Source organism: Chiloscyllium punctatum, chromosome 36 (assembly GCF_047496795.1).
Source record: "Chiloscyllium punctatum isolate Juve2018m chromosome 36, sChiPun1.3, whole genome shotgun sequence".
NCBI lineage: Eukaryota > Metazoa > Chordata > Chondrichthyes > Orectolobiformes > Hemiscylliidae > Chiloscyllium > Chiloscyllium punctatum.
In genome coordinates this window covers 60,436,490-60,507,779 of record NC_092774.1, presented here as the reverse complement: position 1 = coordinate 60,507,779, position 71,290 = coordinate 60,436,490, and the positions used below count along the sequence as shown (strand labels likewise).

Here is a 71,290-nt window from a genome sequence, read left to right as displayed (position 1 = left end):
ATGTCTCATTTGGATCACCCAAGGTTAGAAATGGAAGCATATCTCTTCAAGGTTACAGTTTGATTTGCCCTTTCAACGTTCTTGAAATTTAAGGTGTTCCATTGTAGTGTTCAATTCTGATCCATTAAAATCAGTATCCAGTCTCATCCGAGTGCAGAACCAACTCAACTGACGGAACAAACAAAAACTTTTCGGTTTGCTTTTTAGATGTGACATCTTCTCTCCCTCCCTCTCTGGTGACTCATCAGGACTACCAGAGCTGGAAGTACCACTCTCGAAATACGATTACTGACCTACAGTTTTCTTATGCTGCTGAACATAAGGATTTAAAAGCTGCTAGCCTGATCTCTCACAAAAGCACAAAAACAGACTGCTCACCCCTGTCTGCATCGAGGAGAAATTTCAGGTGGAACAGATCACAAAATAACTGTTACCAGTCCCACAACACGTGTTTCCCATGGACAAAGTTAAAAATCTCACAACACCAGGTTATAAACCAACAGATTTATTTGGAAACACTAACGTTTGGAGCACCGCTCTTTTATCAGGTTGGTTGTGGAGAATGAAATCATGTTCATGGAATTTATAGCCAAAGGAGTCCAGTGTAATGGAGATGTCATATGTTAAACAATTTTAGATTAAATCATTCATCTTTTAGAATGGGTTTCTGCTCTTTTTAGCATGTTAATTCCAGAACTGGTTTTTAATTACCTTCTCAAGAAAGTCATTTAAATGCAGAGTTTTTCTAACAATAGGTGTGAATTCTGTCTGGGTCCCAGTGTTGAGTCAGACAGACATTTTTCTTAGAAATGTTGTGCATTTAAATTACATCCTTGAGAAGGTAGTTTTTAGATTAGGGCGTAGGTTAGGCTGGATTGGCCATGCTAAATTACCCTTATTGTTCAGGATATGCAAGGTAGGGGGGATTAGCTATGAGAAATATGAAGTAAGGGAGTGGGTCTGGGTGGCAATGGTGCTAAATGCCTTCTTAACCATCCAGTCTACCAGTTCTTTGCAGGTTGCATCACTATGTATCTGAACCCTCTTACATCTCTGTTTTAAATATACAAGCCCTGTCCTTCCTCGTTTTAGCAAAATGCAACCCCTTGCTTTTATTCATACCTCTCTCATATACGCACACCCTAACACTCTCACACACACTCAGACTTATACTCCATCACACTCAACCAAGCATGCACTCTCACATACAAACTCTCATGCACACACACACAACTCTATGGAGTGAATTTTTATTGAAGAATTATATTTGCAGATACTTTCAATTTTGCTCACAAAGCACACAATCTACAGTCAGTCAATGCATGTAATATTTTATATATTCCGACTTTAGATTAGATTAGATTAGATTACTTACAGTGTACAGTTAAAAAGAGAACTAGTCTGATTCAAGATTGGGATACTGACAGACTCGAAACTCACAACTTTAATGTATTGTGTGAGCTGAGATGTCACTTTTTTTTAAAATATAAAACCATAAGTCATCTCAAGAACATGACTTAGATGTGTTCTTGGAGTAACATATTAATGAACCAAAACCTGCAACCCATTCTAAAAGATATCAGTTGCATGACACTGTGACCTTTGCTATAAGATCTATGTCTTATGATCCTGCTCCACAGCTACCTGTGGAAGGAGCAGCGCTCCGAAAGCCAGTGCTTCCGAATAAACCTGTTGGACTATAACCTGGTCTTGTGTGATTTTTAACTTTATCCACCCCAATGGTTTCTAGTGAACACAGCCCATACCTCCCAGTAAACTTTACAATGCCAATGAAACAACACCGTACCTGCACTCCTGAAAAATTTATAATTTCTAAGGATACTAGCTACCCATTCACTGCTCCATGTGATACACAACATTGCAAACTTAGTGCAGGAGGCTGAAAGAAACGAACAGCTTCAAAACAAAAAACCTCTTGGAGCTCAAAACTTTGAATGAGAGTCTGAGCCCGCGGTAAGTTCAGGTAATCTTTATTGTGACCCAACTTTGTTAAAGCTTCAGATCCACCAGCAAAAAGGTGTAGAAAAAGTAGCTGCTTTTTAAACAGCTCAAGGTCAAAGCACACATACTCCTCACCCCCCCCCTCACCCCTCAACCACCCCCCGCCCCCCACCATCCCACCTCACTTTCTTTACTATTGGTCATCACCAAGTTGTCCCTTTGTAATTGGATCCTTGGTACAGCCGTAACCTGGAGGAGGTATTGCCTCACTCAGCAATTTCAACCCATATCCTGTCTCCTAGTAAGTTTCTCCCTGCTCATCTGCCAGGGGCTGAGTCGGGGGGGGGGAAGAGGGGAGGTGCTGGGCAGTATAGTGTTAACCACACAGCTGTGGGTCTGGAGTCACGTGTAGGCTAGACCAGGTAAAGGATGCAGCTGGGTGACTGAATGAATCCTTTCCCACAATGGCAGTTTCCTTCCCGAAAAAGAGCATGCGTGATTCAGATGGGCCCCCCACCCTAAAAACGGTTTCATCATCAGATTCTGAACTCCAGATTTCTGACAGAATTCCAATTCCGTGATCTGCCACGGCTGGATTCAAACTCAGGAGTCACCGGAACTGGGTTGATAGTCCAGTCCCTAATGGCATTCAGTTGTTGCTCCTTCAATCACCCTGTGATGGCACGTGAACTCGTTGGTGCCTCCGCAGGTGGGAGGAGCGGGTGAGGGCCTTCCCACACTCTGTGCAGCCGAAGGGCTTCTCCCCAGTGTGGATCCGTTGGTGGGTCTGGAGATTGGAGGAATCGCTGAACCCCTTCCTGCACTCAGGGCAGCTGAAGGGCCACTCCCCTATGTGAACCCTCTGGTGTCTCAGCAGGATGGAGGAATTGCTGAAGGCCTTCCCGCACTCGGTGCAGGGGAATGGCCTCTCCCCCATATGGATCTGCCGGTGGGTCAGCAGAGTGGTGGAATTGCTGAAGGCCTTCCTGCACTCGGGGCAGCTGAAGGGCTTCTCCCCAGTGTGGAGACGCTGGTGCTTCCACAAGTTGCTCACCTGACTAAATCCCTTCCCGCACTTGGGGCAGGTGAACGGCCTCTCCCCTGTGTGGACCCGCTGGTGAGTCAGCAGGTGGGAGGAATTGCTGAAGGGCTTCCCACACTCGGGGCAGCTGTAGGGCCTCTCCCCCGCGTGGACCCGCCAATGGGTCAGCAGGTCAGAGGAATGTCTGAATGCCTTCTTGCACTCGGAGCAAGAAAACAGCCTCTCACCAGTGTGGAGTCGCTTGTGGGTCTGGAGGTTGAAGGAATTGCTGAAGACCTTCCAGCACTCGGGACACGGAAATAGCCTCTCCCCTGTGTGGACCCACTGGTGAGTCCGCAGGGCAGATGCCTGGGTAAAGCCCCTCCCACACTCAGGGCAGCTGAAGGGCCTCTCTCTGATGTGACTGCGCCGATGAGTCTCCAGGGCAGATGGGACACAGAAGCCTTTCCCACAGTCACCACACTTCCATGGTTTCTTCACAGGGCGGGATTCCTCAGATTTCTCCATGGCCGAAGCGTCAGCCACACACAAACGCGTGTGGAGCCCCTTCGCACCGTGATTTCCTCTTTCCAGGCCGTATAGCTGTTACACGCTCCACACTCAGTGCACTGCAACAGTAGGTCTCTCATCCAGTCCCACTGATACAGGAAATGTACTCAAACAGGAACCAAAAAGCTTTGCTCCTTCTCACAGAATCACAGTCAAAACTCATTGTGGTCCTGATGGATTGAGTGACCGTCAGACATTGACACCAAAGTGTGGACTGCTGACTCTGGAGAGTCACTGTCAAAAAGTATGGCACTGGAAAAGCACAGCAGATCAGGCAGCATCCGAGGAGCAGGAGAGTTGACATTACAGTTAATTTTGAAACTTCTGTCTTCAGATCTTCAAATGCTGTAAAAAGAGAATATAAAGCCATCACTGTCAGTTCTGCTTTCTGCAGAACATTCTTTTCTTTTATTATTCCACAAAACTGAAAGCGTCATCCCATTCTCTCTCTCCCCCTCTGTTCTCACTCCACTTTAACTCATTCGCCTGAAGGTGCTGATTCAGGATTTTACAGGTGCAGAAAAGCAAAAACGTCAAGGCTTATCTCTCTGAAACTCCACCTGAAAGTTAATATCTTTCACGTCATTGGCATAATGCTGAGAGAGAGCAGGTCGGATTTGGAAAGCAAAATAAAGTGTGCCAATTCAGGATGAGCCTGCAATGCAGCTTCTTGAGGAACAACCTCAAGAAATGGTTAATGTCCCGGGAAGGGGAGCATAATGAGACTTCAAGGTATTAACACCGACACCAGAAAGAGAGAAACTGAACATACAGACGTGGCAAACGTTAGTGGAAAGCCAGAATCATAGAGATTTTCACACAGAAACAGACACAGGCATTTCAGTCAAACTATTCTGTGCTGACCAGATATCCTAAATTAATCTAGTCACATTTGCCAGCACGTGTTCCCTGGCCCTCTGAACCGTTCGTTTTGATACACCCGTCCAGATGCCTTTTAAATGCTGTAATTGTACCAGCCTCCACTACTTTCTCTGGCAGGTCATTCCATACATTCACACCCGCCAAAACCTTGTGAAAAAGTTGCCTCCTTAGGTCTCTTTTAAATCTCCACGCCCCCTCCCCCTCCGCCCTCACCCTAAACCAATCACTCTCTAGTTCTGGACTCCCCCACCCCAAGGAAAAGACCATGTCTATTTACCCTATCCATGCTCCTTATGATTTTATAAAAGTCTATAAGGTTACCTCTAAGATACACCCCACCTTATCCTTCCGTCTTTTTTCACCCGGGCAATTAAGGCACATACCTGAGTTTGCAGAGTCTGCTCCCTCCCTGGATTCACTCCAGTTGCTACCAGTGAACAGATTTTCTCCCTCTTAGATTGAAGAGTTGCCCAGCGAAAGGGTTTTCCTCTGAAACGAGCAGAGCCACTTCCGTGTTGTGACGTCATCGATGGGTCGATGCGGGAGAGGGAGACAGGAAGGGGAGGAGCGAACAGCGGGGAGGCGGCGGAGCGATAGGGCGGAGAGACAATTGGGGTCAGGGGCGGGGCGACTGGGTGGAGCGAGAGGCGGAGTGCGGCCGGGACAGTGGGAGGAGCAAGTGTCGAGCGACGGCCAACGAGGCGGGGCGTGACAAGACGAAGGGGCGGGGCGAACGGCGGCTCTGCACTGCGCCTGCTCCGGATTGACAGGCCACACTGCTCTGCACAGTTTTCAAAAATCTGTTCCCTTCAGAGAATCCGCACAATGTAGAAGCAGGTCACCCGGCCCAATGAGACCACACCGACCCTCCGAAGGGTAACCCACCCACTTCCATTCCCTTTCCTCTCTTGCCCGATATTTACCCCCCGAATAGACCTCACCTGCACGTACCTGGGCACTATGGGTAATTTAACATGGCGAATCCACCCTAATCTGTACATCCCTGGACCATGTGGGGCAATTTAGCATGGCCAATCCACCGTCACCCTTCACAGATTAACTACTCTCCGGGAAAAACAGCTCCTCCTCATCTCTACCTTAAATCTACTCCCCCTAATTTTATGGCCGAGTTTCATCCACCAGCAGAAACTACAGACAATGCAGGGAGCTGGTGGGCGTGCGTCTGGATGCCATGCTCTTCAGAGGGGTTGAATGGCCGACTTCCACACTGTAGAGATTGAATGATTTATTGCAGTCGTGTTTGCCCCGGATCACAGCGCGCAGAACCTCCCACCTTCCACCAAATCAAAAGACAAGTCCCACTCTGCCCTCTCGTATGTGTGCTATCTGTCTGCTTAATAGTTTCCAGTGAATACGGCCCAAACCCCGTTGCTGTCAGTAAACTTTAAAATGCTCAGGAAACAATGTAATACCTGCGGTACTGAAAACCGTAAGGTTTCTAATGAAAGCAGTGACTGATTCACTCCTTCTAATGTACAGCAGTGGAAATACAATGTTGGAGGCTGAAAGAAATGAGCAGTTTAAAACAAGGACCCACCTAACCCTTCACTCAGCTCCCCACTCAGCACACTATACTTACTGCCGGTAAACCTTAAATCATTTCATCCCCACAGTGCAATGGATTCGACTTTCCACTAAAATTCTGGATGTCCTCATTCACTCAGTTGCTGTCCCACAAATTAAAGATTTCACTGTAACTTGTTCTGTGCAACGAACCAGAATTGATCAGGTACCTCGAAGTGAAGGAGCCATTGCAAAGTCGTGACCATAATACAATAAGCTTCAATCTGCAATTTGAGAGGGAGAGGGTACAATCGGAAGTGACAATATTTCTGTTGAATAAAGGGAACAATGGAGCTATGAGGGAGGAGCTGGCCAAAGTTCAATAGTGCAATACCTTGGCAGGGTGACAGTGGAGGAACAATGGCAGATATTTCTGCATATAATGCAGAAGATGCAGGATCAGTTCATTCCAATAAGGAAGAAAGATCCTAGGAGGAGGCATCGGTGGCCGTGGCTGATGAGGGAAGTTAAGAAACATATAAAGTTAAACGAGAAAAAGTATAACATAGCAAAGATAAGTGGGAAAATGGAGGACTGGGAAGCTTTTAAAGTACAACAGAGGATTACTAAGAAGGAAATACACAGAGAAAAAATGAGGTACGAAGGTAAACTGGCCAAAAATATAAAGGAGGATAGTAAATACCTTTTTAGGTATTTGAAAGGGAAAAAATGGTTAAGACTAATATTGGGCCCTTGAAGACAGAAACTGGGGAATATATTACGGGGAACAAAGAAATGGCGGAAGAATTGATTTGGTACTTCAGATCTATGTTCACTGGGGAAGACACAAGCAATCTCTCTGAAGTAACAGTGGCTGAAGGATCTGAACTTAAGGGAATTTATATTTGCCAGGAATTAGTGTTGGAGAGACTGTTAGGTCTGAAGGTTGATAAGTCCCCTGGGCCTGATGGTCTACATCCCAGGGTACTAAAGAAGGTGGCTCCAGAAATAGTGGATGCGTTGGTGATTATATTCCAGATTTCGATAGATTCGGGATCCGTTCCTGTGGATTGGAGGGTGGCTAATGTTGTACCACTTTTTAAGAAAGGTGGGAGAGAGAAAACAGGAAATTATAGAGCAGTTAGTCTGACCTCAGTGGTGGGAAAGATGCTGGAGTCTATTACTGGGGATGAAATTACAACACATCTGGATAGTAGTAACAGAATAGGTCAGAGTCAGCATGGATTTATGAAGGGGAAGTCATGCTTGACTAATCTTCTGGAATTTTTTGAGGATGTAACTCTGAAGATGGACAAGGGAGATCCAGTAGATGTAGTATTCCTGGACTTTCAGAAAGCTTTTGATAAAGTCCCACATAGGAGGTTAGTGAGCAAAATTAGGGCACATGCTATTGGGGGAAAAGTACTAACTTGGATTGAAAGTTAGTTGGTTGGCTGACAGGAAACAAAGAGTAGTGATAAATGGCTCCATTTCAGAATGGCAGGCAGTGAATAGTGGGGTACCGCAGGGATCAGTGCTGGGACCGCAGCTTTACAAGATATATTAAGGATATAGAAGATGGTATTAATAATAACATGAGGAAATTTGCTGATCATACAAAGCTGGGTGGCAGGGTGAATTGTGAGGAGGATGTTAGGAGATTACAGGGTGACCTGAACAGGTCAGGTGAGTGGTCAGATGCATGGCAGATGCAGTTTAATGTGGATAAATGTATGGTTATCCACTTTGGTGGCAAGAACAGGAAGGCAGATTACTACCTCAATGGAATCAATTTAGGTAAAGGAGCAGAACAAAGAGATCTGGGTGTTCTTGCACACCAGTCAATGAAGGCAAGCATGCAGGTACAGCAGGTAGTGAAGAAGGCTAATAGCATGCTGGCCTTCATAACAAGAGGGATTGAATATAGAAGCAAAGAGGTGCTTCTGCAGCTGTACAGGGCCCTGGTGAGACCATACCTGGAGTATTGTGTGCAGTTCTGGTCTCCAAATTTGAGGAAAAACATTCTGGCTATTGAGGGAGTGCAGCGTAGGTTCATGAGGTCAATTCCTTGAATGGCGGAACTACCTTACACTGAGATATTGGAGCGACTGGGCTTGTATACCCTTTAGTTTAGAAGGGATCTGATTGAGATATAAAAGATTATTAAAGGATTGGACACTCTGGAGGCAGGAAACATGTTTCCGCTGATGGGTGAGTGCCGAACCAGAGGACACAGCTTACAAATACGGGGTAGACCATTTAGGACAGAGATGAGGAGAAACTTCTTCACCCAGAGAGTGGTGGCTGTGTGGAATGCTCTGCCCCAGAGGGCAGAGGAGGCCCAGTCTCTGGATTCATTTAAGAAAGAGTTGGATAGAGCTCTCAAGGATAGTGGAATCAAGGTTTATGGAGCTAAGGCAGGAACAGTATACTGATTAAGGATGATCAGCCATGATCATATTGAAAGGTGGTGCAGGCTCGAGGGGCAGAATGGCGTACTCCTGCACCTATTGTCTATTGCTCCCAGTAAGGGCAAAACATCTTTGAAAGCTGCTCTGAAAGTGCTCTGACTCTACTGCTTTCAGCAGAGCTGATTAGAGTTATAAAGCATGGAAACAGACCCTTCGGCCCAGCTTGTCATGCCAACCAAATATTCGAAATTAACCTTGTCGCATTTGGCCCATATCCCTCTAAATCCTTCCTATTCATGTACCTATCCAGACGCCTTTTAAATGTTGTCATTATCTGGTAGTTTGTTACACACATGCACCATCCTCTGCACGAAACCTTGCCAGTCACATCCCTTTTAAAACATTCTCCTCTCACCTCAAACATATGCCCTCTAGATTTGGACTCCCCTACCCTGGGGAAAGGTGCTTGGGTATTTACCCTATCCATGCCCCTCATAAACATCTATAAGATCACCCCATAGCCTCCAATTCTCCAGGGAAAATATCCCTGGCCTCTTCAGCATCTCACTATAGGTCACAAGCATGGCAACAGCCTTGTATATCTTCTCCAACCACTTCCAAAGTTTCACAACCTCTTTGCTATAGCAGGGAGACCAGAACTGAACACAGTATTCCAAAAGTAGCCTAAACAATGTCTTATACAGCTGCAAAATGCAGTACCTCTCATTTCTCTAAATTAAACTCCATCTGCCACTCCTCGGCCCATTGGCCCACCTGAACAAATCTAATTTATAATGAAATCTATTTCCTCTCTTATTCCCTCGAAGCTGAAAATCTCCATCCCACATACTCTCTTTCCATTTGCCGAACCTCATCCCTGCTGTACCTCATCCTGAAGGATCTGCTTCATGCTGACTAACAGGCCCACACTCAGGAGAGATCTAATTGAAACACAGAGAATACTGAATGGCCTGGATACAGTGGATGTTGGGAAGATGTTTCCATTGGTATGAGAGACTCAGACCCGAGGGCACAGCCTCAGAGTAAAGAGAAGGCCTTTTAGAACATAGATGAACATAAAACCCTTCAGCCAGATAGTGGTGAATCTATGGAATTCATTGCCACAGAAGGTTGCAGAGGCTAGGTCACTGAGTATATTTAAGACTGAGACATATGTTCCTGAGTACCAAGCGGATCGAGGGTTATGGGGAGAAAGCAAGAGAATGGGATTGAGAAACCTATGAGCCACAATTGAATGGTATGAGCAGACTTAATGGGCTGAATGGCCTACTCTCTGCTTCTATGTTTTATCGTCTCTTGCTGTCCTGGACACAGAGTGAGAACTGGGAACAGAAGTCGGCCATTTGGTTTTTTGAGCCTGCATAAGCATTGAACAGATCATAACTGGATATGAATCTAACTACATCGAAGTGGATAGGCTGGGACTTTTTCACTGGAACACAGTAGGTTGCGAGGTGACCTTATAGAGGTTTATAAAATCATGAAGGATATCGATGAGGTGAACGGCGGGTCCTCTTTCTCTCGCGTAGTTTCAAGATTAGGGAGCAAAGTTTGACAGTGAGTGGAGAAAGATTTTAAAAAGACATGAGGGGCACCAGTTTGTTTTAAAAAAACACAGAGCGTGGTTTGTGTGCGGAATAAATGTCCAGAGAAAGGATGCAGGTACCGTAACAACGTTTCAAAGAAATTTGGACAAGTACATGTATAGGAAATGTTTGGAGGGATATGGGCCAAACACAGGCAGCTGGGACTAATTTAGTTTGAAAACGTAGTCAGCATGGACTAGTTGGACTGAAACTGTTCTAAAACCATTTCCTTGCCTTCCCCCATAAACATCCACTTATTTGTTGTTCAAAAATCAGACAAACTCAGCCTTGAACACATTCAATGACCCCCAAACTGCAGGAAGACATCCCACTTCTGAACTCAGTTCCTTTTGTTAAAATACCACTTGCCTTGCTGATTGCTTGCTGCCCCTGTCTGACAACTGGTATTGACTGGTTTCAATTACATTCACACATCATTTCTGGTGAAGGGCTCATGCCCAAAACGTCAACTCTCCTACTCCTTGAATGCTGCCTGTCCTGCTGTGCTTTTCCAGTGCCACACTTTTCGACTCTGATCTCCAGCATCTGCAGTCCTCACTTTCTCCACATCCCAATACATCACCATAGAAACAATACACCTCCTTTCTGCTTTTTTTTCACAGCAGAGGCTATAATTTTACATTGTGGTACTGCATTTGCCATGTGTTTGCCAATTGTGGATTTCTCTACATCTGGGAGACTTGGAGAACAGCATCGTGCCTGGGCCCGCAGAGGCCGACCGGACCTCCCAGTCACCAGCCATTTTAGTTCCCCTTCCCACTCCCTTTCTGACATAACCAGCTTTGGCCTCCTCCCTTACCACAATGAATCAAACTGCAAATTGGAGGAACAACATCTCATCTTCCGCCCAGGCTGCGTAGAGTTGGGAGGACTCAACATTGGGGAACTCAATTTCAAATAAGCTCCCTATCTTTCTAGCTCCTCCTCCTCCCTGCCATCAACCAGATTCCTTCCTCTCATTGATGGGGGCTAGAGGGTGGGGCTGGGGAGAACAGAAAGAGAATGTACGGGGGCTGGGAGAATAGAGAGAATGGATGGGAGCTCGGTGGAGCTGTGGAGAAGAGAGAGAGAGAATGGACGGGGGAGCAGAGGGTGAGGGAGAGGAGAAGGACTTGGGGGGGGAGAGAAAGGCCTGCAGGGCAGAGTGTGGGGGACCCAGAGAATGGGGGGAAGGGTCTGAGAGGGAGAATGTGGGGGTAGAGTGTTGGGGGGGGGGGCAGGAGAGAGAATGGCTGGGTGCAGAATGTGAGGAGAGACAGAGAATGGACGGGGGCAGAGGATGGGCGGAGAGAGAGAATGAGTGGCAAGGAGAGGGTGGGGGCAGTGGAAGAATGGGCAGCAGAGAGTTGGAGAGAGAGAATAGACAGGGAACAGAGAGATGGAGAGAGGAGGGTGAGGGGAGAGAGGGAGGATAGATGGGGTCAGAGGGCGGGGAGAGGGAAATGCACATGGGGCACTGTGGGTGGCAGGGTGGAAATGGACAGGAGGAGCTGTGGATGGACAGGGGGTGCTGAGGGGGGGGGGGAACGGAAAGGAGGTGCTGTGGGTAGCAAGAAGGGAATAAGTGACCTCAAGGACAATCTTGTTATGCAGAGGGTGGTGTGTGTGTGTGCATGTGTAACAAGCTGCCAGGGAAGTGGTGGGGGGGATATGGGCCAATGGCTGGAACTTGGGACTGGGTCAGCTTGGGACATCTGGTCAGCATGGATGAGTTCAACCAAAGGATCTGTTTCCATGCAGTATGTCTCTAGATATGTATAACTCTATGATTGAAACCAGACCTTTTTAATGATAATCTTCCTGCTGGACTTTTGTAGTGCACCCAGTTTCAGGAGATTTGTGGTGGGTATAAGTGGCACATGTCTCCTATCATGGAAATTCTGGAAAGTACAATAGGGCTGTTAAAAGTACTTCAACTTTGGGAACACTGGGTCTTGTGGAAGCAGGGCATTTGACAAATCTTTTCAGAGAAATTTCCTCCAACTGGTGGACTATAGACAGTTTTCCCAGGGAACATTTCACAGATATTAAGAATATTACCTTCTGTAAAACATTTTCCTGAAAAATGCAGAAGAATTCAACTTGCTAATGTGAAACAAATGTTGGAGAGAAAGGAAACTGCCAAGATCAAAAGGCTGATGAATGTCAACATTTATCAGATTGTTTCGAGAACAGAAAAACCTGCACTGGAGACACCCTGAAGAGGGTTGTCTCATACCTATTCCTTCAATTAGTTTTGTATGTCTTAATTGTTAAGTCATATCTAGCACATGGAAAGATGGCTATGGTTTGTGGAGGTCAGTCATCTCGGCTTCAGGACATCTCTGCAGGAGTTCATAGGCCAAACCATCTTCATCAATGACCTTCCTCCATCATAAGTTCAGAAGTGTAGATGTTGCAATATTTGCAGATGTTCAGCACTATAAACAACTCCTCATAAACTGAAGCAGTTCAGTTTGAAATGCTACAAGATCTTAACCATATACAATGGGCTGATGAGTGGCAAGTAACATGAATGCCACGCAAATGTCACACAATGACTCATCCTCAAAAGAGATAATCTGACCACTTACCTGTGATATAAACAATGTTACTGTCACTAAATGCCCCACGATCAACATCCTTGGGGTTTACCATTGATCAGAAACTCAACTAGATGAACCATATATACACAGTGGCTACAAGAACAGGTCAGAGACCAGAAATACTGCAGTGAGTAACTCACCTCCTGACACTCCAAAACGTGTTCCAACTTCTACAAGCCACAAGTCAGCAGTGTAATGGAATACTCCCCACTAGCTTGGATGGGGTTGCAGCTTCAACTGTATTTGAAACGCTTCATACCATCCAGGTCAATGTTGCCTGCTTGAGTGGTACCATATTCCACTGTTCAGAAGCAGTAGTGTGCAGTATCTACAAGACGCACTGCAAAAGTTTACCAAAGCACCTTACAAATTGCCTTTCAAACTAACAACCACTTCCATCTAGAAGGACCAGGAAAACAGATACATGGGAACACAACCTCTTGCAAGTACCCCTCCAAGCCACTCACCATCTTGACTTGGAAATGTATTACTGTTCCTTCAGTGTCACTGGTCCAAATCCTGGAATTCCTTCCCTCAAGACATTGTGGGTCACCGTACAGGATGTGGACTGCAAAGGTTTAAGAAGGCAGCTCACCATCACATTCTCAAGGGGAAGCAAATGCTGGCCAGCCAGCAATGCCCATGTACCAGAAGTAGATTTTAATAAATTATTGAAACAGAGGGTTGGAATCTGCAAAATAAAGAAAATCAACGTTAAGAAGGGTCAGATGGAGAGCATTGATTCGGTGCTTATTTGAGAACAGATAAAGAGCGATTATACTGACACTGAATTGGAACTAGAGTTTAGAGTTAAACACCTGTAGTGTTCCACTCAATGCATAAATCTAAAATCGCTGAAAGATTTGCCCCTGACGTGTACTTCATTAACACATGAATAGGACAATTAAGAAGGCACATGGGATACTGGATTTCATGACATTCATGGCGCCTTCAATTCCCACAATCCCATGCGTTCGAGAAACCTCTCTATGGGGTCCTGGCAGTGCGCATGCGTGCGGTGAGTGTGAGCGAAATGGCGCCGGCGGCTGAAGGAATAAGAACAGAAATCGCTGGAAACGCTGAGCAGGTCCGGCAGCGCCTGTCGAGAGAAATCGAGGAGGCGTTTCGGGTCCAGTGATCCTTCTTCAGAACAGGGTGAGACAGGGTAGGATTGGAAACCGCGGGAGGAGGGAGACTGGGGAGTTTATAAACTCCTAGGGGGAGGCCTGAGGCCGTGAATAAAACCTCCCCAGGCCCACTTCACCGGCGAAGGAGCTCTCGTGTTGCCCGGGCAACAGGGCGCCATTATTGTAAGGATAAGGCGCATTTTGACTTGGGGCGGGGAGCGCGGGCGGCCATCTTGGTGAGGGCACCATTAGCCGTCATTTCCGGGAGAGAAATGACAGTTGGTGTCATTCAACTAGAATTTCCTCATTTCACTCTGAGACCTGTCCCTGAGCTTGGTCTGTGTGGCCTTCAGACAGGAAAAGGGAGTGGGAGGGAGAGAGAGAGATCTAGAATGACACGAAGGCGGACTGTGAATTTGAGGTGAATGAATCTGATCATTTGTGGCGCTGGGTACTTCCAAGATCGCAGTGACCAGGAGAGCATTGATGTGTTGATGTTATTTTCAGTTTGTAGACTGGAGAAAAGAGAACGCCAGGAGTGGAGGAAAGACATGATGAAGATAGATTTGAAATTCAATACAGGAGGAGGGTTAACTTGAGCCAGCACTGGCCCATATCCCTTCAAACCCTTCCTATTCATATACCCATCCAGATGCCTTTTAAATGTTGGAATTACACTAGCCTCCTCCACATCCTCCAGCAGCTCATTCCATACACTTACCACTCTCGGCATGAAAAAGTTGCCCCTTAGGTCTCCTTTAAATCTTTTCCCTCTCATCCTAAACCTATGTTCTGTAGTTATCGACTCCCCCACGCCAGAGAGAAGACTTTGTCTATTTATTCGATCAGTGCACCTCATCATTTTATAAACCTTTATAAAGTCACCCCTTAGTGTTCGACTCTCCACGGAAAACCGCCGCACTGTTTAACTTCTCCCTATAACTCAAATCCCTCAACCCTGGCATCATCCTTGTAAATCTTTTCTGAACCCTTTCAAGTTTCATACATCCTTCTGATTGGAAGGAGACCAGAATTGCATGCAATATTCCAAAATTGACCCAACAAATGTCATGTACAGCCGCAAACAATACCTCCCAAATCCTGTACTCTTCTCTGACCGATAAAGGAAAGCAGACCAAACACCTTCTTTACGATCCTATCGATCTGCAACTCTACTTACAAGAAGCTATGAACCTGCACTCCAAGGTCACTATGTTCAGCAACACTCCGTAGGACCTTACCATTAAATAGTTCTGCTAAGATCAGCCCAAGATTTGCCAATTGCATGACCTCGGACCATAGTTTGGGGTGTGGGTTACCAGCACTGGGACTTGTAAACTTTTAATCCCATCAATTGCCCCAACACCATTTCCCCACAACTACTCATTTCCTTCAGTTCTCCTCTCAGTGGACCATGTGTTCCCCAACATTTTGGGGATGTTACCTGTGTCCTCCTTTGTGATGATAGAAGCAACATATGTGGTTAATTGGTCTGCCATCACTTTGTTCCACATGAGAACTTTGCCTGTTCTAGTTGTTATCGTTTTCTCTAATCTTTTTTTATCTTCACATACCCATTGTCCCCTGTTGATCAATCCTTTTGTTGAAACCTGAACTGCTCGCAGTCTTCAGATCTGGTACTTTATTTTTAGCCAATTTGTACGCCACTTCTTTGGATCTCGTCCTATCCATCATGTCCCTTGTTAGCCGTGGCTGTGCCACCTTCTGTGTTTTATTTTTTCAGACAGGAATGGACAACTGTTGCAGTTCCTCCAGGTGCTCTTTAAATGTTTGTCATTTCTTTCAATCGTGTTCCCTCATTTGTTGTGGCCTGTTTGTGCCTCTGCCATTGTAATTTCCTTGCTTTAGATATAATTCCCCAGTCTCAGAATCACCTCTGTTCCTCTCCATTTTAATGGAAAGTTCTCTCACTTGGTTCTTCACTCTTCTGCAACAGCTACAATGCCAATTATTCCCTTCTCACGAAGAAATTAATATTTTGGAATTAAATTGCCATTGTTCAGCAGAACCATAGCCACTTCTGGCCTCAGTCCTATCAGAAGGATGTTGTGAAACTTGAAAGGGTTCAGAAAGAATTTACAAGGATGTTGCCAGGGTTGGAGGGTTTGAGTGATAGGGAGAGGCCAAGCAGACTGGGGCTGTTTCCCTCTTGTGCGCTGGAGGCTGAAGTTGATAAAATCATGAGAGGCATGGATAGGGTAAACAGTCAAGGTCTTTTCCTTGAGATGGAATACTCCAGAATGTAAGGGTAATAGGTTAAGGGTGGGGTGGGGAAGGGAAGGTTTAAAAGGGACATAAGGGGCAACTTTTTCATTCAGAGGGCAGTGTGTGTAAGGAACAAGCTGCTACAGGAAGTGGTGGGGGCTGGTACAATCACAACATTTAAAAGGCATCTGGATGGGTATATGAATAGGAAGGGGTTATAGGAGTATAGGCCAAGTGCTGGCAAATAGGCCTAGATTGATTCTGGATATCTGGTCGGCATGTTCACTTTCTCTCTGGTGTCGGTGTCAATACCTTGATGTCTCGTTTTCTCCCCCTTCCTGGGGACGTTAACCATTTCATGTCTCATTGTTCGTCAAGAAGCTGCATTGCAGGTTCACCCAGAATTGACGGTTTTTGCTTCCCAAAATCAGATCTGCTCACTCTCAGCAGTATTCCAGTGTTGGGAAAGAAACTAACTTTCAGGTGGAGCTATCCAAAATTCAGAGAGATGTCAGTCTTGACATTTTTGCTTTTCTGCCCCTGTAAGATCCTGAATCAGCACCTTCAGGAGAATTAGAGTGGAGTGAGAACAGAAGGGGGAGTGAGAGTGAGAGTGGGATGATGCTTTCAATTTTGTGGAATAACAAAAGAAAAGAATGTTCTGCAGAAAGTAGAGTTGCTTGTTCTGAATTTCTACCCTGGACTGACAGTGATGACTTTTGTAATTTTTTTTACAGAGTATTTGAAGATCTGAAGACAGAAGTTTCAAAATCAACAGATGAAGGCCTTATGCTTGAAACATCGACTCTCCTGCTCTTTGGATGCTGCCTGACCTGCTGTGCTTTTCCTGCACCGCACTTTTCAACACTGAATGTCCAGTGTCTGCAGTCCTCACTTTGATGTCAATGCCTGACAGTCACTCAATCCATTGGGAACACAACAATTTTTGGCTGTGATTCTGTGAGAAGGAGCAAAGCTTTTTGGTTCCTGCTTCTATATGTTTTCAGAATCAGTGGGACTGGATGAGAGACCGTATGGTTGCAGTGCACTGAGTGTGGAGCCAGAAATAGTTGTATGACCTGGAAAGAGGAATTCAGACCGGGGAGGGGCTCTACACATGTTTGTGCGCAGCTGAAGTTTTGGCCATGGAGAAACCTGAGGGATCCTGCCCCGTAGAGAAACCATGCAAGTGTGGTGACTGTGGGAAAAGTTTCCATTTCCTGTGTGCCCTGGAGACTCATCGGCGCACTCACACCAGGGAGAGGCCGTTCCCCTGCACAGAGTGCGGTAAGGCCTTCAGCAATTCCTCTGACCTGCTGAAGCACCGACGAGTCCACACAGGGGAGAGACCCTTCAGCTGTCCCAAATGCGGGAAGGGCTTTACCCAGGCCTCCAGTCTGCTCACCCACCAGCAGGTCCACACCGGGGAAAGGCCGTTCCTTTGCACCAAGTGCGGGAAGGCCTTCAGCAATTCCTCAGCCCTGCTGAGGCATCAGCGGGTACACACTGGGGAGAGGCCCTTCAGCTGCCCTGAGTGTGGGAAGGAATTTAGCAATTCCTCCGCCCGGCTGAGGCACCAGCGGGTCCACACGGGGGAGAGGCCCTTCAGCTGCCCCGAGTGCGGGAAAGCCTTCAGCAATTCGTCCGACAGACTGAAGCACCAGCGGGTCCACACTGGGGAGAGACCCTTCAGCTGCCCCGAGTGTGGGAAGGGCTTTACCCACTCCTCCACCTTGCTGACCCACCGGCGGGTCCACACCAGGGAGAGGCCCTTCACCTGCCCCGAGTGCGGGAAAGCCTTCAGCAATTCGTCCGACAGACTGAAGCACCAGCGGGTCCACACAGGGGAGAGACCCTTCAGCTGCCCTGAGTGTGGGAAGGGTTTTGCACAGGCCTCCACCCTGCTGGCCCACCAGCGGGTCCACACTGGGGAGTGGCCATTCACCTGCTCTCAGTGTGGGAAGGGATTCACCCGCTCTTCCCACCTGCAGAGGCACCAGCGAGTTCACATGCCATGGCAGGGGGATTGAAGGAGCAATGGCAGAGTCCCATTATTGACTGGACCCCTGGGTTTGAATCCCATCGTGGCAGATTGTGGAATTGGATTTCGGTCAGAAGTCTGGTGTTCGGAATCTAACGATGAAACCATTTTTGGTGGTGGGGGCAGGGGAACCCCCATCTGATTCACTCATGTCCTTTTTTAGGAAAGGAAACTGCCGTGTGGGAAAGGGTTCATTCAGTCGTCCCATCCTTTACCCGGGCTGGCCTACATGTGACTCCAGACCCACAGCAGTGTGGCTGACTCCCCCACCTGCAGAAATGAACAGGGAGAAACTTACTTGGATACAGGGTCTGGGTTGAAATTGCTGAGTGAGGCAATACTTCCTACGGCTTAAGGCTGTACCAAGGATCCAATTCCAAAGGGATAACTTGGTGCTGACTAATAGTAAAGAAAGTTGGGGGTGGGGGGACTGTGTACTCTTTGACCTTGAGCTGTTTTTTTTTAAAAAAGCTACTTTTTCTATGCCTTTTTGCTGGGGGGATCTGCAGCTGTAATAAAGTTGGGTCTTGATAAAGGTTATCTGAACTTACCGCTGGGCTCAGACTTTCATTGAAAGCTTTGAGCTCCAAGAGGTTTTTGTGTTAAAGCCGCTCATTTCTTTCAGCTTCCTGCACTAAGTTTCCAATGTCATGTATCAGATGGAGCAGTGAATGAGTAGCTAGTATCGTTAGAAATTGTAAATTTGTCATGAGTGCAGGTCCTGCATCATTCCCTCAGCATTGTAAAGTTTCCTGGCAGCACCGGGAGGTGGGGGCTGCCTTCACTCGAAATGATATGGAGGAGCCAGAGATGGACTGGGTTGGATCAAGTTCAAAAATCACACATCAGGTTATCGTGGTTTATTTGGAACCACTAGCTTTCGGAGCGCTGCTCCTTCATCAGGAAGCTGTGGAGCAGGATCATAAGACAGAATTTATAGCAAAAGATCACAGTATAGCGCAACTGATCAGATATATTGAACAAACCTCGATTGTTGTGAAGTCTTTTGTCTTTTAGAAGAGGTTGCAAGTTTTAGTTCATTAATGTGTAAATCCCAGAAAGTCTTTGAAGTCAGATTCTTGAGATGACTTAAGGTTTTATATAAATCGGTTTCATCTCAGTTCAGACAACAATGAAATGTGTGAGGTTTGAGTTTGTCTGTGTCCCAATCTTGAATCAGACTGGTTCTATTTCCAAAGTAGGAATTTACAAATATTACATTGATCAACTGCCTGCAGGTTGTGTGCTTTTTGATCAAAATTGAATGTATCTGCAAATGCAAATTCACCCCATAGACCTGTGTGTGCATGCATGAGAGAGTGTGTGTGCATGAGAGCGCGTGTGTCTGTTTGCGTAGGTGCTAATGTCTCCTCTGAAACGGTGAGGTGCTTCCATTGTCCTGTCCTGGGAGCAATGCTCTTGCTGGTGCCTCTCTGTCTGACCTGTCCTTTGTGTGGCTTTGATACTGCTGGGTTGTGAAACTGCCCTCAGGGCTTTGGGATAGCTGTGGTAGTCTGTCATTGTTAGTGGGTACTTGAGGTGTACAGGTATTCCCTTGTCTGCAAGTGCTGTCTAGTTTCACTTGTCAGCCTGCTTGGTCCCTGCTAAGGCATTCTGGGTGTTTTGGTACAGTTTGCCCAATTTTGCTTTTGTGGGCCTATTGTGGGTTGCCAGGGTGGCAGATCTTTTCCCACATACAATTACCAGGAATACTTGGAATCCTGAGAAGGATTTAAGTGAATCCTCGAGAGATGTTGTATCCCTTGGACTATTCCCAGCAAGTGAATGAACTATCAAGACTCTTTTAAAGATTCATGGGAACTCTTGCAGGGATGTAAAGAAAACTAGATTTCCAATTTAAGGCCATACATCCCATTCTGCTAAGTTACACCAGTTAATTGGTAATTTTTATTTGTTTAAAAATGTGAAATCTTAATGAAGAGTTCTTCCAGTTAATCACTGGGTATTCAAATTTCTCTTCAGAATTAAAGATCATAACAAAACTGGGTGTCTTTGTGGGATGTTGAATCTGTAGTATGTGCTTGGTAAAATTTGGATGAACAATATTTCAAAGTGAATTTTATCGTGTTAAGTACTAAGACTTTCTGGAGAGGAAAGATTTGCCCTTGTGTGTTTTGCAACACTTAATCAAGGTCAGTTCAATAGAATACGCAGACAAGTTGATGCTAGAGTTGAGAGCGATGGCAAAATATCAGAAATAATGCAGGCAGTGGCATGGCAATTTAGGGTTAGAAAGTTAGCTTAAAAACATTATAAAAAAAGGTGGAAAGTTTTGTCAGCTTTTCTTAAAAATAGTTAACAAAATAAGTGTTGGTTCTGCAGAAAATGAGTCAGGGGATTTAGTAACGGAGAATAAAGAGATGGCAGATGAATTGAAAAGAGTTTGAATCTGACTTCACTTGAGAGGATACAAGTAACACCCTAGACCTAGCTGTAAATCAGGAATTGAAAGGGAGGGAGGAACTGAAGAAAATTACAATCACCAGGGAACGAGGACTGAGTAAACTGTTGGAACTACAAGCTGATAAGTCCCGGGTATTTGAAGGAATTCATCCTAGACTCTTAAAGAGAAATTAGGGCGTGGAAGTAAGGCCATTCGGCCTATCGAGTCCACTCCGCCATTCAATCATGACTAATAGGCATTTCAACTCCACTTCCCCGCATTTCTCCCCGTAATAGTTAATGTATTGGTTTTAATTTTCCAAACCTCATTAGTTTCAGGGGTGGTTTTTTTTAGATTGGACAAATCCTTTCTTCAAAAAGGGAGACCATTTAACTTAACATATGTAATGGGGAAAATGTTCAAAGCTATTATCAAAGATATTATGACAGAGCACTTGTATAAGTTCAAGGTAATCAGGCAGCGTGAATGTGTTTTTGTCAATGGGAAATAATGTGCCCCAGGGAATGGGGCACATTTCCCCAAATTCTCCGCAGTTCTGGTGTCCTTTTGGTTCTGTGTTTCCGATGAACAATTGAAACTGTGATCACACTCAGGAAACGTGTACAGTCACTCCCTCCTGCGAATAGTGTAATGTTTCTTCAGTCTGTGTAACTGGTTAAAGCGCTGCCCAAAGTCAGCTCACGGGGAGACTCTCTCAACAAGGGGAGAAGACATACAAAAGTTGAGCAGCGAGATAAAATGTCGAACCACGGGGAAAAAATATTGTGGCTCTACCCCTTTTTTTCCTATTGGCAGTTGGACACTTAAAATCAGTTAGTAACACCAGCATCCCGATAGAGCATACAGCGCATGTTTGACGGTGTCAGCAATGTCGTGCGCATGCTCGCCGGGTGTCAGCAAAATACTGGGCATGCTCATCGCAGTCCGCACAAAAAGGCGCGCGATCTTCTTTTGATTGACCAATAGGGAGTACTGGAGGACCGGAAGGAGACTAGTCCTCCTGCTAATCAGAGACACCGCATTGTCTGAATGCGGAAGTTGGACCATGAGTTTCTGAAGATTCTGCTGCTCCTGTTTCTCTGAATGAAGATTGAGCTTCACCCCAGACTGCAATCTCCTTCCTCTGTCCAATATCTGTGAGTACCGCACTCTCTTTTCTCACCACCTTTTCCATTTTTTTTCATTCTGGGATTCAGTTGTTGAATTGCAGCAACTGAAAGGAAAGGGAGTGAATCGGGGTGGGGACAGACTCTGGAAACGTTGCTCCACGTCTGTGTCGCAATTGGCAAAATAGACAGGCAGGAGGCTGGAAGAACAGAAGAAGCCAGGTAGCATCAGGAGGTGGAGAAGTCGACGTTTCAGGTGTAACCCTTCTTCAGGATTGGGGATGGGTGCAGATAAAGGGTGGCCTGGGGGCAGGGTGGTGAAGTGGGGACAGGTGAAAGGTCTGACCTGGTTGGTGAATGGGAGAAATAAATCTGGTTAGTGACAAGGAGGAGTGGAAATGAGGGGGAGGGGCTGAGAAGAGAGTCGTGGTGGTGGGGAGGAAGAGATGGGAAGTGAGGTTATTTGAGACTGGAGAACTTAATGTTGAGTCCGCTGGTCTATAGGCTGCCCAGGCGGAAGTGGAGACGCAGGTAGATAGGATCGTGAAGAATGTGTTTGCTATGCTTTCCTTCATTGGTCAGAGCATTGTGTACAGGCATTGGGAGATCATGTTGTGGCTGTAACTTGGTAAGGCAACTTTTGGAATAGTGCGTCCAGTTCTGGTCTCCCTGCTTTCGGAAAGAACTTGTGAGACTTTGAGAGGGGTCGGAAAAGATTTGCGAGGATGTTGCTAGACTTGGAGGGTTTGAACTACAGGGAAAGGCTGAGTAGATCCAGGATATTTTCCCTGGAGCATCGGAGGCTGAGGGGCAGCCTTATAGAGGTTTATAACTGGCATGGATAGGGTGAATATCCAAGGTCTTATCCCCAAGGTAGGAGAGTCCAAAACTATAGGGCATATGTTTGAGGTGAGAGGGGAATGATTTAAAAGGGCCCTGAGGGGCAACTTTTTCACGCAGAGGGTTGTAAATGTATGGAATGAGCTGCCAGAGGAAGTGGTGAGGCTGGTACAATTATATTTAAAATGTATCTGGTTGGGTACATGAATAGGAATGGTTTAGAACCATAAGAGCCACATGCTGGCAAATGGGACTAGATTAATTTCGGATATCTGTTTGGCACAGACGAGTTTGACCAAAGGGTCTGTTTCCGTGCTGTATGACTAATTGTCTTCGGTGAAAGCAGAAGTGTGGTTGTGAAGACTGGAGGCTGGGAGCAGAAGAAGTTACAATGAAATATTTGATTTATGAGAGAGCAACTGAGTGAGTGTGGACATTTGGGATTTTGGTGGAAAGTGGGAATTCATTGCACTGTGGGGATCAAGCCCTCACTATCCAGTCATTTCAGCTGGTGGATGAGACTTGGCAGTTCATGCAGGCAGTCAATCCAGATAATATTTTATAAATTCCTGCTTTGGAAATAGAAACAGTCTGAGTCAAGACTGAGATACAGGCAAACTCTGACCTCATACCTTTAAATCATTGTCTGAGCTGAGATGCCACCTTTTGTTGTAAAGCCTTATGTTATCTTGAGAGGGTGCCTCACAGGAAGTTCTGGGATTTACATATTAATGATACCTGCAATCCATTCTAAAAGATGAAAGACTGAACAATCCCGATTTGTTCAATATATCATTTCAGTGGCAGGCCACAAATGTCTTTCCATAAATTCTGTGCCTTATGGTCTTATTCTCCACAACCACCTGATGAAGGAGCAGTGCTCCGAACGATTGTTCTTCCAAATAAACCTGTTGGACTATAACCCGCGTTTGTGTGATTTTTAACTGTGCCCAGGTTAGGGTGGATTGATCACGCTAAATTATGCATAGTGCCCAGGGATGTGCAGGTGAGGGTGGATTGGTCGTGTTATAGTACCCCTCGTGCCCAAGTAGCTGCAGGTTTGTGTGGGTTAGGCATGCTAACTTACACATAGTGTCCAGGGATGTGCAAGGTAGGGTGGATTGGCCAAGGGATATGGGCCAAGTGCTGGCAAATTGGACTAAATTGATTTCCAATATCTGGTCAGCATAGACACATTGGACCAAAAGGTCTGTTACTGTGCGGTATATCCTAATGACTCTGGCTTTCTACTAACGTTTGCCACGTCTCTTCTGTTCAGTTTCTCTCTGGTGTCTGTGTTAATACCTTGATGTGTCTGGTTACTCCTCAAGATGCATTCCCGATTCATCCTGAATTGACACATTTTGTTTTGCTTCCCAAAATCAGACCTGCTCACACTCAGCAGTATCCCAATGTTGTGAAAGATGTTAACTTTCAGATGGAGTTATCCAATATATAAGTCTTGACGTTTTTGCTGTTCTGATCTTGAATCAGCACCTTCAGGAGAATTACTTAGAGCGGAGTGAGAACGGGGAGGGGGAGGGGAGAGAGAGAGAGAGAGAGAAAGAAAGAGAGAAGGATGTTGCTTTCAATTTTGTGGAATAACAAAAGAAAAAAATGCTCCACAGAAAGTAGAATAGCTTGTTCTGAATTTCTACCCTGCACTGACAGTGATGACTTTTGTAATTTCTTTTTCCAGAGTATTTGAAGATCCGAAGGCAGAAGTTTCAAAATGAACAGATGAAGGCCTTATGCCCGAAACGTTGACTCTCCTGCTCCTTGGATGCTGCCTGACCTGCTGTGCTTTTCCAGCGCCGCACTTTTCAACACTGACTCTCCCGCGTCTGCGGTCCTCACTTTCACGTCAATATCTGACAGTCACTCAATCGATTGGGACAGCCACGATTTTTGATTACAATTCTGTGAGAAGGAGCAAAGCTTTTTGGTTCCTATTTCAGTACATTTTCATCATCAGTGGGACTGGATGAGAGACCCTACTGTTGCTGCGCACTGAGTGTGGAGCTTGAAACTGTTATACGGCGTGGAAAGAGGAATTCCCACCGGGGAGGGGCAGGACACTCATTTGCTTGTGGCTGAAGTATCGGACATGGAGAAACCGTGGAAGGGTGGTAACTGTGGGAAAGGCTTCCGTACTCTGTCTGACCTGGAGATTCATCGGCGCATCCACACTGGGGAGAGGCCATTCTCCTGTCCCAAGTGCGGGAAGGGCTTTACCCAGGTCTCTGCCCTGCTTAGGCACCAGCGGATCCACACGGGGGAGAAGCCTTTCACTGCCCTGAGTGTGGGAAGGCCTTCAGCGATTCATCCTCCCTCCTGACCCACCGGCGTGTCCATACGGGAGAGAGGTCCTTCAGCTGCCCCGAGTGCGGGAAGGCCTTCAGCGATTCCTCCACCCTGCTGAGGCACCAGCGGGTCCACACGGGGGAGAAGCCCTTCACCTGCCCCGAGTGTGGGAAGGCCTTCAGCTATTCCTCCTCCCTGCTGACCCACCAGCGAGTCCATAAGGGGGAGAGGCCCTTCAGCTGTCCCGAGTGTGGGAAGGCTTTCACCCGCTCCTCCCACCTCCGGTGCCACCAGCAATTTCACGTGCCATCGCAGGGGGACTGACAAAGCGACTGCCGAGTGCCGTGATCGACTGGACTCTCAACCCAGTTCTCGAATCTGTTGGGTTTGAATACCACCGCGGCAGATGGTGGAATTGGAATACGGTCAGAATCTAAAGATGAAACCATTTTCTGTGGGGGGGGAGGGAGGAGAGAGGGGGGGGAGGGAGGAGAGAGGGGGGGAGGGAGGAGAGAGAAAACCCCAATCTGATTCACTCACGCCCGTTTTAGGGAAGGAAACTGCCGTTGTGGGAAAGGATTCACTCAGTAGTCCCAGCTGCAACCTTTACCCAGTCTGGCCTACACGTGACTCCAGACTCACAGCAGTCTGTTTCACTTCCCACTCCCCCCGTTCCCGGCCCCACACGTTCAGGCTGTACCAAGGATCCAATTGCAAAGGGACAACTCTTTGCTGACCGATAGTAAAGAAAGTGAGGTGAGGTGGGGGGAGGGGGAGTGTGTGCACTTTGACCTTGAGCTGTTTAAAAAGCAGCTACTTTCTCTACATCTTTTTGCTGGGGGGGATCTGAAGCTGTAACAAAGTTGGGTCACAATAAAGATTACCTGAACTTACTGCTGGGCTCAGACTCTCATTGAAAGCTTTGAGCTCCAGATGGTTTTTTGTTTTAAAGCTGCTCATTTCTTCCAGCCTCCTGCACTAAGTTTCTAATGTCGTGTATCAGATGGAGCAGTGAATGAGTAGCTAGTATTGTTAGAAATTGTAAATTTTTAAGGAGTGCAGGTACTGCATCGTTTCATCAACATTGTAAAGGTTACTGGCAGCACTGGGAGGTGTGGGCTGTGTTCACTCGAAACTCTTATCTTTAAAATTGAGAATAGCTAAAATGATGTATTCAGAAACATCATTGAAGTCTAAACGCATTTCAATTTTTTAAAATGAGCTGCTGAAATCTTTCTGAAAATTGCACTGGAATATTTGCAGTTAGGCCACAGCTCAGGACAGGCTGTACCGCCGCTCCCTCACCACCAGATGCCTGGAGGAAGAATGCCTCATCTTCCGCCTTGGAACACTTCAACTCCAGGGCATCAATGTGGACTTCAACAGTTTCCTCATTTCCTCTTCCCCCACCTCACCCTAGTTCTAAACTTCCAGCTCAGTAACTGTCCCCATGACTTGTCCGGACTTGTCCTACCTGCCTATCTCCTTTTCCACCTATCCACTCCACCCTCTCCTCCTTGACCTATCACCTTCATCCCCTCCCCCACTCACCCATTGTACTCTATGCTACTTTCTCCCCACCCTCACCCTCCTCTAGCTTATCTCTCCACGTTTCAGGCTCACTGCCTTTATTCCTCATGAAGGGCTTTTACCCGAAACGTCGATTTCGAAGCTACTTGGATGCTGCCTGAACTGCTGTGCTCTTCCAGCACCACTAATCCAGAAGATGTAAGGGGTGAATTACTTTTTCCTCATTTTGGAAATTGGTTTCAACTATGTAGACATAGTCATAGAGTTGTAGAGCTGGAAACAAACCCTTCAGTCCATATCTTAAATGAATCTAGTGACCCATTTGCCAGCATTTGGCCTATGTTCATCTGTAACCTTCCTATTCATATCCCAATCCAGATGCCTTTTAAATGTTGTAATTGTACCAGCCTCTACCACTTCTGCTGGCAGTTCATTCCATACACGCACCACCCTCTGCGTGAAAATGTTGCCCGCCAGGTCCCTTTCCCCACTCACCTTCAACCTATGCCCCTTTCGTACTGGACTCCCCTACCTGGGGAAAGACCTTGGGTATTCACCCTATCCATGCCCCTTACAAATGTCTATAATTTTAAGGAGGAGAAAATGAGGACTGCAAATGCCAGACATCATTTTCCACCCCCCCCGCCAACTTTATCCCAGTCCCATGCCTTCAACTCAGCACCATCCTCTTGACCTTTTCCATCAACTTTTCAATCTATCAGCTCCACGCACTTCTATGGTTTTCCAGCATCCCCACACTCAGCATAATTTTAAGGTAATTGGAGGAAGGTTTTGGGGGGAGATGTCAGAGTAGGTTCTCTACTCAGATAGTGGTGGCTGTGTGAAATACACTGTCAACAGTGGTTGTAGAGTCAGATACATTAGGGACATGTAATGGACTCTTGGATAGATACATGAAAGTTAGTACAATAAATGGTATGTAGGTCAGTCTGATCTTAGAGTAGGATAAAGGGCCGGTACTGCATCGAGTGCCAAAGGGCCTGTACTGTGCTATATACCTAAGTAGAGTCAAAAGTTTTGTTTTAGCAGCAGTACAGTCAGATCCGAGCAAACAAGGACACGCAGGTCATACCGCACTTAGACAGAGTGAGGCATAGAGAGTTACAGCTGCACAGGCGGTGCGCAGAAGCAACATTAGATTTCATATTGGAGAGCTCCATTCAGCAGTCTAATAATAGCAGGGAAGAAGCTATTCTTGAACCTGCTGGTACATGTGTTCAAGCTTCTGTATCTTCTGCCTGGCAGAAGATGGTGCAGGAGATCATTCCTGGGGTGGGAGGGGTCTTTGAGGTTGGTAGCCTTTCCATGACAACGAGAAGTGTAGATGGATTTCATGGGTGGGAGGTTGGCTTCTGTGATGGACTGTGCTGTGCACACAACCTTCTGTAGTTTCTTCCGGTCCTGGGCAGAGCAGTTGCCGTAGCAGGGCGTGATGCACCCAGATTCAATGCTTTCTGTGGTGCATCTGTAAATGTTGGTGAGTGTCATTGTGGACATGCTGAATTTCTTGAGCATCTTGAGGAAGAAAAGGTGTTGTTGTGCCTTCTTGACCATTGCATGGGTAGGTTTAGATATTTCGCCACTCCTTTCTCATTCTTACTAACTCCTTTACTTGACGCAGTCACAGTCAGTTTCATACCTTGTGCTAATCTGCACAGAAACAGACACTTCATCTTAAACTTATACCTTCTAGTTTTGGACTCCTCCATCTTGGGGGAAAAGACCTTGGCTATTCGCCCTATCCATGATTTAATAAACCTCTCGGGTCACTCCTCAGCCACCTCCACTCCAGGGAGAACAGCCTCAGCTGAGTCAACTTCTCCCTATAGCTCAAATCTGGCAGCATCCTTGTAAATCTTTTCTGAACCCTTTCAAGTTTCACAACATCCTACCAAGAGGAAGGATGCCGGAATTGTACACTTATTCCAAAAGTGGCCTAAACATTCTCCTGTACAGCCACAACATGACCTCTCAAATCCTATACTCAATACTCTGACTAATAAAGGAAAGTATACCAAACATCATCTTCACTATCCTATCTACCTGCAACTCCACTTTCAAGAAACTGTGAACCTGGTCTCCAAGGTCTCTTTGTTCAACAACACTCCCTAGAACCTTACCATTAAGTGTAGATGTGCTGCTCTGATTTGTTTTTCCAAAATGCAGCACCTCGCATTCATCTAAATTAAACTTCATCTGCCACTCCTCAGCCCACTGGCACATCTGATCAAGATCCCATTGTAATCTGAGGTAACTTTCCTCGTTGTTCACTACACCTCTAATTTTGGTGTCATCAGTAAACCTACTAACTATACATCCTATGTTCACATCCAAGTCATTTGCATAAAAAATATAGAAAGGAGTGGACCGAGCATCGATCCTTGTGACACTCACTGGTCATAAGCCTCCAGAATGAAAAACAACTCGCCACCACCACCTTCTACCTTTTGAGCCAGTTCTGTATCCAAATGGCTAGTTCTCTCTGTATTCCATAAGATCTAACCTTGCTAACCAGTCTCCCTTGGGGAACCTTGTCGAATGCCTTACTGAAGTCCATATAGATCAAGTCCATTGATCTGCCCTCATCACTCTTCTTTGTTACTTCTTCAAGCACTCAATCAAGTTTGTGAGACATGATTTCCCACGCACAAAGCCATGGCGACTATCCCTAATCAGTTCTTGCCTTTCCAAATATGTGTAAATCCTGCCTCTCAGGTTTCACTCCAACAACCTGTCCACCACCGATGACAGGTTCCCTGGCTTTTCCCTATCACCTTCTTAAATAGTGGTACCATGTTAACCAACCTCCAGTTTTCTGGCACCTCTCCTGTGACTATCAATGATGCAAATATCTCAGCAAGGGGCCCAACAATCACTTCCCATAGTCTCCCACAGAGTTCTCAGGTACACCTGATCAGGTTCTGGAGATTTATCCACCTTTGTGTTTCAGGACATCCAGCATCACCTCCTCTGTAATATGGACATTTTTAAAGATGTTATGATCTATTTCCCTACATTCTATATTTTTCATGTCCTTCTCCAGAGTAAACATTGATGCAAAATACTTGTTTAGTATCTCCTCCATCTCCTGTAGTTCCACACATTGGCTGCCTTACTCATCTTTGATGTGCCCTATTCTCTCCGTGGTGACCCTTTTGTCCTTAATGTATTTGTAAAAACTCTTTGGATTCTCCTTAACCCTATTTGCCAAAGTTATCTCGTGTCTAGTTTTTGCCCTCCTGATTTCCCTTTTAAGTATACTCCTATTACCTTGATACTCTTCTAAGGATTCACTCAATCTATCCTGTCTATACCTGACATATGCTTCCTTCTTTTTCTTTACCAAACACTCAATTTCTCCAGTCATCCAACATTCCCTACACCTTTCACCCTAACAGGAATATACTGTCTCTGGACTCTCATTATCTCATTTCTGAGGCTTCCCATTTTACAGCCGTCTCTTTACTTGCAAACATCTGCCCCCAAGCAGCTTTTAAAAGTTCTTGCCTATTACTGTCAAAGTGAGACATTCTCCAATTTAGAGTTTCAATTTTTAGATCTGGTCTATCCTTTTCCATCACTATTTTAAAATTAATAGAATTATGGTTGCTGGCCCCAAAGTGCACCCCCACTGACACCTCAGTCAGCTGTCCTGCCTTATTTCCCAAGAGTAGGTCAAGTTTTGCACCTTCTCCATCGGTATATCCACATACTAAATCAGAAATCTTTCTTGAACAAGCTCAACAAATTCCTCTCCATCTAAACCCTTAAACCTATGGCAGTCCTGGTCTATGGTTGGAAAGTTAAATCCCCTACCATAACCATATCAGGGGAAATGAGTTTAAAGCTGGGCACAATCCTCCAGGTGCAGTTTCAGCAATGCTATGTTTGGTTGCAGCAACACTTTCCTCCCATTATGTTCTATTCCTTTAGCGATAAAAGCGAATGCTGTATTCACTTTTTTTATTATCTAGTTTTCTGTGACTCATTAATGAGGATACCCAGATCTCTCTGCACCAGATCATCCCAAACCTTCTATTAGATAATAGATTGCTTTGCTGTTTTTGTTTTGACCAAAATGCATGACCTCACACTTATCCACATTAAACTCCATCTGCCACATTTTGTCCCACTCTCCTAACCTATCTCGATCCATTTGAATGGTTCATGTTTCCTCATTGCAATTTACCATCATGCCTATTTATGTGTCATCCACAAACTTGGCAAATGAGCCTTTTATACATGTATCCAAGTCACTAATGTAGATTGTAAATAGCTGGGGTCCAAGGACACAACCTTGTGGCACCTGACTAGTTACATCTTGCTATTCAGAAAAAAAGCCATCAATTTGGACTGTCTGTCTTTTGCCCATCAGCCAGTCACCTATCCAAGCTGATAACTCAGCCCATATCGCATATGATCTAACCTTGTGAATTAACGCTTTGAATGGCACTTTAGCAAATTCCTTCTGAAAAGCCAGATCTATTACATCTACAGGATCCCTATTATCGACTTGTTACATTGATGAAGAACTTAGTTAAATCTGATTTGCCCATCATAAAACCATGCTGACTCTGATGGATAGAGTTTTGACTTCTCAAACGTCCTGATATTGCTTCCTTGATAATTGACTCTAACACCTTCCCAACAACAGATGTTAAACTAACTGGTCTGCAATTTCCCACATATTGCCTGCCTCCCTTTCTGAATACAGGCATTACATTAGCATTTTTCCAATCCACTGGAACCATAGGATCCTAAGATATAGGAGCAGAAACTAAGCCATTCAATTATGGCTGAAACGTTTCTCAACTCCATTCTCCCGCTTTCTCCCCATAAACTTTGATCACCTTGTCAATCAAGAACCTACCTATCTCTGTATTAAATAAACTCAATGAATCTTTCTCATGTCCAGGGAATTTTGAAATATTGTAACTAATGAATCCACAATCTCCACTGCCACTTCCTTTAGTACCCTAAGATGTAGGCCATCAGGTCCAGGGGAGTTGTTTGCCCTCAATCCTAATAGTGTACCTATCGACGTTGATTTGACTTTGACTTGCTCGTTCCAATCCGAATGGTACTGCTGTCCTCCAACGTGAAAACTGAGGAAAAGTATTGATTTAGCAGCTCTGTCATTTCAGTGTTCCCCTTATTAACTCACCTGTTTCACCTTCCAAGGAACCAACATTTACTTTAGCGACTCTGTTCCCTTTGGCACAACAACAGAAGCTTTTGATATTTTATACTCGGCTTCTTTTGTAATTTCCCTTACCTATTTCTATTCATTTTTTAAAACCCCTTTGTTTGTGTCTGGAAGTTTCCCGATGTTTCAGCCTTCCAAAGGTCTGGAGTAACATTCCTGAACAGGCTGAACATTAAAAAGAAAACCACATTCACATTTAAATGAAACCCACCTTTCAGGGGCTGGGGGCGGGGAAAACCAACCCCCATTGTCCCCTATTGGTTGGAGGGCTCCCCAACCACGCCCCCAGTAGGTGACGACATTGTGTGGACCACGCCCCCTGCGTGTTGGCGCATGTGCAGTGTAGGTCCCGCGGCCGGACAAAGACCGTGTTATTGAGTGTGGGAGAGGAATGGCGCCGGCGGCTGAAGGAACAAGAACAGGAGCCGCTGGAAAAGCTGAGCAGGTCCGGCAGCTCGTGTCGGGAGAAATGTGAGGACGGGTTTCGGGTCCCGGTGATCCTCCTTCAGAACAGGACCAGGTTTCAGAAACATCCCGGGGAGGTCGCCAGGCCCGAGCGCCAAGACCTGGCTCCTGCCCCCGGGGAGAGGAGACAGTGAGACAGGGTAGGATTGGGAACCGCGGGAGGAGGGAGACTGGGGAGTTTATAAACTCCTAGGGGGAGGCCTGAGGCCTCCAATAGAAGCCCCACAGGCCCCAGTGTTTACTTCACCGGCGAAGGAGCTCTCGGGTTGCCCGGGCAACCGGCCGCCATCTTTGTGAGGGTCAGGCGCATGTTGTCCTGGGACGGGGTTGTTGGATTGTTGTATAATATTGATCTCTCTGTACTTTTAATCTTGAATATTTTTAGAATATACACTGGCTTCAATTTATGAATTCTAAGTACAGAAGCAAACTATAAACATCTCCTTACATGGATCCCAACATGTGCAGAGGAGTCAAGACTGTCTCAAGATTTACTGAGGTGCTGAATCAATAGCTCTTTCCCTTTTGATTAATGAAGGTGGTGCCCAGCAGACTCCTGCTCACAGCCTGTTCTGTCAGCCTTTATGGGAGAGATACGACAGTAAAACATCTCTATGACTCTATAATTGCTGAGATTAGCTTTACAACCTTTCTTAAACCAGGCTGCAATGTTTGTAGTTCTTTAGTCTTCTGGCACCTCCTCCAAGTCCATGGAAGACTGATAAATTACGGCTTCCACAATTTCTGTTGTCCCTTCCTTCAAGATTATTGGATGCATTTCATCACTGCCTTGTCAAACTTTAAGTACCAAATGCTTATCGAAGACTTCTTTCATGTTAATTTTGTACTCTTGGGAGGTCATGTTGCGGCTGTGCAGAACATTGGTTAGGCCACTGTTGGAATATTGTGTGCAATTCTGGTCTCCTTCCAATGAAAAGATGTTGTGAAACTTGAAAGGGTTCAGAAACGATTTACAAGTATGTCGCCAGGGTTGGAGGATTTGAGCTATAGGGAGAGGCTGAACAGACTGGAGCTGTTTTCCCTGGAGCGTTGGAGCCTGAGGGGTAACCTTATGGAGGTTGCAAATTTATGAGGGGCATGTATAGCATAAATAGACAAAGTCTTTTCCCTGGGTTCGGGTCTGTTTTCATGCTGTACATCTTTATGACTCTGTTGGTTGCATCTGTAAGATCCTGAATCAGCACCTTGAGGAGAATTAGAGTGGAATGAGAACAGAGGGGGTGAGAGAGTGGAATGGTGCTTTCAATTTTGTGGAATAACAAAAGAAAAGTATATTCCGCAGAAAGTAGAATTGCTTGTTCAGAGTTATTACCCTGCACTGAGTGTAATGACTTTTGTAATCTCTTTTTACAGAGAATCTGAAGACGGAAATTTCAAAATCGACAGATGAAGACCTTATGCCCGAAGCATAGACTCTTCTGCTCTTCGGATGCTGCCTGACCTACAGTGCTTTTCCAGCGTCGCACTTTTGAAGCCTTGACACTCCAGCATCTGTAGTCCTCACTTTCACATCAGTGTCTGACAGTGACACTGGGACATCGGGACTGCAACGATTTTTGACTGTGATTCTGTGAGAAGGAGCAAAGCGTTTGCTTCCTGCTCAAGTACATTTTCAGAATCAGTGGGACTGGATGAGAGACCATCCGTTGCAGCGCAGTGAGTATGGAGCCTGAAGCAGTTATACGGCCTGGAAAGAGGAATTCACGGCAGGGTGGGGCTGAAGCTTCGGCCATGGAGAAACCTGAGGAATCCCGTCCCGTGAAGAAACCGTGGAAGTGTGGCGACTGTGGGAAAGGCTTCTGTGCCCCGTCTGCTCTGGAGACTCATCGGTGCAGTCACACCGGTGAGAGGCCCTTCAGCTGCCCCGAGTGCAGGAAGGGCTTTACCCAGGCATCCGCCCTGCTGACCCACCGGCGGGTCCACATGGGGGAGAGGCCTTTCTGCTGCCCCGAGTGTGGGAAGGGCTTTGCCCGGGCCTCCAACCTCCAGACCCACCAGCGGATCCACACGGGGGAGAGGCCCTTTGGTTGTCCCGAGTGCGGGAAGCGCTTTACCCAGGCCATCGCACTTCAGAAACACCAGCAGGTCCACATAGGGGACAGGCCCTTCAGTTGTCCCGGGTGCAGTAAGGTGTTCACCTGCTCCTCCCACCTGCGGAAGCACCAGCAAGTTCACGTACAATAGCAGGGGCATTGAAGGAGTGACGGCTGAGTGCCATTATTGACTGGCGTATTAACCCAGTTCTGGGGCCTCCCCGGTTCGAATCCTGCCGTGGCAGATGGTGAAATTGGAATTCAGTCAGTAATCTGGAGTTCCAAGTCTAACAATGAAGCCAATTTTGGGGGCGGAGTTGTGGGGGTGGGGGGTGGTGTTGGGGTGAGAAAACCCCATCTGATTCACTCACGCCATTTTTCGGGAAGGAAACTGCCGTTGTGGGAAAGGATTCACTCAGTTGTCCCAGCTGCATCCTTTACCCTGTCTGGCCTATGGTTGACTCCACACTGCACCCATGCCCCCCCTCTGTGCCCCCCGCCCCCTTTCTCTCCCCCATTGGGCCCCTCCCATTCCCTTTTTGCTGGGGGCGGGGGGAATCTGAAGCTGTAACAAAGTTGGGTCACAATAAAGGGTTACCTGAACTTACCGCCAGGCTCAGACTCTCATTGATGGCTTTGAGCTTCAAATGGTTTTTGTTTTAAACCTGTTGATTTCTTTCAGCCTCCTGCACTAAGTTTCCAATGTCGTGTATCAGATGGAACAGTGAATGAGTAGCTCGTATCGTTGGAAATTGCAGATATTTCAGGAGTGCAGGTACTGTGTTGTTTTATGGGCATTGTAAAGTTTCCTGGCAGCACCAGGAGGTGGGGGCTGTGTTCATTCGAAATGATGGGCAGTTGCTGGTGTTGGACTGAGGTGGAGAAAGTTAAAATCGACACCACTCCAGGTTAGAGTCCCAACAGATTTATTTGGAAGCGCTAGCTTTTAGAGCGCTGCTCCTTCATCGGGTAGGTGTTGAGCAGGATCATAAGACATAGAATTTATCGCAAAACATTACAGTGTCATGCAGTTGATCTGATTTCCTGAACAAGTCCAGTTGCGATTCAGTCTTTCATCTTTTCGAATGGGTTGCAGGTTTCGGTTCATTAACATGTATATCCCAGAACTACTTTTAAATCACATTCTCCCGATGACTTAAGATTTTGTAAAAATAGGTGACATCTCAGCTCAGACAAAGCAAGAAAGGTGTGAGGTTCAAGTCTGTCTGTATCCCAGTCCTGAGTCACACATATTCTATTTCCAAAGTAGGAATTTATAAAATATTACATAGATTGACTGCCTGCAGATTGTATTTTGCTCAAAAAGCACAATGTATCTGCAAATGCAAATTCACTGCATAGGTTTGTGTGTGTGTGTGTGTGTGTGTGTGTGTGTGTGTGTGTGCGCATGAGAGAGAGAGAGAGAGTGAGTGTTTGCATGTGCATGCTTGATAAAGTGTGTCGATGCAGTGGAGTATAAACCTGTGAGAGGGTGTGTGCATGGATTTGAGTGTGGGAGGTGTGTGTGAGAGAGGGTCTGCGTGACTGGGTGTGTATGTGTGGGAGTGAGAGACAGTGTTAAGTGTAGTGCGGTCACCCAAGGTTCCGGTTGAGACCGTCCTCATGGGTTCCAAGCTTGGCTATCGGCCTCTGCTTGGCCAGTAGAAACAATTCAGCAGTTACTGGGTGACATGGTGGCTCAGTGGTTAGCAGTGCTGCCTCGCAGCACCAGGGATCCGGGTTCGATTCCCACTTCAGGCAACTGTCTATGTGGAGTTGGCACATTCTCCACATGGGTTTCCTCTGGGTGCTCCAGTTTCCTCCCACAATCCAAAAGATGTGCAGGTCATGCTAAATTCCACATAGTGTTGGATGCATTAGTCAGGGGTAAATTTAAGGTAGGTGAATAGGTCTGGGTGGGTTACTCTTTGGAGGGTCAATGTGAACATTTTGGGCCAAAGGGCCTGTTTCCATACTGTAGAGAATCTAATCTAATCTGCACACACACATTGGAGAGGGCAGGGTGAGACTTGTCTTTCACTTTGCAGAAGGTGGGAGGTCCTGGATGCTGTGATTCAGCGTAAACACATGCTGGAAGACCTTTGGCTCAGAGAGATGGAGTTGGAAGCCAGGCTGCAGACACGTCACGGGGAAAGTTAACTGGACACTTTATTCCAGGAGATGGTCATTCCCCTCTGGACAGATCCTTCTGATTAGGTCAGTGGACAGGGTCAGAAGGGTGTGAGTGTGAATCACACAGGTAAAGGGGATCTGAGATTGGGAGGCAGGAGGAGGAGCTAACTGGCTGTGTGGTGGGGCGGGGCACTGGGGGTAAGGGCAGAATATTGACGGGTGATTGTCGTCTTTCTCTGAAGTTAGCAGCAGGAGGCCAGATGGCATCGGTGTCTGTCTGGCACCAGGTTCAGGAACCGACGTGCTCAGGACAGGAGAAGTGGGAAAGGGAGGCTGCAGTGGGTGTGGTCCACAAAACTCAGGAGGGGCAGAGCCTCTGCTGAGGGCGCATGAGAAGTCAGAAGCTAAAAAGATAAAGCAGAACATCAAAGCTCTGGGTGGCATGGTGGCTCAGTGGTCAGTACTGCTGCCTCACAGTGCTGGGTTTGATTCCAGCCTCAGGCGACTTTGGCACATTGTTCCCCTTGTGTCTGCGTGGGTTCCTCCCACAGTCCAAAGATCTGCAGTTTAGGGTGGATCAGCTGTGCTGAAGTGTCCAGGGATATGCATTTTCAGGTGCGTAAGCCATGGAGAACTACATGGCTGTATGGTAAGTGGGTTGGTCTGGTGGGATGCTATTTGGAAGGTCAGTGTGAGGTAAATGGGCTGAATGGCCTGCAGGGATTATGTGATTCTACTGCTTTAGCCGTTTGTATATTGAGAAATGATTACTGTGGTGCTGGGGAATGTGGGATTTGAAGTGTCACTGCCCTCTGTCCATTCTCTTTCTGTCCCCCTGTCCATTTTCTCTCTTGACACCCACCCTCAGCTCCTCCCCCTCCCCCCCCCCCCCCCCCCCAACCATTCTCTTTCCCCACCACCTGTTATTTCTCGTGCCTCCATCCCTCTTTGATCGCTGTATCAAGTCCTTCTAAGAGGAGAGAGACAGATGGTGATGACTCTACCTGGGAGATGGGTGTGCACGAGAAATGGCTGATCTTTAACATTGAGAATAGCTACTCAGAAACAACGTTAAAGCATGTTCAATTCTATTTTTAAAAAAGCTGCAGGCATCTTTCTGAAACTTGTGTTGAAATATGTGCAATTTGGCCACAGTTGAGGACAGGCTGTAAGGGGTGAGTTGCCTATTCTAATATTGTAAAATTGGTTCCATGTAGAAATAGAGTCATGAAGCATGGAATGGAACAGTGCCGACCAGATATCCTAAATTATTCTATTCCTATTTGCCAACATTTGGCCCAAACCCCTTTAAACCTTCCTATTCGTACACCCATCCAGATGCCTTTTAAAAGTTGTAATTGTACCAGCCTCCACTCCGGCAGCTCATTCAATACATTTACCATCCTCTGCGTGAAACAAGTTACCCCTTAGGTTCGTTTTAAACCTTTCCCCACTCACCCTAAACTAATGTCCTCTCGTTCTGGCATTTCTTGAGGCAAATTCAAAGTCTCACGTTTTTTCTAATCCTTTGGTCCCTCATCTTTCCCCACTCAACCTAAACCTATGCCCTCCAGTTTGTGGCTCCCCTAACTGAGGGAAAAGAAACACACAAGTTGAGCAGCCAGCCAAAATACAAAAGGAATACAATGTCGAGCCACGGGGGTGGAGGGGGGAAGGAAATTGTGGTTCAACTTTTTTTTTTCCTCCGATTGGCATTTGGACACTTCAAATCTGTCAGGAACGTAAGCATTTCTGAAGCGCATAATGCGCATGCCCCTCGGTGTCAGCAAGAACAGCGCATGTCCGCTGGTGTCAGCAAAAGACTGTGCATGCTCCTGATTGTACGCACAAACGACTCATGACCTACTTTTGTTGGACCAATAGGGAACTCGGGAGGACCGGAAGGAATCTTGTCCTCCTGCCGATCAGAGCACCAGTATTGTCTGAATGCGGAAGTTGAACAATGAGCTTCTGAAGCAGCACCTGCTGCTGTTCCTGTTTCTCTAAATGAAGATTGAGCTTTATCCCAAACTGCAACTTTCTTCCTCTGTCCAACAACTGTGAGTACGGCACTCTCTTTTCTCGCCATCTGTTCCACTTTTTTTTCATTCTGGCGTTCAATTGTTGACTTCCAACAACTGAAAGGAAAGGGAGTGAATTCAGGGTGGGGACAGAGTGTAGAAATATTGGTCGACAGTGTGGTGCTGGAAAAGCATAGCAGGTCAGGCACCATCCGAGGAGCAGGAAAATCGACGTTTCGGGCAAAAGTCCTTCATCAGGAATTTTCCTGCTCCTCGGATGCTGCCTGACCTGCGTGCTTTTCCAGCACCACACTCTCGACTTTAATCTCCGGCATCTGCAGTACTCGCTTGTCTAGAAATGTTGGTCCAGATCTGTGTCTCAATTGGCAAACGCATGACTGCAATGTGATAATATAGCCTTTGCTGTGGGAAAACAAAAGCAGAAAGGAGGTGCATTGTTTTAATGGTGATATGTTGGGATATGGAGAAAGTGAGGAGTGCAGATGCTGGAGATTAGAGTTGACAAGTGTGGCCCTGGAAAAGAACAGCAGGTCAGACAGCATCCAAGGACCAGGAGAGTTGACGTTTTGGACACGAGCCGTTCATCGGGAATGTTATGTGGATGTACAAAGAGGTTTCAGTGTCTTTCTACACCAGTCAATCAGGTGCACTAAGAAGTCAGCAGAGCAAGTGGTGTATTAGCAAAAGGAATTGAGTTCAGAAGTTGGGAGGGGGGGTGCCTTCCTGTGGTTAGGGGGTCATTGAATATATTCAAGGCTGAATTCATCTGATTTTTGAACAACAATGAAGTGGATGGTTATGAGGGAACATAAAAAATGGTTAAGATCAGTTACAGAATCGTACAGCACAGAAACAGATACTTGATTTCATGCTGACTATATTCATAAACTAAACTAGTCCTACCTTGTTTGGCCTATATATCTGAGCCTTTCCTATTCATAAGAGCAGAAATTAAGCCATTCAGCCCACTGGGTCTGCCCATACCATTCAATCACGGCTGAGAACTGTCTCAGCCCCATTCTCCTGTTTTCTCCCTGTAACCCTCGATCCCCTTGATACTCAAGAACTGTTTCTGTCTCAGTGTTAAATATCCTCAGTTACCTGGTCTCCACAGCCTTCTGTGGCAATGAATTCCATCAGTTCACCACTCTCTGGCTAAAGAAATTTCTCCTAATCTCAGTTCTGAAAGGTCTTCCCTTTACTCTAAGGCTCTGCCCTCGCCTGCTAGTCTCTCCTTCCAATGGAAACATCTTCCCAACATCAACTCTGTCCTGGCCATTGAGTATTGTGTTTGTTTCAATTAGATTCCCCTGAGTGTGGCCCTGTTAATCAGCATGAACCAGACCCTTCAGGATGAGGTACAGCAGGAATTAGGTTCAACAAAGTGAGAATGGAGGGAGAGTGTGTGGGATGGAGATTTTGAGCTTCCAGGGAATAAGAAGTACAGAGAGTTCGCTATAAATTAGAATTGATCAGATGGGGCAATGGGCCAGGGAGTGGCAGATGGAGATTAATTTAGGGAAATGTGATGTTTGCATTTTGGTAAGGCAATCCAGGCAGGACAGTTAAGGGAGTGTTTCAGAACAGAGAGACCTTGGAGTGCAGGTTCATTGTTCCTTGAAAGTGCAGTCTCAGGTAGCCAGAATAGTGAAGAAGGCATTTTGTATGCTTTCCTTTATTAGTCAGAGCATTGAGTATCGGAGTTGGGAGGTCATGTTGTGGCTGTACAGGACATTGGTGAGGCCATTTTTAAAATACTGCATTCAATTCTGGTCTTCCTGCTACAGGAAAGATGGTGTGAAACTTTGAAAGGGGTCAGAAAAGACTTGAAAGGCTGTTGCCAGAGTTGGAGGGTTTGATCGACAGAGAGAGGCTGAATCGGTCAGGGATATTTTCCTGGAGCATCGGACGCTCAGGGGTGACCTTATAAATATTTATAAGGGGCATGGATAGGGTGAATGCAAAAGTAGAGAGCATATGTTTGAGGTGAGAGGGGAATGATTTAAAAGGGACATGAAGGGCAACTTGTTTCATGCAGAAGGTAGTGCATGTATTGAATGAGCTTCATAGGAAGGGGTGGAGCCTGATAAAATTACAGTATTTAAAAGGCACCTGGATGGGTACAAGAACAGGAAGGGTTTAGAGGGATATGGGCCAAATGCTGGTAAATTGGACTAGATTAAGTTAGGATATCTGGGCGGCACATACGAGTTGGACTGAAGGGTCTGTTTCTGTGCTGTATGACTCTCTGGGTCTTTGGTGAAACCAGAAGTGTCATTGTGAAGACTGGACTTTCAGAGCAGCCTTCAAAGGTGTTTTGTCCTTACTGGGAGCAGAAGATGTTACAATAAAATCTTTCATTTATGAGACAGCACTTGAGTGAGTGAGTACATCTGAGATTTTGGTGGAAAGTGGGATTTCATTGCACTGTGGGGATGAAACCCTACCCTATCCAGTCATTTCTGCTGGTGGGTGAGACCACTCCTCAAGATTAGTTGGAGGAGATTTAGGATAGAGAGAAGGAAGAACTGCTTTTCCCAGAGAATAGTGAATCTATGTAATTCTCTGCCCAGGGAAGCAGTAGAGGCAGCTTAATTAAGTATATTCAGGACACAGTTAGATGGGTTTTTGCATGGTAAAGGTATTAAGGGTAGTTGGGACAATGCAGGGAGGAGAAGCTGAGACAATGGAGAGATCAGTCATGATCTAAATGAATGGCAAAGCAGACTCGACGGGCCAAATGACCTACTCCTGCTTCTATTAGTATGAAACTCTAACCCTGCATTTCCCATCGCTAACCCACCTAACCTGCACATCTCTGGACACTATGGGCAATTTAGCATGGACAATCCGAATCAAGGCCAGTGAGCAATACAGTGATGTGAAAAATGAACATCCGAGAACGACAGAAAGACACGGAGAGTAAATGTACCAGCAATCAAAACTGGATTCTAAAGATCATAAAAATTGAAACTAAAAATGGTATGTCTGAATGTGTGCTGCATTGGAGCAAAAGTGAATGAATTGACTGCACACATTAAAGGGAATAATTAAAATATGGGACTCCTTACAGAGATATGGCTCCAGGATGACAAGGATTGGATCCTCAATATTGAGGAGGTGATCAAATGGAAAGTAAGATCAAGGTAGAGGGTTAGCACAGGTAATCAAAGCACCGATCACAGGGTAATCTGGTGTCAGCTCCGATTTCAGGTCCTGATTTCTCACCCCTTCTGGATTCCTGCTGTGATGCTTTGACCCCCCCCTTTTTTTTACACCTTCCGGAACAATAAGTGAATCCAGACCCACAATCTCCCAGCCTGTTAATCATCCAGACACCGAGTGTAGTCATAGCAGGGAATAAAACAAGAAATGTGAACCAAAATTAGAAATAAGTAGGTTCTTGTGCTGAATATTGGTCAATAGGAAGGAAACCAGAAATACTATTCTCCCAGGATTTCTTCAGTGCCTTATTTGAGGAATTCTCTCACCGTTACATCGAGCTATTAGTACCCACTATGATTTACAACAATATTTTTACCAACAGGAAAAAAAAAGTATCTGTTGTCAAATTGACATAGAGATATACAGCATGGAAACAGACTTTTTCTCTGTCTCATGCACACACATGCACAAGTCCATGGGGGTGAATTTGTGTTTGCCAAATGATATTTATTCTATTTTCCTCAGAAAATGCACAATCTGCAGGCAGTTAATACATGTAATATTTTGTAAATTTCACATTGGAAATAGAACCAGTCTGACTCCAGACTGGGATACAGACAGATTCTGACCTCACACCTTTAATGCATTGTTTGAGCTGAGGTGTCTCCTTTTGTTATAAAGCCTTAGTTATCCTGAGAAGGTGCCTTACAGGAAGTTCTGGGATTTACATATTAATGATATCTGCAATCCATTGGAAAAGATGAAAGACTTAACGATCCAGGTTTGTTCAATATATCATTTCAATGCCAGGACACTGTAATGCTTTTCCAGAAATTCTGTGTCTTGTGATCCTACACTCCACAACCACCTGATGAAGGAGCAACACTCCAAATGCTGGTGCTTCCAGATAAACCCATTAGACGATAACCTGGTGTTGTGATTTTTAACTTTGTCCAGGTAAGGTGTGATTGGCTAGGTGAAATTACCCATAGTACCCAGGGATGTGCAAGTTAGGGTGGATTGGCAGTGCTAAATTACCCACAGTGCCCAGGGATGTGCAGGTTAGATGCATTAGTCAGGGGGTAAATGTAGAGCAATAGGAGTAGGGGAATGGGTGTGGTGAGGTTGCCATTCGGAGGTTGGTGTGGACTTGTTAGAACAGTGAGGGTTCTGTGAAGAGAAGGGATTTTTGTTAACTGTTCAGGAAGGGGGAGAAGGAGGGAAGCGGTGGGTGGAGTGCGGGGGGGAGGAAATTTGTTCACTTGTAGCAACTGGAGTGAACCCAGGGAGGGAGCAGACTCTGGAAAGTCAGATAGGTGTCTTAATTACCCGGGAAAGGAGGGTTGGAAGGATAGGGTGTTGCTGTTTTCCCTAGTGCGTCAGAGTGTGAGGGGTAACCTGATAGACTTTTTTAAAATCATGAGGGGCATGGATTGGGTAAATAGACAAGGTCTTTTCCTTGGGATGGGGAGTCCAGAACTCGAGGGTAATAGATTTAAGGGCGGGGGGGGGGGGGGGGTGCGGGGAGACTGCAAAGAGACCTGAGGGGCAACATTTTTACACAGAAAATGGTGCATGTATGGAATGAGCTGCCAAAGGAAGTGGTGAAGGCTGGTACAATGACAACATTTAAAAGTCATCAGCCTGAGTGTATGAAAAGGAAGGGTTCAAAGGGATATGGGCAAAACGCTAGCAAATGGGGTGAGATTAATTTTGAATATCTGGTTGGGCACAGAGGATTTGACCAAAGTGTCTGTTTCAGTGCTGTACATCTTGATGACTGTGGCTTTCCACAAATGTTTGTCATGTCTGTATGTTCAGTTTCTCTCTGGTGGTGGTGTCAATGCCTTGATGGCTCATTTTGCTTTCCCCCCCACCTCCTGGGAATGTTAACCATTTTGTCTGGTTGTTCTTCAAGAACCTGCATTGCAGGTTCACCCTGAATTGACATTTGTTTGCTTCCCAAAATCAGACCTGCTCAGTCTCAGCAATATCCCAGTGTTGTGAAAGATATTAAATTTCAGGTGGAGTTATCCAAAACTCAGTCTTGACGTTTTTGCTTTTCTGCCCCTGTAAGATCCTGAATCAACACATTCAGGAGAATGAGTTAGAGAGAGAGAAAGATATAGTGCTTTCAATTTTGTGGAATACCAACACAAACAAATTGCTTGTTCTGAATTTTTATTCTGGACTGATAGTAATGAATTTTGTAATCTCTTTTGACAGAGTATTTGAAAATCTGAAGACGGAAGTTTCAAAATCAACAGATGAAGGTCTTCTGCCCAAAATGTTGACTCTCCTGCTCCTCAGATGCTGCTTGACTTGCTGTGCTTTTCCAGCATCGCACTTTTCGATACTGACTCTCGAACGTCTGCCGTCCTCACTTTGACATCAATGTCTGACAGTCACTCAATCTATCGGGACCGCAACAATTTTTGACTGATTATGTGAGAAGGAGCAAAGCGTTTTGGTTCCTGTTTCAGTCCATTTTCAGCATCAGTGGGACTGGATGAGAGACCCTACTGTTGGAGTGCACTGAGTGTGGAGCCTGAAACAGTTATAAGGCCTGGGAAGAGGAATTCACGGAGCGGAGGAGCTCTACACGTGTTGTGTGTGGCTGAAGCTTCGGCCATGGAGAAACCCAAGGAATCCTGCCCCATGGAGAAACCGTGGAAGTGTGGCGACTGTGGGACAGACTTCCGTTTCCCATCTGCTCTGGAGATTCATCGTCGCAGTCACACCGGGGAGAGGCCATTCCCCTGCACAGAGTGTGGGAAGGCCTTCAGCAATTCCTCCGACCTGGTGAGGCACTGGCGGGTCCACACCAGGGAGAGGCCCTTCAGCTGCCCCAAGTGTGGGAAGGCCTTCAGCAATTGCTCTGACCTGTTGAGGCACCGGCGGGTCCACACGGGGGAGCGGCCCTTCAGGTGCTCTGCATGTGGGAAGGGCTTTACCCAGGCCTCCACCATGTTGGCCCACCGGCAGGTCCACACTGGGGAGAGGCTGTTCCTCTGCACCGAATGTGGGAAGGGCTTCAGCAATTCCTTTGCCCTGCTGACCCACCAGCGGGTCCACACGGGGGAGAGGCCATTCCCCTGCACAGAGTGCAGGAAGGCCTTCAACAGTTCCTCCGACAGGCTGAAGCACCAGCGGGTCCACATGGGGGAGAGGCCCTTCAGCTGCCCAGAGTGCGAGAAGGGCTTTACCCAGGCCTCTGACTTGCTGAGGCACCAGCGGGTCCACACAGGGGAGAGGCCGTTTACCTGCTATCAGTGCGGGAAGAGTTTTAACCGCTCCTCCCACCTGCGGAGACACCAGAGAGTTCACATGCCATCGCAGGGGGTTTAAAGCAGCGACGGCTGAGTGCCTTTATCGACTGGACTATTAACCCAGTTCCGGGAGCTGCCAAGGCAGATGGCGGAATTGGAATTCGATTAGAAATCTGGAGTTCAGAATCTAACAACGAAACAATTGTCAGGGAGGGGAGGGGAGGGGAAACCCCCATCTGATTCACTCGCAACCTTTTTAGGGAAGGAAACTGCTGTTGTGGGAACAGATTCACTCACTCGTCACAGTGCATCCTTTACCCGGGCTGGCCTATACGTGACTGCAGACCCACAGCAGTCTGGTTGACTATTCTGCACTCCTTCTTTCCCCCCCCCCCCCCACCCCCTCACCCAGACACCTTATCCTGGGAGACAGTCACCCCCCTCAGGACCGCCTTCAGGTTGGGTCAGGGATTGTTTCCATTCCCTGCAGTTGCCAGCTGGAGGCCAGATGATATTGGTGTCTGCCTGGTGCCAGGACGCAGGAACCAATCAGAAGAATGGATGGTGATGACTCTACCTGGGAAATGGCTTATGTGTAAAATTAAGAATAGCTAAAATGATAAATGCAGAAACATTATTAAAGCATGTTCAACTTTATAAAAAAGCTGCAGACATCTTTTGAAATTCGCATTGAAATATGTGCAGTTAGGCCACAGGTGAGGACAGGCTGTAATGGGTGAATGGCCTATTCCTAGTCTTGTGAAATTGGCTCAGACTATGTCAAAAAAGAATCATAGAATTGTAGAGCACAGAAACAAAGCCTTCGGTCCCGACCGACCAGATATCCTAAATTAACCTAGTCTCATTTGCCAGCACTTTGCCCATATCCCTGTAAACCTCCTGTTCATGTCCCCATCCAGATACCTTATATGTGTTGTAATTGTACCACTTCCTCTGGCAGCTCATTCAATTTATGCACTACACTCTGCGTGAAACAAGTTTCTCCATAGGACACTTTTAAGTTTTCCTCCCTCACCCTAAACTACTTCTACTTCTTCTACTTCTGGACCTCCCCACCCCAGGGGAAATACCTTGTCTATTTACATTTTCTATGCCCTTCGTGATTTTATAAACCTCTATAAGGTTACCCCCTCAGACTCCAATACTCCAGGGAAAACAGCTAATATCTTTTCAGCCTCTCCCTGTAGCTCCAAACCTAACAACATCCTTATAAGTCATTTCTGAATCCTTTCAAGTTTCACAACATTCTTCCCACTAAGTGATCAATAGGCTGTGAACAATTTATTTTGTTCGGGTGTGAGAGAGGACCTTTCTTAAGACCAATTAACTTTCACACTTTTTCTTTCTAATCCGAGGTCACTCAAATCTTTCCCCACTTACCCTCAACCTATGCCCTCTCGTTTAGGATCCCCAACCCTGGGGAAAAGATATACAAAAGGTGAGCAGCCAAACAAATGTGAGGTTAGGGGTTTGGGTGGGTTGCGCTTCGGCGGGGCGGTGTGGACTTGTTGGGCCGAAGGGCCTGTTTCCACACTAACTAATCTTAAAAAAAAATGCAAAAGGGCTAAGAAGTCGAGCCACAGATGGGGAAAAGAAAGTGGCTCCAGCCTTTTTTTCTCCTATTGGCATTTGGACACTTCAAATCTGTCAGTAATACCACCTTCCAGGATCTCCAGCGTCTCTGTGGCAGCGAGCACTGCGCATGCTCCTCGGAGTCAGCAAAAAAAACTGCGCCAGCTGCTCGGTGTCCGCGCACACGGCTCGCGCCCTTCTTTTGATGGACCAATAGGAAGCACTGGAGGACCGGAAGGAGACTGATCCTCCTGCCAATCAGAGCGCCCCTATTGTCTGAATTCGGAAGTTGCTGTTGTTGCTTCTCTCTCTCTCTCTCTGGATAGAGATTGAACTTCACCCGAGATTGCAACCTCCTTCCTCTGTCCAACATCTGTGAGTACGGCACTCTCTTTTCTCACCCTATTTTCAATTTCGTTTCTAAGTTCTGAGCTTCAGTTGTCGACTTGCAGCAACTGAAAGGAAATGGGGTGAATCGGGGGTTGGGGGAACAGATTCTGCAAGCGTTGGTTCAGGTCTGTGTCTCCATTGGCAAACGCATCAACACAATGTAATGATTTTGCCTTTGCTGTGGAATAAAATGCAGAAAAAAGGTGCATTGTTTAAATAGTGATATATTGGGCATGTGGAGAAAGTGAGGGCTGCACATTCTGGAGATTAGAGTCGAAAAGTGTGTTGCTGGAAAAGCACAGCACGTCAGGTAGCATCTGAGGACCAGGATTGTTGGTGATTTGGACACCAGCCCTTCGTCAGGAATGATATGTGGATGTACAAAGGGGCCTCAACATCCTTCCACACCAGTCACTGCCAGTTGTCAGACAGATGTAGCAAGCAATCAGCAAGGCATGTGGTATATTAGCAAGAGTTCAGAAGTTGGGATGGCTTTCTGCGATCAGGCGGCCATTGAATATATTCAAGCCTGCGTTCATCTGATTTCTGAACAACAAAAAAGTGGATGGTGATGGGGGAAGGCAAAAATAATGGTTTTAAGACCAGGACAGAACAGTTACAGAGTCATACAGCTCAGAAACAGACACTTCAGTCCAACTAGTTCATGCTGAATATATTCACAAACTAAACTAGTCCCATGTAGTTTAGCCCATATCCCTCTGAACCTTTCCTACTCATGTACTTATCCAAATGTCTTTTAAATGTTATTACTGTACCTATATCCACCACTTCCTTAGGACATTGATTCCACACACAAACCACTCTCCTCCAAAAAAAAGGTGTTCCTCATGTCTTTTTTAAATCTTTCTCCTCTCTCCTTAAAAGTTTGCTCCCTAATCTTGAAACCCCCATCTGAAGGAAACAGCACCAGCCACTCATCTCATTGACACCCCTCTTGGTTTTATAAACTTCTCAACTTCCTGAGCTCCTGTGAAAAAAGTCCCAGCCTATCCACTTAGATATAAGTATATTCATATCCAGTTATGATCTGTTCAGTGCTGGTGCATGCTCAAAAGACCAAATGGCCTACTTCTGCTCCCAATTCTCTCTCACTGTGTCCAAGACAGCAAGAGACCATAAAATATAGGAGCAGAAATTAGACCATTCAGCCCATCAGGTCTGCTCATACCACACAACCGTGGTTGATAAGTTTCTCAACCTCATTCTCCCACTTCCTCCCCATAACCCTTGATCCCCTTAATACTCAAGAACCTATCTATCGCAGTCTTAAATACCCTCAGTGACCTAGCCTCCACAGCCTCATGTTGCAACAAATTCCACGGATTCACCACTCTATGGCTGAAAAGTTTCTCCTTTTCTCCCTTCTTAAAGGTCTTTCCTTTTCTAGTCTCTTTCAGGTCTGGTCTCGCCCACCAATGGAAACATCTTCCCAATGCCCACTTTGTTTAGGCCTTTCAATGTTTGTATGTTTCAATTATATCTCCCCTGAGTGAAAGTGTGGGCCTGTGTTATGGACTAAGCCAGACCACTCAAAACATTCTGAAGCAGGCAGCCCCAGACCATAACTTTGCAATTTGATTTGGTAAGTGTACAGTGAAACTTACCTGGAGTAAGTTAGCTTGGTTGACTACTAGATTTTAAAACAGACAAAAATTTATTCACAAAATTACACAATGAAACATGAAGATCAGAATAAAGAACCCGTACAGAACTCAACCATGCCAACTAGACTCAGTTATGCTGTTCTGAATATACACAACAGGTCCCAATAAGCCAACTCCCTTTGAAAACCAGTATAAATGGAACACATGCTTATAGGTTGAAGTTGAGAGGCGGAAAAGAGAGAGAGAGTTTCCACATAGCTCCCTGTTGAACTTCCAACCAGTTCAATACTGAACTAAAACTGCTCACCTCACTCCCCTTTCTTTATACAGGTCACTTCTAAAACTTGACCAATTTGGCCTGAAGTCACACCTGTTTACATATAAACAAAAGGCCTTTCAAAATCCCTTTCATCTCTGTTCAAACCAGACTGATCAGAACCTGGCCGGTTTATTACCTCTGAAAAATGTCATGGACAGAGTCTCCTTGAGCCAGAGAAAAGCTTTTCGTCAAAATAGGAACTAGCTTTGTGACACCTGTTAATCAGCATGAACCAGACCCTTCAGGATGAGGTACAGCAGGGATTAGGTTCAGTAAAGTGAGAATGGAGGGAGAGTGTGAGATGGAGATTTTCAGCTTCCAGAGAATAAGAGAGGAAAAAGAGTTTGCTGTAAATTAGAATTGATCAGATGGGCCAATGAACCGAGGAGTGGCAGATGGAGTTTAATTCAGAGAAATGTGAGGTGTTGCATTTTGGTCAAACAATCCAGGCAGGACTGGCACAGTGAAGGGGAGTGTCAGAACAGAGAGATCTTGGAGTGCAGGTTCATGGGTCCTTGAAAGTGAGTCTTAGGAGGTCATGGAGTGGCTGTACAGGACATTGGTTAGGCCACTTTTAGAATACTGTGTTCAGTTCTGGTCTCCCTGCTACAGGAAAGATGTTGTGAAACTTTGAAAGGGTTCAGAAAGGATTTTCAAGGCTGTTGACAGAGTTGGAGTGTTTAAGACAGGAAGAGGCTAAATAGGCCAGTGAAAATTTTCCGTGGAAGCATTGGAGGTTGAGGGGGGACCTTATAGATGTTTATAAGGGGCAGGATAGGATGAGTACCCAGGGTAGGGGAGCCCAAAACTGGACGGCATATGTTTGCGGTGAGAGGGAATGATTTAAAAGGGACCTGAGGAGCTACGTTTTCACAGAGGGTGATGGAGTCTGATACAATTACTACAAAATTTAAAGGGCATCTGGATGGGAATATGAAGTGGAAGGGTTTAGGGGGATATGTGCCAAATGCTGGCAAATGATTTAGGTTAATTTAGGATTTCTTTTTGGCACAGATGAGTTGGGTTGAAGGGTCTGTTTCTGTGCTGTTTGACTCTAATCATCTTCGGTGAAAGCAGAAGTGTGGTTCTGGAGACTGGACTTTCAGAGCAGCTTTCAAAGATGTTTTGCCTTGACTGGGAACAGAAAAAGTTCCAAATTAAATCTTTTATTTGTGAGACAGCAACTGAATGAGTGAATACATCTTGGAAAGTGAGAATTCATTGAACTGTGGGGATGAAGCCCTACCCTATCCAGTCATTTCTGCTGGTCGATGAAACTCTGACTCAAGATTAGGGGGAGTAGATTTAGGACAGTGATGAAGAGGAACTGCTTTTCCTGGAGAGTAGTGAATCTATGAAATTTTCTGCCAAGGAATCAGGAGAGGCAGTTTCGTTAAGTATATTCAAGACACAGTTGGATGGGTTTTTGCAATGGTAGGGCAATTAAGGGTAGTTGGGACAATGGAGGTAGGAGTAGCTGAGAGGATGGATAGGTCAGCCATGAGCTTAATGAATGGCAGAGCAGGCTCGATGAGCCAATGGCCTACTCCTGCTTCTATTACTATGGAACTATGTCCCTGCATTTCCTATGGCTAATCACCGAACCTGCACATCCCTGGACACTGGGCAATTTAGCATATCCAATCCAAATCAAGGCCAGTGAGCAATGTCGTGATCTGGAGAATTTACATCAGAGAATGATAGAAAAGGACAAGGAGAGTAAATATACCAGCAATCAAAATTGGATTCTAAACATCACAAAAATTGAAACTAAAACGGTGTGTCTGAATGTGTGCTGCATTGTAACAAAAGCGAATGAATTGACTGCACACATTGAATGACGATCTGACTCCTAACGGAGACATGGCTTCAGAATGACAAGGATTGGATCCTGAAAATTGAGGGGGTAGTCAAATGGAAAGCAAGATAATGTGGGAGAGGTGCTAATGAAAGCGCTGATCACAGGGTAATCTGGTGTCAGCTCGGATTTCAGGTCCTGGTTTCTCTGTGCTCTGTTGATTTTCCTGTTCCAACAGAGTAAAATGTGGGTCTGCTCTCAGCTCTGCTGGATTTCTGCTGAAGCTTTGACCCCCCCCCCCACCTCTTTACACCTTCTGGAACAAAAAAAATTCAGTGAATTGAGACCCAACCCACAATCTCCCAGTCTCTCAAACCAATCAGACACAAGAGTGTAGTCATAGCATGGAATCAAACAAGAAAAATGAAACAAAGTTAAATGTATATAGGTGCTCGTGCTTAATTAGATTAGATTCCTATAGTATGGAAACACGTCCTTCCACCCAAAAAGTCCACACTGACCCTCCGAAGAGTAACCCACCCAGACCCATTCCCCTACATTTACCCCTACCTAATGTACCTAACATTATGGGCAATTTAGCATGACCAATTCACCTGACCTGCACAACGTTGGACTGTGGGAGGAAACGGGAGCACTTGGTGGAAACCCACTCAGACCCAGGGAGAATGTGCAAACTCCACACAGAATCAAACCCAGGTCCCTAGTGCTGTGAGGTAGCAGTGCTAACCACTGAGCCACCATGCTGCCCCCAAATGTTTGTTCATTAGGAAGTAAACCAGAAATAGAGCTTTCCCAGGATTCTTATAGTGCCCTACTTGAGCAATACTCTCTCCCTTACATCTATTAGTACCCAGCTATGACTTACAACAATATTTACACCAATGTAAATAAAGCATCTGTTATCAAATAGACATAGAGATATACAGCACGGAAAGAGACTTTTTCTCTCCCTCGTGCATGCATGCACACACGTAACTGACAGGAAGTTCTAGGATTTACATATTATTGTTACCTGCAACCCATTCTAAACGATGAAAGACTTAATCCAGGTCTGTTCAATATATCATTTCAGTGGCAGGACACTGTAATGTTTTTCCATGAATTCTGTGCCTTCTGATCTTATTCTCCACAATCACCTGATGAAGGAGCAGCGCTGTTAACACCAGTCCTTCCAAATAAACCTGTTGGGTGTTTGATTTTTAACTTTGTCCAGGTTAGGTTGGATTGGCCAAGCTAAATTACCCGTAGTGCTCAGGGATGTGCGTTAGTCAGGGCAATAGGGGAATGGACATAGGTGGGTTACCCTTCGGAGGGTCGGGATGGACTCCTTGGGCCGAGTGGCCTGCTTCCACACTCGGAATTCTATGAAAAGAAGGGATTACTCTATTGCAAACTGCAGGGCAGCGCAGGCGCAGTGCGCGGAGCTGTTGTCGGCCTTTCCCCGCCCCCTCGCTTCATCTATGACGTCATAACGCGGAAGTGGCCCTGTCCGTTTCAGGGTGAAACTCCCTCCCTCTGGGCAACTCTTCATCCTGGGAGGGAGTGGGGGGGAAAATCTGTTCACTTGAAGCAACCGGAGTGATTCCAGGGAGGGGGCAGACTCTGCAAACTCAGGTATGTGTCTTAATTACCCGGGTGAGGAGGGACGGAGGGATGGGATGGGGCTGTTTTCCCTCCCGCGCCAGAGACTTAGGGGTGACCTTCTCGACTTCTAGAAAAGCATGAGGGGCATGAATAGGGTAAATATACAAGGTCTTTTCCTTGGGATGGGGGAGTCCAGAACCAGAAGGTAATAGGTTTAAGGTGGGGGGAGGATTTAAAAGGGACCTAAGGGGCAACTTTTTCATGCAGAATGTGATGTGTGTAAGGAATGAGCTGCCAGAGGAAATGGTGGATGCTGGCATCTGGATGGGTGTTTGAATAGGAAGGTTTCAGAGGGATATGGGCCAAGTACTGACAAATGGGACTAGATTGATTTTGGGTATCTGGTTGGCACGGAAGAGATTGACCGAAGGGTCTGTTTCTGTGCTGTGTATCTCTATGACTCTGGCTTTCTACGAACATATATACAGTTTCTGTCTGGTGTTGGTGTTAATGCTTTGATGTCTCCTTTCCCCCCACTTCCCAGGGATGTTAATGTGAGAACAGAGGGGGGAGAGTGAGATGGTGCTTTCAATTTTGTGGAATAACTAAAGAAAAGAACGTTCCCCCAAAAGTAGAAATGCTTGTTCTGAATTTCTACCCTGGACTGACACTGATGACTTTTGTAATCTCCTTTTACAGAGTATTTGGCGATCTGAGGACGGAAGTTTCAAAATTAACAGATGAAGGGCTTATGCCTGAAATGTCGACTTTCCTGCTCCTCGGATGCTGCCTGACCAGATGTGCTTTTCCAGCACTGCGCTTTTCGGCACTGACTGTCCAGTAACTACAGTCCTCACTTTGTTGTCAATGTCTGACAGTCATTCAATCCATCGAGACTGCAACAATTTTTGACTGTGATTCTGTGAGAAGGAGCAAAGCTTTTTGGTTCCTGTTTGAGTATGTTTTCAGCATCAGTGGGACTGGATAAAAGTCCCTACTGTTGCAGCGTACTGATTGTGGAGCCAGAAACAGTTGTTCAGCCTGAAAAGAGGAATTCACGGTCAGGAGGGGCTCTAAAAGCATTTGTGTACAGCTGAAGCTTCGGCCATGGAAAAACCTGAGGAATCCCACCCCGTGGAGGAATCGTGGAAGTGTGGCGACTGCGGGAAAGGCTTCCGTGCTCCATCTGCCCTGGAGATTCATCGGCGCAGTCACACCGGAGAGAGGCCATTCATTTGCCCCAGGTGTGGGAAGGCCTTCAGCAATTCCTCCGCCCTACTGAGGCACCGATGGGTCCACACGGGGGAGAGGCCCTTCAGCTGCCCCGATTGCGGGAAGGACTTCAGCTATTCTTCTGACCTGAAGACCCACAGGCGGGTCCACACGGGGGTGAGGCCATTCTCCTGCACTGTGTGTGGGAAGGCCTTCAGCACCTCCTCCACCCTACTGACCCACTGGCGGGTCCACACTGGGGAGAGACCATTCACTTGTTCCGAGTGCAGGAAGGGATTCTCTCAGGTGGGCAAGTTGCGGACGCACCAGCGGGTCCACACTGGGGAGAAGCCTTTCAGCTGCCCCGAGTGTGGGAAGGCCTTCAACGATTCCTCTGCCCTTCAGACCCACAAGTGGGTCCACACACAGGAGATGCCTTTCCCCTGCACAGATTGCGGCAAGATCTTCAGCAATTCCTCCACCCTGCTGAAGCACCAGCGGGTCCACACAGGGGAGAGGCCCTTCAGCTGCCCCGAGTGTGGGAAGGGCTTTACCCAGGCGTCGGTCCTGCTGATCCACCAGCGGATCCACACTGGGGAGAAGCCTTTCTGCTGCCCTGAGTGTGGGAAGGGATTCACTCAGATGGGCAACTTGCGCACGCACCAGCGGGTCCACACCGGGGAGAAGCCCTTCATCTGTCCCAAGTGCGGGAATGCCTTCAGCGATTCCTCCACCCTACTGAAGCACCAGCGGGTCCACACTGGGAAGAGGCCATTCCCCTGCCCCGAGTGTGGGAAGGCCTTTAGCAATTCCTCTGACCTGCTGAAGCACCAGCGTGTCCACACGAGGGAAAGGCCCTTCAGCTGTCCCAAATGTGGGAAGGCCTTCAGCGATTCCTCCGCCCTGGTGAAACATCGGCGGGTCCACACGGGGGAGAGGCCCTTCAGCTGTCCCGAATGTGGGAAGGGCTTTACCCGGGCAGCCACCCTGCGGAGGCACCAAGGAGTTCACGTGCCATCGCAGGGGGATTGAAGGAGCGACTGTCGAGTGCCATTATGGACTGGGCTATCAACCCAGTTCTGGAACTCCCAGGTTTGAATCCCACCGCAGCAGATAGCGGATTTGGAATTCGGTCAGAAATCTGGAGGTCAGAATCTAACAATGAAACCATCGGGCGGGGTCGGGGGGAAGCCCCATTCTGATTCAGTCACATCCTTTTTAGGGAAGGAAACTGCTGTTGTGGGAAAGGATTCACTCAGTCATCCCAGCTGCATCCTTTACCTGGTCTGGCCTACACGTGACTGAGACCTACAGCAGTGTAGTTGACTCCACCTGTTTCCCCCCACTTCTTTCCCTCCCGGCAGATGGGCAGGGAGAAACTTACTTGGAGACAGGGTATGGGTTGAAATCGCTGAGTGAGGCAATACTTCTTCTGGGTTAAGGCTGTACAAAGGATCCAGTTACAAAGGGACAAGTTAGTGGTGACCAATAGGAAAGAAAGTGGTGTTGGGGGGGTGGTGGCAGAGGGGTGCTTTGACCTTGAACAGTTAAAAATCAGCTACGTTTTCAACACCTTTTTGCTGAGGTGATCTGGAGCTGTAACAAAGTTGGGTCGCAATAAAGGTAACCTGAACTTGCTGCTGGGCTCAGACTTTGAAAGCTTTGAGCTCCAACAGGTTTTTGTTTTAAAGCTGCTCATTTCTTTCAGCCTCCTGTACTAAGTTTCCAATGCCATGTATCAGATGGAGCAGTGAATGAGTAGCTGGTATCATTAGAAATTGTAAATTTTTCAGGAGTGTAGAGTGCGTTGTTTCATTGGCATTGTAAAGTTTACTGGCAGCACCGGGAGGTGTGGGCTGTGTTCACGAGATATGATGTGGAGATGCCAGCATTGGACTGGGGTGGATAAAGTTAAAAATCACACAACACCAGGTTATAGTCCAACTGGTTTCTTTGGAAGCACTAACTTTCGGACCGCTGCTCCTTCATCAGGTAGCTGTGGAGCAGGATCATAAGACACATATTTCATAGCAAAAATCACAGTGTCATGCAACTAATAGGATATATTGAACAAACCTAGAGTGCTGTTAAGCCATTCATCTTTTAGAATGGGTTGCAGGTTTTAGTTCGTTAATACGTAAATCCCAGAACTACTTTTAAGTCATAGTCTTGAGATGACTTAAGGTTTATTTTTTAAAAAAGTGATATCTTAGCTCAGACAATGCATTACAGGTGTGAACTTCGAGTCTATCAGTATCCCAATCTTGAATCAGACTGGTTCTATTTCCAAAATAGGAATTTATAAAATATTACATGGATTGGCTGGCTGCAGATTGTGTTTTTTTGAGCAAAATTGAATGTATCTGCAAATATAATTCTGCCAATACAAATTCACCCCATAGAGTTGTGCGTGAATGAGAAGAGTGTGATTGTGTGCATGTCAGTTTGTGCATGCGAGTGTGCGTAAGACTGTGTGAACATTTGGTAAAGTGTGAGTGTGATGGAGTATAAGCCAGTGAGTGTGTTCGGGGGGGGGGGTATGTACATGTATATGACTGAGAGAGAGAGCGTGTGTATGAGAGAGGTATGAATAAAAGCGAGTGGTTGCGTTTTGCTAAAACAAGGGCAGGACTTGTACAGTTAATGGTAGGGCCCTGGGTCATGTTGTAAAACAGAGACATGGGGGGAGTTAAGGTACATAGTTCTTTGAAAGTTGTATCACTGCTAGACAGGGTGGTTAAGAAGGCATTCAGCAGCATTGCCTCCACTGTTCACACCATTGAGTTGGGACATCTTGTTGAGGTTGTACAGAATGTTGGTGAGACCACTTTCCGGGTACTGAGTACAGCTCTGGGTGACCCTGTAAGAGGAAGAATACTATTAGAGAGGGTTTGGTAAAGATTTACCAGGACTGGAGGGTTTCAGTTGCAAGGAGAGGCTGGGACTTTTTTCACTAGAACACAGGAGGTTGAGGGGTGCGCTCATTGAGATTTATAAAATCATGGAGTGGAGATAAGGTGAATAGAAAGGGTCTTCTTAGTGTAGGGGAGCTCAAACTTGGGAGACATTTTTTTTAAGGTGTAAAGAGAGATGTAAAAGGAACCTGAGGAGCAACATTTTGACAGAGGGTGGTTTACATGAGGAATGAACTTGCTGAGGAAGTGGTAGATGCAGGGACAGTTACAACGTTTAAATGACATTTGGATGGGTACATGAAACGAAAGGTTTAGAGGGATATGGGCCAAGTACAGGCAAGTGGGACGAGTTCAGTTTGTGAATCAGTGGATGATTTGGACCAAAGGGTCTGTTTCTGTGCTGTATATCTCTCTGAACCAGAAGTGATCTTATTGAAATCAGTAGAATTCTGAAAGGGGCTTGACAGGATAGATGCAGATAAAATGTACCTTTGTTGGGGAGGGTCACAGAATCCTGACAATGTGAAAGCAGGCCATTCGGCCCATCTATTCCACATTGGCCCTCCATATTGCTATCCATCCATACACACCCCCTTACTCCATATTTTCCATGGTTAATCCACCCTAACCTGCACATCTCTGGGCACTGTGGGTAATTTAGCACTGCCAATCCACCCTAATCTATAATTTACCTTCTCAAGAATGTAATTTAAGTACAAAGCTTTTCTAAGAAAAATGTCAGTCTGACTGGACATTGGGACACACATAGAATTCACACCTCTGTTCAAAAAGCTCTGCATTTCAATGGCATTTTTGAGAAGGTAATTAAAACCAAATTCTGGGATTAACAAACCAAAGAGAAGCAACCCATTCTAAAAAATGAAAGATTTAATCTAAAATTGTTTAATATATCACATTTCCATAATACTTGACTCCTTTGACTATAAATTCCGTGATCATGATCTCATTCTCCACAACCATCTGATGAAGGAGCGGTGCTCCAAAAGCTAGTGCTTCCAAATAAACGTGTTGGATTATAACCTGGTGTTGTGATTTTCAACTTTGTCCATGGAAACTCATGAGTTGTGGGACTTGTAACAGTTGTCATTTTGTGATGTGTTCCAAGTGAAATTTATCCTCTGCTCAGGCACAGGTGAACAGTGTGTTCTTTGACTTTGTGGATGACCAAGCTAGCAGTTATTAAATGCTTCTGTTAACCAGCAGAAGCAAACTGTAGATCAGCAATCATTACTCAATAGTCCTGGTAATCCTGTTGGGTCAACAGAGAGAGAGAGAGAGAGAGAGAGCGAGGATGTCACATCTAAAGTACATACAGAAAAGTTGTTTTGCTTGTTCAGTCAGTTGAGTTGGTTCTGCACTCAGATGAGAGTAGATACTGCTTTGAATGGATCATAATTAAACACTATGATGGAACACCTTAATTTCAAGGAATGCTGAAAGGGCAAATTGAACTGTAACCTTGAAGAGAGGTGTTCTTCCATTTCTAACCTTGGATAACCCAACTGAGATATTTTTACTGATTGCTCCAGAATCATTTTACTGCTGGATCTTTTCAGGGCAAATAATTTATGGGAGAAAATTTCTATATTGGGAAGGCAGGGAAATTTAAAGAAAAGGCTGTTAAAAGCATTTTAACTGGCCCTACGAGCTCTCATGGGACAGTGCATTTGCCATAAACATTTCAGAGAAATTCTGTCTAACTGTTGGACTGAAAACAGTTTCCCCATTGAATGTTAAACAGCTATTGAGAACATTGCACATTATAAAGTGCGTTCTTGAGGAACGGAGGAGGATTGAATTTGCCAACGTGAAGCACATTTTGCAGAGAGAGGAAGTTTCTCAGGATTGAAGAGGTTGATAGAAGTCAACAATTGTCAAATTATTTCATGAAAAGTACAGCTGGTATGGAGAGATGACTGGGGATCACAGAAGAGGAGTATCTGTAATGAGCACATAGAAACAAACCCTTCAGTCCAGGCCAACCAGATATCCTAAAGTAATCTAGTGATCCATTTGCCAGCATTTGGCCCGTATCCCTCTGATTCCTTCCTTATTCATATCCCCATCCAGATGCATTTTTTTCTTCTTCGGAGAATACTTGGGTGAGAGCCAAGATATTGCTATTGCTCATCCTTTCCACACTGTGCCTAACCTTCCCTTTGTGCTAATTGTAGCTGGAGAAGCCTGAAATCTGAAAAGGATTTCCTGAAAAAAAACACTGATTCGAGGTTGGGCTCAGTGATGGATTTTCTAAAGCTTTGCTGTTGTAGTTTTCAATTTGACAAAAAATTTTCAGTCATTAATGTCTAAGACAGAGTAGATATTCATTTAAGATATAATTGAGATATATATGTTCTTTACAATGCTTTTCCTTCATTACCAGTGATTGTCTGTCATTTGGTACATTGAGCATCATCTTTTTGTGATTCAACAGATATGATTTGAATTGAATTCTATAAGATGGTTTTGTATTTTATTTAACTTTGTGTTAAAGGTTTCCTTTTCATGACTTTATTAAAATATCTTAATGTATTATAATGAAGCAGCTAATTTATTCTGAAATTATTTCAATTAGTTGGTCAATTGCCGAATAATAGCTGCATAACTGTTGTAAATATTGACACCCAGGAAAGCTATTTTGTTTAATATATCTTATCAAAACAATAAAATTGTTTTTCATCGGAAATAAAATTTGCAGTCTTTTATTAAATGGTTAAAAGTAACTTTGCACTTAATTGCTCCGTTTGGGATTAAACATTGTGACTTTGATAAAAATACTCTTTCAGAGATTACGGTGAGTGTATTAACAAACAAATGTTGCCATTTGCTCTTGAATTACCTCAAGCTCAATTTGAAATTCTTGAATGAGTTGAATAAGGGGTACACAGTGAATATTTATTGCACTTTGCTGAAATTCTCTGCACTGCCAATGTATTTGGTTAAACAAGATATGTATCTCTCCTGATAACTTTGTAATTCTTTGATATTTTATTTGTCAGTGCTCGTGCCCAAACATCCTAAAAAAATAAATGTTTTGGCATTTGGTGAAGTTGTGAATTTTCAATCTGTTTCACAATTAAATGACACAACTAATCTAAAGATTAAATACATATCACCATCTCTTTGCCGTTGTTATAATAGAAAGTCAACATGTAGAATTGCCAATGAAACATAAACCGTGGCTGCTCTTAATGTGGAAAGACTGAATATCAATTGAAATGATCAGAATTAGTAGACATGATGGCATTGTGCACAAACTGTGAGTAGTGGGAGTTCAGAATTTTTCTGATCACTTAATTCTGACACATGCAGTGATGGCAGCATCATAATCTGTTTTATTTGTTCATGGAATGAGAGGATCACTGGTAAAACCAGTATTTTTCATCATCCCTTAATTTCCCTTGAATAGTGGGTGAGGATAAGATGAGGTTGAATTGCAAGGCCTACTGGCTTACACTGTCCCCTGACAAAACAGAGACTTTGGGAGGAGAACAAAAATTGGAAGTTTAAAATATTGATGCTCCCATTTATATCTCTCAAAAGGCAATTGTTTGGTCCATCAAATTTGTAATGGCTCTTTTTATAGAGTCATAGAAATATACAGCACAGTATTCTTCCAATAACAGAGTGACCAGACCTGTACTCCGTACTCTAGAAGTGGCCTCACCAACATCCTGTACAACCTTAACATGATGTCCCAACTCCTATACGCAGTGGTGTGAACAATAAAGGCAATGGTGCTAAATACCTTCTTAACCATCCTGTCCACCAATGATGCAACTTTCAAGGAACGATGTATCTGAATACCCCTCCACACCAACATTTCTCTGTTTCACAACATGATCCAGGGCCCGACCATTAACTGTACAAGTCCTGCCTTTCCTTGTTTTAGGAAAATGCAAGCCCTCACCTTTATTCATACCTCTCACAGCTAACCGATGAAGCAGCAGTGTTCCGAAAGCAAGTGCTTCCAAATAAACCTGTTGGATTATAACCTGGTGTTGTGTGAATTTTAACTTTGTCCACCCCAGTCCAATACCAGCTCCTCCATATCGTTTCTAATGAATACAGCCCACCCCTCCCGGTGCTGCCAGTAAGCTTTACAACGCTGATGTAACAACACAGTACCTGCACTCCTGAAACGTTTACAATTTCTAACGATACTAGCTCCTCATTCACTGCTCCATCTGATACACGACATTGGAAACTTAGTGCAGGAGGCTGAAAGAAATGAGGAGCTTTAAAACAAAAACCTCCTGGAGCTCAAAGCTTTTAATGAGAGCTTGAGCCCGGCGGTAAGTTCAGGTAACCTTTATTATGACACAACTTTGTTACAGCTTCCGATTCCCCAGTAAAAAGGCATGGAAAACGTAGCTGCTTTTTAAACAACTCCGGGTCAAAGTGTGCATACACCACCCCACCTCACTTCCTTTACTACTGGTAACCACCAAGTTGTCCCTTTGTAATTGGAACCTTGGTACAACCTTAATCCAGAGGAAGTATTGCCTCACTCAGCAATTTCAACCCAGACCCTGTCTCCATGTAAGATTCTCCCAGCCCATCTGCTGGGGGAGGGTGGTTGGAGATTTGGGGCAGTGTAGAGTCAACAAGACTGCTGTGGGTCTGGAGTCACCTGTCGGTGAGACCAGGTAAAGGATACAGCGAGGGTGACTGAGTGAATCCTTTCCTCAAAAGGATGTGAGTGAATGAGATGGGATTCCCCCCCCCCCCCCCCCCAACCATGAAAATGGTTTCATTTATAGATTCTGAACTCAAGATTTCCGACAGAATTCCAATTCCACCAACTGCCACAGCGGAATTCATACCTGGGAGTCCCCGGAACTGGGTTGATAGTCCAGTCAATAATGGCACTCGGCCATCACTCCTTCCCGAGTGCGGGAAGGGCTTTACTCGGGCCTCCACCCTGCTGACCCACCAGCGGGTCCTCACTGGGGAGAGGCCCTTCAGCCGCTCAGAGTGTGGGAAGGGTTTCACCCACTCCTGCCACCTGTGGAGGCACCAGCGAGTTCACGTGCCATTGCAGGGGGTGTCAAAAATAGTTATGGGGGAAGGCAAGAAATATTTTTTAAAAAATATATTCATTCAAAACTGTTTCAAATCTCTCACAACACCTCTATATACAAAAGAGAACAATACCAAAATACATAAAAATAGTACGAGAATATCATATTGTGATACTATTAATAATGAGCTACCTATTATTTTACTAGAACAAACTTAGCTTAAACTAAACTACAATCAAATTGAATAAAAATAAAATGAAAAATAATTTAAGTTAATTTGAATTCTATCACATTACTTTATTCTATTTTGCTCACCACATCTCTATTAAGGCTCCCATCCATTGGAGCACCAGTTATTGTACCCGTATTCTTTTCACCCAGCCTTGCCCTCCCAGGACCCCATGAGCGCCCACACTGATTCCCACAGCTATACCACAGCTCTAATTGATACTGCTGATCAGTCTGCATCAATATAATTTAGAAAGGGCTGCCACGTCTTGTAAAACTACTGTTTTGTGGTGCACCATATTTGTGAGGTCATCTTGGGGGTGATGTTCCATCACTAGCATATGCCACCACATAAGCCCTGGGGGTTTTTCTGACGTCCAATTAATTAAAATGTTCTTCCTTGCACAGTGCGTAAGAATGTTACACAGTCTGTTCCTGTGTTCTCTGACAGAAGGCAAATTTGGCAACGCCAGAAGAAGAAATACCGGATTCACTTTAACTTCAATCCCCCAGGATGTCCTTCAGCTCCCTTACTATAGCACTCCAGCATCTCTGGATCTTACAACATGACCAATAGCAGTGTGTGAGTGACTATACTAATTTTACATTTGAGACACTCTGGTGATGCTCCTCTCTTGAACTTAGCTAGCTTCTCTGGCTCCACATAAGCCCTGTGTAAAATTTTCAATTGCATGCCCTGTGCTGTTACATATTGAAATTTTCCTGATATTTTCCCATATATCTTGCCATAGTTCTAATGAAATATCCTATCCTAGCTCCTGATTCCACATCCTAGACAGTCCCTCCACATCCCCTTCTGTAAATGATACAACGTACTAACTGAAAGAGCGCCTGTACACCAGAGTACTCTTTACTCCACATTTGACCTGTAATGCTGAGCCAGGAGTGTGATCTTCCTCTGTATTTAATCCCTTAGCTGAAAGTACCGGAAAACATCCCTATTAGACAATGCATAGTTCTGACTTAGCTGGCTAAATGACATCAAGACCTAACCCTCGAATAAATCTTCCCTACAGAAAATTCCCTTATTCTCCCATGACTTAAAGCCGGAGTCCATTGCCCCAGGTTTAAATCCTTGGGCTGCCACCAGTGGGGTAATCAGCGAGGTCTTCAGCCAATTACCCTTGTCTTGCCTCATTATCCTCGGGCTTTCACTGTTTTTAAAATGATTGTACTCTTACACTGCTCAGTCTCGGATTTCATCTTATCAATGAATAATAGATTAACGAGGGGACATCTTGACTGCAATGCTTCAACGTCAAGAAAAATCGACCCCGAGTCCCCCGGTGCCCAGTCACCCACATATGCTAAGAAAGCGCTTATTTGATATCTCTTCAAGTCCAAAAGGTCCACTCCGCCTCACCCTGTGAGAGCTGCAATTTGGTAAACTTAATTAGGGGGCACATGTGACACCAAATAAAAGAACCTAGCCAACCATTGAGCCTCAGTAAGACTCATCTGGGGAGCAACAACAGGAGCATTCTCATGGGGTACAACAGGCGAGGAAGAGCATTCATTTAAATCAGAGATATTCGGCTTAACCATGATAATGGTAATCCGTCCCACCTCTGCAAAAATTGCTTTATCCTCTGCAGTAATTGTACATAGTTAGCTTTATACAGCTGGTGGAAGGCAGGGGTAATAGAAATTCCCAAATACAAAAACCCTTTTGACGACCATCTAAACAGGAACTACATTCCATCCTTCAGATCAGGCACCTCCACTAATTCAGAATAGGCACCTCCCCACCCCATCGGCATGGCTTCTGATTTTGTAAAGTTGATCCTGCAGCCCGAAAAACTGCCAAATAAATTAATTGTTTGAATCAATCGAAGAACGGACTCCTCCAAATTGGCCAAGAACAAAAGGACATCATCAACATATAGGGTAATCTTATGTTCCCCCATTCACACTCCTGGCCCCACTATTTCAGGGTCCTTCCTGATAGCCTCAGCTAACAGCTCAATTGCCAAGGTAAATAGCAGCGGTGAAAGGACGCCCCTGTTTACTACCTCTCCCAGGATTAAAGTTATCTGACTTAGTGCCGTTTGTGATGACTGCTGCCTTAGGATCATTATACAACACTAGCAAAGGTTGTCCCCAGACCAAAGCACTTGAGGACCCCAAACAGGTATAGCCATTCTATCTAGTCAAATGCCTTTTCTGCATCTAGGCAGGCCACTGAACCCAGGATCAACCTTTGCTGGCATACCTGCACCATGTTCAGTACCCTCCTGATATTGTTGGAGGAGCTACGGCCCTTAACAAAGCCCATCTGATCTTCTTTCACAATACAGAACAACACCTTTTCCAACCTCAGGGCCAGCGTCTTGGGTAGAATTTTAAAATTTACATTCAACAGTGAAATGGGTCTGTATGAAGCACATTCTTTGTGCTCTTTCCCCTTCTTTAAAATGAGGGAGATATTAGCTTCCCTAAGAGAGGGCGGAAGATAATCCTGTGCATATGAATAGCTATACATCCCCAGAGGTAGCTCCACCAACACATTTATGAATTCCTTATAGAATTCACTTGGGAATCCATCTGACCCCAGTGCTTTGCCACCTTGGAGATGTTTTATTGCTTCATGCACCTCCTGTATCGTCATAGGCCCATTCAACAGGAAACCTGTTCCGCGTTTATACTAGGGAGGTGCAGGATCTCAAAAAAGGCCTGCATTCTCGCTGTACTGTGTTCATCACCCTCTGACTGATATAACTCTGCAAAGTATTCCCTCAATCTAACATTAATCTTCTTTAACTCACGAGTAACTGTGCCAGCCTTCTCTCTAACAGACATAATAGATTGAGAAGCATTTTTCTTTCTAGTGAGATATCTACGTGGCTTATCTCCAAATTCAAACAATCTTTGTTGCGCAAAGCAGACCTTTTTTTCCCCAGTGTGTGCAATGAGTTGGGAGCAGCCCGGAGAGCTGCAGCTTGACCAGTGAAGTCCTATTATAATATACTTCCTCAGCTTTCTGCAGACGGGTCTCCAACACTGTTGTTGCTCCTTCCTCTGCGTCCTTCTAGTCATTGAATAAAAAATAATCACGCCTCATAAATATGGCTTAGTGGCCTTCTACAGTATTTCCGAATTACTGGCCGTACCCGAGTTGATATCCCAGAAGGCTCTGAACTCCTGTGATTTACTCAACAAATTTGCTATCCCTTAACAGGAATGGGTCCATGCACCAATGCTGTGCATCCATTCCACCACTCTTGATTTTACCTTCAAAATACACTGGCAAATGCTCCGACAGCTATATTGCCAATTTCACAAGCCAATGTTCTGTCCAAGTAATCCAATGGCATTAAAAAGTGTCAGTTCCCATGTGGTACTTGTGTGGGTTGAAAGAGAAAGTAAAGTCTCTTCCATTAGGGTGGAGATGTCTCCACACATCCACTAATCCCAACTCCTCACACATGTCCACCAACTGCTGAGATTGCGCGGGTGTACCTGCCTGGCCCCTTGGCACCCTGTCTACCTCGGGATCTATTAGGCGATTAAAATCCCCTCCAATGACCATGCGGCATACCCCAAGACTCATTAATTTAGCAACTGCATCAATTATAAATTTAAGAGGGTGCACCGGGGGGACAATACACATTCAGGACGCCATACTCTTCTCCATGTATTAGAGCTTTAAGAATGACGGACAGTCCATGTTTGTCCTTAATTTGCTCAATGACCTGGAAAGGGAGGTTCCTTCTTACCAGTATAGCCACTCCTCTACACTTGGAGCTAAAGGAGGAGAAGAATACCCTATCATAACCTCCTTGCTGCAGTTTCAGATGTTCCTTATCAGTTAAATGTGTCCACCCTTTCCCTCCTGAGGCTTGACAGCACCTTCTTTCTTTTTAATGGGGGAATGGCTCCCTTTTACATTCCAAGTGCACCACCTGAACGACTCAGTAGCCATGGTCATCCAGGGCAGCCCATGGTTTCCCATGAGGAGGAAGCTTATCCGAGGTGCAGTGAGCAACAAAGACATTAACTCTATAAAGTCTAAAAACTGCTCCTATTAAAAACTACGATAAATAAAAATCTAACTACCACATATAACTGAAGCAAACGCTCAAATAACCCCCAATTATGTAGAGATCTCTTCCCCCCCACCTCCCCAAACCCCAACATTTCCACCATCCTGGCTCCTTTCCACTGAGGCTGTGCCCCAAACACCAGGCAGTTCACAGATTGAAAAAAAACATGTTATTTACATTCTGAGAGTTAACATGGCTACCCATCTCCCCACACCCCTTCTCCATACATCTTAAGTACAGGTATAGCCACCCACAATCCAAAAACAAAAGGACAGCAGTAAAAAAAAGGCCCCAGACAATACGTAACTGACCGATATACTAAATAATTCCAGTTTTTTGTCAGGGCAGAACGTATAAAGCCGAGAACCACAAAAAGGGGCAAAAAAGTAGCATTGTCTGTAATGATGTCCCTCCCGCCTTCACCCTGACTCGATTTCTTTAATTCAGAGAATTCGCAAAGTCCATCGCCTTTTCTGCTGAATCAAAATTATATACCGTCCCTCCATGAGTGAAATGCAATCAGGTCAGGGACCTCAAGGAATATTGTATGTTCAGATCCCTTAATTCTCTCTTCACTTCATCAAATGCCCTTTTCTTAATCCAGGCTCCTGAGAAGTCCTGAAAATATATTATTCTTGAGCCTTTGTGCATTAAAGTCTGTGGACCTCTTCCCAGTCTTCTTGCTGTTTCAATCACGAACTGTTTTAACTTTGTAATGCAGGAGGCGCACTAGGACCACGCGGGTCTGCGGGTCCGACCTGGACCTGAGCATTTCGATCCGGTGGGCCCGCTCCACACTCAACAAGCCCGACTTCAACTTCAACCCCAGGAATCCAATAAGGTCTTTGCCTTCATCGCATTCCGGAAGACCCACGAGCTGTAAGATTGTTCTTCTATTTTAGTTTTCCAGGTCGTCCACATGCTCCTGAAGGACCCGAACCTGGTCTTCCAGCGTTCAGATCCTTCCTCCTGAGACCTCCGCCACGGTCTCCGATGCCACGGTCCTCTCCTCTGCTGCCTATTGTCTTCGGGCCAACATTTGAATTTCCTGTTTATGCTTTTCCAGCATGGCAGGTAGTGGTTCCACTGCTGCTTCAATCTTATCTCAGAGTTTGGCAAACTCCGAGAGTAACTGCTGCTGCCCCATTAAACCCAAATGGTCTGCCCTGGGAATTTGAGCAATGGCTCCAGGCACCCCCGATGCAGAAGGGGAGTGCCCTGCCTGCTGCACCCCTGTCAGCCTCTTTCCTTCATTTGCTTTCATTCTGGTCCTAAAGCTGTCAAACCACAATTATAGCAGCTCCAGACGTTCAGTAAGTTCATGTTAGCAATTCTTTTCTCCTACAGATGGTTAATGAGGTGGGGGGGGAGGGGTAAAAGTCCACCTTGCTGGGGGTATGGCACAGAGCCCAGCACAGCAGACCACTTAAACCACCGCCATCTTGGATTTCCAAGAAAATGGTTTTAAGACCAGTACAGAACAGCTACAGGGTCATACAGCACAGAAACAGACCCTTCGGTCCAACTAGTCTATGCTGACTAATTTCTCAAACCCAACCAGTCCCATCTGCCAGTGATTTGCCTATATACCTCCGAAACTTTCCTATTCATGTACTTTTCCAAATGTCTTTTAAACATTGTCACTGTACATGCATCCACTTTCCTCTGGACACCCATTCCACACACAAACCACTCTCTGTGAGAAAAACATGGAGCTCTTCATGTCTTTTTAAAATCTTTCTCCTCTCCCCTTCAAACTTTGCTCCCTAATCTTGAAAGCCCAACCCCAGGGGAAGGACACCTGCCTTTCACCTCATCTGTAACCCTCATGATATTATAATCCTCTATAAGGTCACCTCTCAATCTCCTCTGCTCCAGTGAAAGAAATCCTAATCTATCCACCTGGCTGTAGGTATATTCATATCCACTTATGATCTGTTCAATGCTGGTGCAGGCTCAAATGGCCAAGTCCTGCTCCCAATTCTCTCACTCTGTATCCAGGACAGCATTGGGAGATTGGGAAAGGGGAGGGATAGATATCTTGTTTGTTTTTATTTTTAAAATGCACTTGATTCCCACAAATAAAATCAACAGGTACAAGTACAGCACATGCAGTATTCCTCATTGCAGCTTCAAGGTTTTGTGTCCTCTCCTTCTGCATTGGCTGCAGCACATTCGGCTTCTTCCCCCACCCCCCCCCCACCCCCCCACCACCCCATCCCCGCCCTGAGCCGTTGATGCTTTCATTGTTTATAAAATCAAGAGAGGGATGGATGGGGTAAATAGACAAGGTCTTTTCTCTGGGAGTGTAGAACTATAGAGTAATAGGTTAAGGGTGAGGTGGCCTGGGGAGGGGACGAGGGATTTAAAAGGAACCTAAGGGGCAATTCATGCAGAAGATGGCGCGTGTAAGGAAAGAGCTGCCAGAGGAAATAGTAGATGCTGGTATAATTATGACACATTTAAAAGGCATCTGGATAGGTTTATGAATAGGAAGGGTTTAGAGGGATATGGGCCAAATGCTGGGAAATGAGACCAGATTCGGTGAGCATATCTGGTCAGCATAGACCAGTTGGACCAAAGGACCTGTTTCTGTGCTGTATATCTGGATGACTCTGGTTTGCCACGCCAGTCTGTTCAATTTCTCTCTGGTGTCGTTGCCTTGATGTCTCATTCCAAAACTCCCCCACCCCCGTGGGGGCACGTTAACCATTTTGTGTCTGATTGGTTGTCAAGAAGCTGCATTGTAGGTTCATCCTGAATTTACACATTATATTTTTGCTTCCAAACATCAGACTTGCTCACTCTCAACAGTATCCCAATGTCGTGGAAGATATTAATTTTCAGGTGGAGGTATCCAAAATTCAAAGAGGTGTCAGTTGTGACTGTTTTGCTCTTCTGTCCCTGTCAGATCCTGAATCAGCACTTTGAGGAGAATTAGAATGGAGTGAGAACAGAGAGAGAGAGAGAGAGAGAGAATGTTCTGCAGAAAGTAGAATTGCTAGTTCTGAATTTCTACCCTGGACTGACAGTGATGACTTTTGTAATCTCTTTTCAGAGTATTTGATCTGAAGATGAAGTTTCAAAATCAATAGATGAAAGGCTTATGCCTGAACCATTGACTCTCCTGCTCCCCAGATGCTGCCTGACCCATAGTTTTCGACTCTGATTCTCCAGCATTTGTGAGCCACTCAATCCATCGGGACTGCAACAATTTTCAACTATGATCCAATTGGTTCCTGTTTCAGTACGTTTTCAGCATCAGTGGGACTGGAAGAGAGACCCTACTATTACAGCAACGCACTGAGTGTGGAGCCTGAATCAGTTATCTGGCTGAAAAGAGGAATTCAAGGCAGGGAGGGGACATTCACGCGTTTGTTTGGAACTGTAGCTTCGGCCATGGAGAATCCATGGAAGTGTGGCGACTGCAGGAAAGGCTTCCTTGTCCCGTCTGCCCTGGTGACACATCAGCGCAGTCACACCAGGGAGAAGCCATTCTCCTGTCCTGAATGCGGGAAGGCCTTCAGTGATTCCTCTGCCCTGCTGAGGCACCAGCGGGTGCACACAGGGGAGAGGCCCTTCAGCTGCCTCAAGTGTGAGAAGGCCTTCAATGATTCCTCTGCCCTGATGAGGCACCAGCGGGTGCACACAGGGGAGAGGCCCTTCAGCTGCCTCAAGTGTGAGAAGGCCTTCAATGATTCCTCTGCCCTGATGAGGCACCAGCGGGTGCACACAGGGGAGAGGCCCTTCATCTGCCCAGATTGTGGGAAGGTGTTCACTCGCTCCTCCCACCTCGTGATTCACCGGCGGGTCCACACCGGTGAGAAGCCCTTCCCCTGCCCCAAATGTGGGAAGGCCTTCAGCGATTCCTCTGACCTGCTGGCCCACCGGCGGGTCCACACCGGTGAGAGGCCCTTCACCTGCTCTGTCTGCGGGAAGTGCTTTACACGCTCTTCCGACCTGCTGAAGCACCGGCGGGTCCACACTGGGGAAAGGCCCTTCAGCTGCTCTGAGTGCGGGAAGGGCTTTACCCAGGTCTCCCACCTGCTGACACATCGGTGGGTCCACACTGGGGAGAGGCCATTCACCTGCCTCGAGTGCGGGAAGGGCTTTGCTGTCTCCTCCACTCTACTGACGCACCAGCGGGTCCACACTGGGGAGAGGCCGTTTGCCTGCCCCGAGTGTGGGCAGAGGTTCACAATGTCCTGCAGCTTGAACAAGCACCAGCGGAGGCACCAATGCTCCCAACAATCAGATTCTGCCGGTAACGCTGCTGAGGGTCACCCCCAGGACTGAACCTCCTGCCCTTTCTGATAGTGGGTGCAGTGGGAGAGTTGGGAGGCTTTTTTGTTTTCTACTGGGGGAGTGGAGGGGGAAGAGGGGCGTGGTGGTGGCTCAGTGGTTAGCACTGCTGCCTCATCGTGCCAGGGACCCAGATTTGATTCCATCCTCAGGGTGACTGTCTGTGTGGAGTTTGCATGTCATTCCCCCCTGTCTGCGTGGGTTTCCTCTGCGTGTTGCAGTGTCTTCCCAAAGTCCAAACATGCGCATATTTGGGCGAATTGGCCAAGCTAAATAGTTTCATAGTGTTCAGGAATGTGTAGGTGTGGTGCATTAGTTCGGGGTAAGTGCAGAGTGATAGGGTAGGAGAATGTGTCTGGGTGAGTTACTCTTCAAGTGTTCCCTCTGAACTTGTTGGGCAGAAGGGCCTGTTTCCACACTGCAGGGATTCTATGATTCTATGAACATTGCTTCTAGTTGGCGCTGCTGCTCATTGAGCCCAGGACCCGCACAAACCGAAGACCACAAGACCATTGGAGCAGAAGTTAGGATATTTTGACCCATCGAATCTGCTCCACCATTTGTTAGAGACATAATAAAAAACTGTAGATGCTGGAATCTAAAATAGACAAACAGGAGACTGGGCACAACAGGAGTCAGCATTTCAGGTATTATCCCTCAGGACTGAAGAAGGGTTCTACCCGAAACGTTGACATCTCCATCAGAAATGATTTATCAGGATGTTGTTAGAGGGCATAGGTTTAGAGTGAGAGGGGAAAGATTTAAAAGGGACCTAAAGGGAAAACTTTTCATGCAGAGTGTGGTGCGTGTATGGAATAAGCTGCCAGAGGAAGTGGAGGAGGCTGGTAGAATTACAGGATTTAAAAGACATTTAGTTGGGGACATGAATAAAAAGGGTTAGAGGGATTTGGGCCAAGTGCTGGCAAATGGGACTAGATTAATTTAGAATATCTGGTCAGCATGGACGAGTTGGACTGAAGGATCTGTTACCGCGCTGTACCTCTCTATGACTACTGGTCCTGATGTAAGTTTAGAATTGAGTAACTTTGAATAATTCAATCTTGTTGAATTCACCTCCAGGAAGGTTTCAAATGAACCCCTCCAAGCGATATGATTTAACTACGCCGAGTTGGTAAAATATCCCATCAAGTTCAACATGAATGCACAGTTGAAGAAGTCAGAAGTCACACAACCCCAGGTTACAGTCCAACAGGTTTATTTGAAATCCCAAGCTTTGGGAGCATTGCTCCTTCATCAGTGCTGCTCCTTCATCACTTCACCTGATGAAGGAACAGTGCTTCGAAAGCTCATGAGATCAAATCAATCTATTGGGATTGTGACCTGGTGTTGTGTGACTTCTGACCTGTCCACCCCCAGCACCTCCACTTCAGAGTTGACAAATGAGATCAGATTTTATTCAGCATGATTTAGTGAGATATTCATCTGGATGTCCTTATGACTGAAACATCAATCCTCCTGCTCCTCGGGTGCTGCCTGACCTGCTGTGCTTTTCCAGCATCACACTCTCAACTCTGATCTCCAGCATTTGCAGTCCTCACTTTTTCCTGGTTCATGTGGAAACTCAACACTGTCAGAGTGACAGGAACACCAGTCATAGAGTACTATAGCACAGAGACAGGCCCTTCAGCCCAAACCG

The 71,290-nt window shown here is 45.8% G+C and overlaps 3 protein-coding genes across 11 annotated transcripts; all 3 read left to right on the top strand.

Moving 5' to 3' along the window:
* Nucleotides 1–13,624: 13,624 nt before the first annotated feature.
* On the top strand, nt 13,625–18,467 carry LOC140461141 (uncharacterized). 3 transcript variants are annotated; one of them, XM_072555894.1, is made up of 2 exons: nt 13,625–13,670; nt 16,674–18,467. In XM_072555894.1, the coding sequence occupies exon 2, from the start codon at nt 17,082–17,084 to the stop codon at nt 17,964–17,966; it is 885 nt and encodes a 294-aa protein (XP_072411995.1). In that variant the 5' UTR covers nt 13,625–13,670; nt 16,674–17,081; the 3' UTR covers nt 17,967–18,467. The 3 variants fall into 3 exon arrangements, with proteins under 3 accessions (XP_072411995.1, XP_072411994.1, XP_072411993.1); XM_072555893.1 differs by having other exon boundaries at nt 13,645–13,712; XM_072555892.1 differs by having other exon boundaries at nt 13,652–13,738.
* Nucleotides 18,468–31,530: 13,063 nt separating this feature from the next.
* LOC140460560 (uncharacterized) lies at nt 31,531–45,418 on the top strand. Of its 7 annotated transcripts, XM_072555147.1 has the most exons (6): nt 31,532–32,014; nt 33,249–33,738; nt 34,611–34,703; nt 35,977–36,145; nt 37,946–38,121; nt 43,495–45,418. In XM_072555147.1, the coding sequence occupies exon 6, from the start codon at nt 43,900–43,902 to the stop codon at nt 44,614–44,616; it is 717 nt and encodes a 238-aa protein (XP_072411248.1). In that variant the 5' UTR covers nt 31,532–32,014; nt 33,249–33,738; nt 34,611–34,703; nt 35,977–36,145; nt 37,946–38,121; nt 43,495–43,899; the 3' UTR covers nt 44,617–45,418. The 7 variants fall into 7 exon arrangements, with proteins under 7 accessions (XP_072411244.1, XP_072411245.1, XP_072411248.1 ...); XM_072555143.1 differs by having other exon boundaries at nt 31,531–32,014; nt 33,249–34,703; XM_072555148.1 differs by lacking the exon at nt 35,977–36,145 and having other exon boundaries at nt 31,533–32,014.
* A 928-nt stretch (nt 45,419–46,346) lies between these two features.
* Nucleotides 46,347–69,627, top strand: LOC140460108 (uncharacterized). Its single transcript, XM_072554508.1, has 3 exons — nt 46,347–46,505; nt 52,567–54,074; nt 69,048–69,627. Exons 2-3 carry the CDS (start codon nt 52,975–52,977, stop codon nt 69,625–69,627), a joined length of 1,680 nt encoding a protein of 559 aa, XP_072410609.1. The 5' UTR covers nt 46,347–46,505; nt 52,567–52,974.
* Nucleotides 69,628–71,290: the final 1,663 nt, after the last annotated feature.

What these genes read in the sequence shown, in the direction of transcription:
- LOC140461141 (XM_072555894.1), top strand. Translation starts at nt 17,082, where the DNA reads ATGGAGAAACCTGAGGGATCCTGCCCCGTAGAGAAACCATGCAAGTGT.
- LOC140460560 (XM_072555144.1), top strand. Translation starts at nt 43,900, where the DNA reads ATGGAGAAACCCAAGGAATCCTGCCCCATGGAGAAACCGTGGAAGTGT.
- LOC140460108 (XM_072554508.1), top strand. Translation starts at nt 52,975, where the DNA reads ATGGAAAAACCTGAGGAATCCCACCCCGTGGAGGAATCGTGGAAGTGT. An exon ending in CGGGCAGCCACCCTGCGGAG is followed by an intron (nt 54,075 to 69,047) that starts GCACCAAGGAGT and finishes TGCCCTGATGAG; the next exon opens with GCACCAGCGGGTGCACACAG.